The sequence below is a fragment of the Gekko japonicus genome, unplaced genomic scaffold (assembly GCF_001447785.1).
Source record: "Gekko japonicus isolate JY-2015 unplaced genomic scaffold, Gekko_japonicus_V1.1 scaffold171, whole genome shotgun sequence".
Classification (NCBI taxonomy): domain Eukaryota; kingdom Metazoa; phylum Chordata; class Lepidosauria; order Squamata; family Gekkonidae; genus Gekko; species Gekko japonicus.
The window spans coordinates 1,144,628-1,216,716 of NW_015175975.1; the positions used below are offsets into that span (position 1 = coordinate 1,144,628).

General features: G+C 42.5%; 1 protein-coding gene across 1 annotated transcript; it reads left to right on the top strand.

Moving 5' to 3' along the window:
• Positions 1-12,757: 12,757 nt before the first annotated feature.
• LOC107122966 (vomeronasal type-2 receptor 26-like) lies at positions 12,758-24,539 on the top strand. The gene is made up of 4 exons (XM_015426117.1): positions 12,758-13,048; positions 14,415-15,272; positions 18,345-18,558; positions 23,626-24,539. The coding sequence occupies exons 1-4, from the start codon at positions 12,758-12,760 to the stop codon at positions 24,537-24,539; spliced, it is 2,277 nt and encodes a 758-aa protein (XP_015281603.1).
• Positions 24,540-72,089: the final 47,550 nt, after the last annotated feature.

Genomic DNA, 72,089 nt, shown 5'->3' on the forward strand with positions numbered 1-72,089 from the left:
GGAAGAATTCATTACTCAGCTTGTCAAAAATGGACATGATCCCCATGCTGATTATAAACTATTTGGTACATCCTGCCCAGACTCTGAAATTAGCTGTCATTCAGGCAGTATGAATAAACATGACATTTGGATATGTTTCAGAGTGGTGAAGGCCGTTCCCCTAGCTGACAAGTGTGTCCTAGTGGGAGCACAATCGTGTGAAACACCTTCTTTTCAATCATTGTTTTGGCTTGTAGAGTTTACTTTCCTGATTTGTTAACAGAATAGCTCTCCGCCCTGAATTGATATGTACCTATAAATGCACATATGCATAAACATATAAACATTCTCTACCACCACTTATTTTACGTAATTTTATCATATCTCATTATTTATCTCATTTTCTGACCCTACTGTAAATTAAATGTGAGTTTCCTGTAAACTCTGTGAGGCACATACATTGATTTTACCTGTGGAATCTTGTAAATACTTAAAATGTCTGCCATGTGCAAGGAGGTACCAGCGTCAAGTCCCCCAATAACTCCTATTAGATTTTTTTGGAAGTCACATTTGTAGTTGGGCAAGAATGTATATGATCTGAATAGCATATCCATTGTGGTACGATAGGCCATCTTCGCGTTGTAGCAGCTGTCATAGATCTTGAATCCAAGTGTGACATTCGGTAAGATCTCGGGATTCTCATTAATCTCACTAATGGCAAACACCAGAGCTAGGATGTGCTGGTAGAATCTGGTTACCATACTGCAAATAAAGAGACTTGCTATTTCATAGAATAATTCTACAGTGCATGAAACATTTCATTCCCCGTCCTATTCTCACTCTGACAGAGTCACCTTTTTGATGGTAACAAGAAGGTACAATTTAGAAACAATTAAATCACAGCCAGTTTTTACAAGAAAACGTCTTGCTTCTTTTGGCTGGATAGTGCTAATAAACACGTACATTGCAAAGATCTACATGGCACTGCAATGTGTAGCCCAAATCATATTATGTATCTAAAATTCTGCACAAATAGCATAAAGTATAAATTGCTTAATGTAAGCTCTAGCATAAGTGGAAGCACAGGGGAAAAAAGAAAGACAACAGTAGCTACTTACACCAAGTAAAAACTATTGAATCTCCACTTGCCTTTCTGCTTGCCCAGGTTCTCACACATCTAATTTCATGGCATTATAATATATATGGAAGGAAGCACTATAATATTGCACAGAATCTTGCACGAGCAGAAGTGTTCAGAGTCTGTTTATGTTTTTGCTTGTGCATTGCTGGATCCAAGCGATGGTGCCACATTTTCTTTAAAAGCAATTCTAAGTGCATTTATGGACCCCAAAGAATTTAAAGGAGTGTAACTAGGTTTAACTAGGAGCTGTGGTGGCTCAAGTGGTTAAGATGCTGAACTGCAGGCTGTGGAAGGTCAGTAGTTCAGCAGTTCGAGACCCGGGTGCCGCATGATGGAGTGAGCTCCCAACTCTAGTTCCAGCTCCTGCCAACCTAGCAGTTCGAAAACAAGAAATTGCAAGTAGATAAATAGGTACTGCTTCGGTGGGAAGGTAACAGCGTTCCGTGCGCCTTGGTGTTTAGTCACGCCAGCCACATGACCACGGAAACGTCTTCGGACAGCGCTGGCTCTTCTTCTTTGAAACGGAGATGAGCACCGCAACCCTAGAGTCGGATTCGACTGGCTTTCGAGCAAGGGAACCTTTACCTTTACTAACTAGGTTTGTAGCCCTGACCTAGATAAGAACATAAGTGGGAGGGCTTCTACTGTCCTGGCCCCAGTGGTGGACCTCCTGATGGCACCTGGTATTTTTGGCAACTGTGTGACAAAGTGTTGGACTGGATGGGCCATTGGCCTGATCCAACATTGTTCTTAAACCATATGGGGTCACCAGAAGTCAGCTGCGACTTCATGGCTTTTTGCACAACCAGCAACCAGAATTTTACTGAGTTCCCAGCTCTCAGTTTCTTAATTTTAGGCCTCTCTACTCCAGCTAATAATTAGAAGACATCTTTTGTGAGGCTCATACTTGACAATTCACTCTTTCAATCCCTCTTTCCCCATCCTCCCACTCTTGTTGCCTGAAAAATTGACACTATGTCCACACATCACTAGATACTGTGCTATCAATTATTTTCCCCACCACCCCTAATATAGATGAATACTCCAGTTACAAACCATTGCTTTAGCATGACAATGGTACAATATCCAGCAATTTTTGGATGCTGTCTGAAAGAATACAAGAAGGCTAGTCTGGTCTTATTTCAAGGATTACTGAATGCTAGCAGTGAATGTTTGCTGTACTCGTTACAAATGTATCAGCAAATGTGGATATGATATTGCTCTGAGCTTAATTTGGTCTTAGTTTTCCTTTTATGAACTGCCAGTGCTTAAAAGATGCAAAATTATGTTCCCATATAGAAAATTTTAACCCAGCCATTATAATTCTTTGCTAGCAACAGTATTTCCTTGGAGGTTTTAAAGAAAAAGTTTCTCTGAAATGACATTAAGGAAGTCAGGAAATAACATTTTAATACAAAGCTGTCCAGTGAGATCATATCTTCAGAAAAGAAGATGGTTTTATTAAGGCATATTCATGCAGGTATTCATCATGAATATCTATCATCTGTCTGTCTATCTATCTTTTCTGAAATGGGACTTATCAATGACTTTTTTTCTGGATTCAAGGCCATCAATTTCCCCCAACAAATCACACTTTAAAGAGCACTTTCTATAAGATTAAGCCAAACACTATCAATGGATAATGACATTAACCAATATCAAGATACAAGAATAAAGGCAATCATGTGAAAGATACGGGGGGGGGAGGAATCATGTTACGGCAGTGGAAATGAAGATCAATTACTTCCTTACAGTGGAGCTTCAATGACATCCTTGGAAGGGTGGTTTTCAAAGGAAATTTTGGGAAACAAATAATTGATGTGAGATGTAATTCCACCAATGAGGATTTCACCTGGCTGGTGCCACTCATGTGGAATATGAAGAGGTTCTGTTGTGACACACTTAATAGTGTGTTCCTCACACACCATGTGAGAGAACAAAAGCAGCAGCAGTACAGACTCCACAATTATAATGACAAAGCTATTCGCCCACATCTCTCTATAGCACTATCTCTAGGATCATCACAATTCCAACAGTCTGCCTTGGGTATCAGCTCCCATTGCTTGTTTCTCAAAGGGAAATATTTTGGACTTATGTGGTGTCTTAACAGTTTTCCAAATCCAAACCTTGAATGTCCATTGATAGAGAGAATATGGAGCCTGATGAAAAGTGGTTAGCGGTCCAAAGTTACTCACAGCCCACTCTGTCTCTAGTTCCTAATCTGAGTTCTGAACAGCAGAATGGAATTCTTATAATGATTTCAGGTCTTCTTGGTAGATATTTGTGGTACCTTCTGAAGAGCTACAGGAGCTTTTGGATGGGGAATAAGATACCATAATGTTAATAATTACAGGGGTGGTAATCAGTTCTCTGAAGTTCCTGGACTCCACGTGGCATCAGCAGCATCTGAAAACAAACAACTTTGTGAGATGCCATCACAACTGTCTATTGCTTCATAATGGGAACTCAAGTAAGGGGTCGCTGAGCTTGACCCAGACACAGTAAACTGAAATATCAGGGTGTTTTTTCAAACTATCATTTTTAAACAATTGCAGGTCACTGGATGAAGTGGGAGTCAAGTAATTCTTCATAATACAGGGTTTCTTTATTCCTGTGAAGGGTATTTCTTGAAGGAATGAATGGAGAAAAGTAACTGATACGAGACCAATCCCACCACAGAAGATTGGTGAAGAATGAGTATCAGCAGCAATATCTCAACCTCCAGCACCCTGAGGGCAAACCTTCACCCCCAAAGTGGTGTTTCCCAAGTCTCTCTAGATCATGATCACAACCTTTCATTCAGTTAAACAAGGATGTTTAAATGACATCTGACCCTACTGATGTCTTTCTTAGAAGAGACACATGTGCCTTATGATTTTCCTTTAAACCATATTTTGAGTGCCAAAAGAAAAACAGGCATAAAATCATAGAATGTTAGAGTTGGAAGGTACCTTGCAGGTCATCTAGTCCAACCCCCTGCACTCTGCAGGAGCATAGCTGAAAGATAGCCCTACATACCTACAACATACCCGAAAGATGGTTGTCCAGCCTCCGCTTGAAAATGTCCAGCGAAGGAGCATCCACCACCTCCCTAGGCAGACTGTTCCACTGCTCAACCACTCTTACAGTTAGGAAGTTTCTTCTGATATTTAGCTGGTAACGACTCCCTTGTAATTTCCACCCATTAGATCTAGTCTTGCAATCTGGAGCAAGAGAGAATAGATCTGCTCCATCTTCTACATGTCAGCCCTTCAAATACTTGAAGACTGCAATCATGTCCCCTCGAAGCCTTCTCTTTCCCAGGCTAAACATCCCCAACTCTTTCAGCCTTTCCTCATAAGACTTGGATTCCAACCCTCTCACCATCCTGGTTCCCCTCTTCTGGACATGCTCGAGCTTGTCAACATCCTTCCTAAAATGTGGTGCCCAAAACTGGACACAGTACTCCAGGTGAGGCCTGACCATAGCAGAATAGAGCAAAACTACCACCTCTCTTGATCTGGACACAATGCTTCTGTTAATGCATCCTAAGACTGCAGTCATTTGAAAGCTGTTGGTGTACAATAGAAAAGTGATATTTTTTCATACTGAGAGAATTTTGCCACTGTCTATTCTCAAACCTTAGCTGCTAATCACACTGTAACATCATTATTACAATTTCAGTCAACCTGATGGCTTTGTGATGCCTTTTGGACAGCCATTAGTTCTTGGCCAAGTAAATCAAGTACAGTCATTCTGATAATTATAGAGGAGACAAGCACTTTAGCAACTCTTTTTCCCCCTGTTCCTGTTCTTAGCAGAATTACTAGTAACTGAAGCACTGATGCAAACATATTATTGAAACGTTAATAGAACTTTCTTCTGTAACCGGATGGCAAGTGAGCAGAAATTGGAATGTTCCAATTGGCTAGTATCTCTTCAATTAAAATTAACAAATAATTAAAAAAAACTATTTTAGTGATGTACAATGCACATCCTCAAATATATATCCTTGATTTGGTTTAATATATGATTGACATAGAGCTCAAGATTTTTGAATAAAATAATGACCAGCTAGGGAATTTTTAAGCATAAAAAATATAAACCAGGAAGCCAATAGAGCAGCATATTTCAGGGCCCAAATCATGAATGAAGCCGGAAATGTCATAACTCTAACAATAAGAAAAAAATATTATCATTAGTAACTTTCCCCAATAAAAGTACTCATTGGTGAGAGAAGCCACATGTGGTAGAACTTCAGTTCATGACTTAAGATACTGTCACTCGTTGAGGGTCATGTTCCATCAGCCTTCCCATTTCTCTTGCCCATCCATCTTGGGACCATTTCGTAGAGAAAGGACCTGCTACCTCAGTCAGAAGTCATTAACATAAATTGTTTTATTCACTGAAGAGACAAGTTACAAAACATCTTGAAACCAATACACTTCCTGTACAAAGAAAGTTTTATTCTGGGGAATTTCACATTACCCTATTATTGTACCGTCTTGGAATAAACCAGTACAGGGATGGCCATTTCACACAGCCTTTCCCCTACCAGTAAGGAGCTGTCTCTGAAGCAGTTTGTCATTTCACACTATGCCACTTTGTTTTCCCGCCCTTTTTCACCTGCGTGAGCTATCACCATCTTTTTTAAAAAAACAACAATATTTTAAGAGTGCTATGGCGCTGTAACACAACCCCAAAACAGCGCAATAGTGACCTCATTGGGATGCCTGGACCACTGAGATACATGAGATCACTACGTCTGCCACCTGGAAACAAGTGGAAGCTCAGGCACGCACACACTTCTGGAATTGATTTCTGGAATGTTAGGAAGGCAGGAAGAAATACTGTCTGGGTTTGTAAACTGTCCTGTTCATCCCCCCCCTTCCCTCACCGTCAGGCTGCCTGGAATTTAAAAATCTCTCTCTTCCTTTAATTTTTCTCCTTCAAGCACCTTAAATCAAACTGCTTCCCCCCACCCCACACAGTATTTAGGGACAGGACAACAGGCTGCCTTTTTGTTTTCCCTCTTTCCCAGCCTCCATTTTACAAGTAGCTATCTTGCCCAAGGAGAATTCCAGGAACTCAAAACTTGTGGCAGGATTAAAAAAACAAAACCCCGCTTTTCCAAGCCACACTGCCTCCTTCCAGCCTTGCAAACAGCATCCTCCTCTTGATGGCCAGCATATAGGAATGCCATGCCTCCCGGTGGGAACTGGAGATCCCCTACACTTACAGCCAATGTTCCCTCTAAGCTGAGTTAGTGTGAGCTAGCTCACAGTTTTTTAGCCTCTGGCTCACACATTTTTGTTTTAGCTCAGGAAGGATGGCTACAGAGCAGACTAATTGATGCAGTAGCCAAATCGCTCGCTCACAACTTTCATGCCAGTAGCTCACAAAGTGGAATTTTTGCTCACAGGACTCCACATTTTAGAGAGAGCATTGCAGAGTTACAGCTTATCTCCTGCCTACAGATATCAGTTCCTAGGTATAAAGTGAATGCTGTGGAAGGAGGACTCCATGGCATTGTACTCCATTGAAATCACTGTTCTCCTCAGATGTAGTGATCTCATTTATATCAGTGGTCCAGGCATCCCAATGGGGTTGCTATTGCACTGCTTTGGGGTTGTATTACAGCTCCATAGCATTCTCAAAAGAACATTTAAAAAAGATGGAGATCACCCATGCGGGTGAAAAAGGGTGCAAAAACCTCGTCACTGAAGGAAGCACTACGGGGCATTTTACACAGCTTCCCATAACACTTCAGGAGCGGTAGAAGGAATTGAAGACTCCTTGGAAGCAGTTTGCAGTTAAAACAGCTCAGGAATGCTTTCCAAACACGACAGAAGTGTTACTGTCTTAAAGGGAAAAATATTCCATCATGGAACCGTTACTAAAATGGTTCTGTCTGAAATGACAGACAGAAACCGTTAGTTGTGAGGCTCTATCATAACAGTTTGTTGGGAAAGGTCAATATATGTTTTCCTTGCTTAATTAATTCTATAGACTTAAAGCCATTGATGTTATACAGAATTGTAGAAGATCTCTTAATTGAAATGCTAAGATTCTCATTGATTCTGATGTAGTATTTGAACATTGTTGTGATGCACCTCTGTGTTACTATATCTCGATCAATGACTTTTGTGACAAATAATAAATAAATAAAAGTCTTTTTAAAAAGAAAGAAAAGAAACCGTTAGTGAACAGTTCCTGAAACGGAACATATCAGCTGTCTAAAATTCCCCTTTGTTTTATGAAAACCTAGAGTTATATGCTATTACAATACAACAGTCTCATCTACAGGACCACATAGTCCAATGAAGGAGCCTTAGAGTTTGGGGACAATACTGTGGGAAAGTTTAATTAATAAAATTGGAATTAAATTCCTGAGGGCAGTGTTACATACCTTGAGTGATAGAAAGAAACAAGAAAGTTAAAGATACATCATACACAAAAATTAAAAGAGAAGTCATGACACTCTCTGCAGTAAAATTGGTCCCATAGGCACTCAGTTCTGTACCACAGGAAATATGGAAATTACTTCACTTACCCAGGGTTCAAGCTGCATGTGTAATATGTTTTTTCATTGCAACACTGAGATGGTGTTTTACCACTGAAAGTAAGGAAGGCAGGGGGAGATGTAGTAAAATGACACTTTGCTTCATGTATCTGTGTAAAGATTTTTGCATTATGAATGTTGAATATGCACTCTGCAAATGCTCAGATGCTCAATGAAATCTGCCTGAGTGGGTCATCTTGAGGGCCTGTTTCTCACATTCTCTTCCCAGAAAAATGCCTGAGTTTGGAGAGGATGAGAAGTGAAATTCTGAGGAGTTATATGGAAGCTGTGGTCCTCAGCCAAAGTTAAGGGAGTTCCTTCCCTATTTGGATGTATGGTTCTCATTTGTTAGCTCACAAAAGAAACTGACTGTTCACTTCCTCTAAAGTTCTAAAGTCAAGCTTGGGATTTTCCCCAGTCATTTCTTCTTTATCAGTGAGTGAAATTAAATATCCAAATGTCCTTCAGGTTTTTCAAGGCACACCTGGAGTTTTCATTAGTACCCCAGACAACTTTTGTGTTCAGTCGTTCAATACTTTTGAAATATCCTGAGGATGGATTTGAAAAATCTACTGCTTTTTTTTATATAGGTGCCTTTTATCCTTAAGAAACATTCAGTAGCTTTCAGCAGGTATTATTGTTCTCTTTCAGACATGGAGAAATGTGTCAGTTGCTCAGAAGATCAATTTCCAAATAAGGAACAAGATCAATGCATCCCCAAGACTACAAACGTCCTCTCTTTTGATCAAACTTGGGGCATTCTTCTAGCCTTCTTGGCTCTTTTCTCTTATCTGACCACATCTCTGGTGCTCAGAATCTTCATCAAGCTCCGGGACACTCCCATAGTCAAAGCCAACAATCGCAGCCTCACCTACACTCTTCTCGTCTCCCTCCTGCTTTGTTTCTTCTGCTCCTTTTGAGTTGGTCTACCCACAATTCCCAGCACTCGGGGTGTGTATTAAGATGACCTGCCTCCTCTGACAAACAGCTCTTGGCATCATCTTCTCCATGGCTGCTTCTTCTGTGTTGGCAAAAACTGTTACAGTGGTGATGGTTCTCATGGCCTCTGAGCCAGGAAATATTTTCCAGAAATGGGTGGGGGAAAGGTTGGCACATTCCATTATTGCTCCCTGCTCCCTTGTACAAGTGGGTATTTGTGCTGTTTGGCTAGGTACGTCTCCTCCATTTCCAGATTTGGACAAGCACTCATTTTATGGTGAAATCATAAAACAATGTAATGAAGGGTCAGTTGCCATGTTTTATGGTGTTTTGGGCTACTTGGGATTCCTTGCTATTGTCAGTTTCGTGGTAGCTTTTCTAGCCAGGAAATTACCTTACAGCTTCAATGAATGCAAGTCCATCACCTTCAGCATATTGGTCTTTTGCAGTGTCTGGCTGTCATTTATTCCGACTTATCTGAGCACAAGAGGAAAAGACATGGTGGCTATGGAGATCTTCTCCATCTTGGCCTCTGGAGCTGGATTACTGGCTTTTATCTTTTTCCCCAAATGCTACATTATTTTGTTGAAACCAAATTTAAACAAGAAAGAGCAGCTAATAAGGAAAAAGCATTAAAGTATCTTGTAATTTAGCACAGCACTATGATTGCTACATTATCTTATGATTTAGCATAGTACTATGAGAGCCAGTTTGGTGTAGTGGTTAAGTGTGCGAATTCTAATCTGGGAGAACCGGGTTTGATTCCCCACTCCTCCACTTGCACCTGCTGATGTGACCTTGGGTCAGTCACAAGCTCTGGCACAGCTGTCCTTGAAAAAGAGCAGTTTGTGTCAGAGCTCTCTCAGTCCCACCCACCTCACAGGGTGTCTGTTGTGGGGAGGGGAAGGGGAAAGGAGTTTGTAAGCCGCTCTGAGACTCCATCAGGTAGTGAAGGGTGGGGTATAAATCCAATCTCTTCTTCTTCTTCTATGATTAGGATATGTCCTGTGGAAGGCTGAATTTGGGCTATGCTTCTGAACAATCTGCTTTCCTTCTATACCTTGTCATTGAACAACTTAATTTTATCAATTCTGCTTCATTATTAGTTCATCGTTATAGTATGATGATTTCTCCTCTAGTTGTCCTGCATGACAACAGCGTTATAAGAAATTAATAACATTTTTGTAAAGAAAAAGGTCCTTTGAGATGTATACACATTAAAATAAATTCAATGGCTACTGTAATGAAAATGATGTCACATTTTTACAAGTGCATTTTCACAGTAATTCCAGTACCAAAACCTCTTTCTGGTTACATGCCACAGCCTAACTCAACCGTTGTGTTTTTCTTGCTTTGAAACATAATCAGCCTTGGTGACTTCCTATATCCAAACAGGAAGCACACAAGAGTTATGACACTTACAGTGAGGCAGCAAAATCTTGTTTTCTGCTTTAGTTATTCTGCTCCTGGCTCCATGTAGATGAGAGGTCTTTTGGGAGGTTATTTTAAACCCTGCAATTATTTCAAAGGACTCTCCATTTTTCCAGTTTCAGCAAGGCTTTTCAGAGATCAGAAGCAACATTCGTATCCAAGAGTTTATATAAAATGTGTCATGAGAGCCATTCAGAGCCCATCGTAGAAATGGAGGGACTGCAAGTCTGACCACTGGTGGTTCTCACTCTATAGGTGTTACTCTTTATAAGAAAAGTCAAGAGTGATTGAAGACTTAGGCTGATATCAGATCATTTGAAAACAGACAACAACAGGGGGTCCTTTGCTTACCAGAACAGGTTTTTCCATCAGTGGCCCAAATGATTTTCCTGCTGCAACTCCTGGTTCTGCTGCTGCTTCTGATGCCTGAAGCTGTAACCAAAGTGCATCCAGCAATTTGTCATATGAAGAATGCCCCTCCCATCCAGCGTCAGTATTATCAGCCAGGGGAACTCATCATTGGTGGGATCACTTCCCAGCTCTTCTTCCCTTCCTATTCCCCCATTTCTTTCAGTGAGAAACCCCAAGAAATTGTTTCTGGTCTTTCTAGGTAATGGCTTTCCTCTCACAACACATCCAGATTATAATCACCAAGACTAGGATCTTATATGTTTCCTCTTCACGCGCTTCAGAGGTGGGCCACCACCACTTCCTCTAGCTCTAGGCATTCCTGCTTTTGCTAAACCTTTATCTCCCATGAGCTGCAAGTGCCTAGCATAAGAGGAATGTTCCAGCAACAGAGGATTGCCTTTGCAGAGGCCAAGAGAAGTGTATGCAGAAGAAAGGTGTAGGATCCTAGCCCAGGTTGTTGAACCTTTGAGAAAATTTGGTTCTTTTCATGTATTATTAGTTCAGGATGAAATTTTCTGCTTTGTTATATGCATTATGCATTTGATACAAAATGTACTGAATACAATCACAGCCCCACAGCTGAATCCTCTTTATTGTTGACTATTTTTCAGTATTGACAGCTATCCCTGGAAAGTGTACAGAACATAAAGCATTCTGAACATTTCTGCTGGTTGGGGAGGAGTGATTGTCAGCAATTCTCTCACTCCAGCCGCAGACCTCCAACTCTCTAGTTTGGTGTAGTGGTTAGGAGTGGTGGACTCTAATCTGAAGAACTGGGTTTGATTCCCCACTCCACCACATGCAGCCAGCTGGGGGACCTTGGGCTGTTTTCCAAGAGCAGTTCTCTCAAGAGCAGTTCTCTCAGAACTCTCTCAGCCCCACCTACCTCACAGGGTTTCTGTTGTGGGGAGAGGAAGGGAAGGTGATTGTAAGCTGCTCTGTGACTCTAAGTGAAGGGTGAGGTATAAAGTCGTCTTCTTCTTCTTTTTCTTCATCTTCCTGTCCATGCTGTTCCTCAGGGTCCACTGTCCCCAAACATGTCAGCAGGCAACAGGAGTGCATAAGTGAGGAAATTACACTCTGCTGACCAAATTCCCTTCCATCCATGTTTAATAGGGGAAAGATGAGTTAGAAATATAATCAGAGTTGCTTGGATTTCTTAGGAATTTATATAACTCCAAACACTGCATGTGACATTTTCATTACTAGCCTTCAGTTGTGCTTCACTTGACCTCTTTCCGTTTCCGTTTTTAATTTCTTTGTCTTTTTAGTTACTTTTTATTACTAAAGGGATAAATATTGAAAATAGTGGGTGGAGAAGTAGTCTGAATTTAGGATTGAATACTACATCATCTGTGACATTGAATTTCTATAGAACAACTTTAGATAGTTAAAAGAAGGCATTTCAGTTTGTCATGGATAGCATGCCTTTTTAGTTTCTTTCCCTTTGTCCTTTCCAGTTTCCTCTCTGTCCTAGTAGTCTATTCATCCTTTCATAACAAATCCACATCTTTTCCTCATTTATTCTCTATTTTACCTGCACCTCCCTCTCTGTCTGCTCTCACAAGCTTGGATCTAGCTGTTAATTAAATCTCACCTCATTTTCCTCCTCACTACATCCCACAACATATTGTTTTTGTGCAAGGACATCTCATGATTGTTTGGTGGTCAAAGGGGACCTTCTCTTCTCACCATCAGAAAAGATGGTTGGAATCAACCCATGACCTTTCTTCCATTTAAGCAGGTTCTGAATATAACCAAGCCTCCTATTGTCTATGGAGATACCTGACAACCCACTATCCTTCTATGTCTTGAAAATGCCTTCCCCCCAATTCTTTGGTGATGAATATTGTGATCTATATCCCAGTATATTACTAATACATTTTGCCAGACTTTGGCAAATCATTGGGCTTCTAGTGTTGATGAAGTTTTATTTTAGTTTGTTAGTCCAGAACATGCATTGTGTTCTGAGTGCTTAACCCTCAGTGCTGAGCACTACCAGGGCCATATAATCTTCCAATAGTAATTAGTTCCCTCCCTTTTGGTTGGCTTTTCTTTTGGCATAGAGTTAAAGTGACATGATTCCAGAGATCCTTCGGGAGGTCCGTTAGAAATCACCCTGTGGATCCATTTTAGATGGAAGGGTAAAAGAAAGGGGCTTTTAGGAATAAATGAATACACAAGCAACTAAACACCCAAACAACATGGAACCAATAATAGAAAATTTATGAATAGATATAGTAGGCACAAAGTATATCATGGAGTTTACAAAGGGTAGAAATGCTTCTTATAAATGTTATGTCTACTGGTTTAGCATGGTGTTGAAGAACTATCAGCATGTCCTGTCTTTGGTGTTTGCTGTGAAGGAAGTCAATGAAAACCCCAAGGTCTTGTCCAACCACACTTTGGGGTTCCACATCTATGAAAGCTACTTCACTGCAAGAATGACTTATCAGAATACCCTGAACCTTGTCTTTACTGAGACGAAGACGGGCCTCAACTACAAATGTGACATCTGGAATAATCTGATAGCTGTTATTGGGGGCCAGGATTTTGAAATCTCTCTCCACATGGCCACCGTCTTAGGCATCTACAAGATTCCACAGGTAAGATTGGAATGAATTAAAGGGATAAAGTTCTAAGGACCATTAGCATGAACAAAGAAAAATTGGGAGTTTGAGGAAACATTTCCTAGTGACTCCTTCTATTTTTCTTCTTGTATGAAAGAAGCCTTTTTATTCAGACTAATAACTGCATTTTAGATAGTTTAGGGGGGGAAACATAATGTGGCAAAGTAGATAAAGTTTAACTTGGAAGGAGGATGTGGCACTAGTTCAGATTTTGAAAGATTTTGTCAGCAAGGAACTTTGGAAAGGCACCACTACTAATTGTTAGTTCCTGTAAATCCAAAAGTTCAGATTTCAGGGTCAGCAAATTCCAAGCCACTTTGAACACATATTTGGGTTTCAATTTCCACCTCAGTGACTGAGACTAAATTCTTAGATACATCCTTTACTCAAAAGGTTCATTGCCTCATATTTCAGGAAGATTGGAGATTACCTGCCCATTTCTAGGCATTTGAAACCCTCATTTGTTTTGTTGGCACAGACAGCCATGTATTGACTAGTGAATAAGATTTTTTTTCTCCTTTCTCATGAGCTACAAGCAGTGGATGAACAGTTCTTTTTTTTAAAATGAGATGGAGTGTGAGTGTGTAGGTCTTGGAAACTTTACTCTGTAAGTCTTGTCCTTATGGCATGTGCTATTTTTCTTACAGTATTTTTTCTCTCTGCTCAGCTAACTTTCCATATCAGAGAATGGCCCAGAGAAGATGGGGCTCAAGCTTTGGAGTGATGAAGGGTTTGGCCCATGGGGTAGAAGAGGTTGCCTGATTTATTTATTTTACTGGACTGGAGCTAACAGCTTCTGTGTGTGGACAGAATTTATATTATGGGATAGGGATAGTTGCATTGGAGTATACACAAAACTACAAAGACAGAACAGACCCTGAATCTCACATTGCTTGATCCTTCCTCATCACTGATCTATTGAAACTTGTCACCAGAGTTGGTGTGTGCCTCTTCGTTCTTGGGTGGGGGCAAAGCTTTGACAACAGACTGTATTAATAGATGATAAATGAGATACTGGATGTGTTGGAAAGTGCCGCCAAGTCACAGCTGACTTCTAGTGACCCCTAGTTGGATTTTCAAGGCAAGAGATGTTCAGCAGTGGTTTGCCATTGCCTACCTCTATATCACAGCCCTGGTACTCCTTGGCGGTCTCCCATCTGAACACTTGCCAGGGCTGACCCTGCTTAGCTTCTGAGATCTGATGAGATCGAGCTACCCTGGGATACTGGATACTCTGGTATAAATCATCTAAATAAAATGATGTTTTCAGGGTACGCAGGATGATCACCCCCCCAAATGAACACAAGTGGCATCTAACTGATTAAAAAAATCTTTTATATAGATCACATATTGCTTATTCCCTCCGTCAGTGAGTGATAGAACTCAGAGGCCTTCTTTGTACCAGATGGCTCCCAATGAAGCCTTTCAATACACAGGGATTGTCCAGCTTCTGCTGCATTTCCAATGGAGATGGGTTGGAATCATTGTAGTGAGTGACGATAAGGGAGAAGGGTTCGTGCAGACCATGACACAAAAGTTCTCCGAGAATGGAATTTGCCCTGCCTTCATTGAAAGAATACCAAACCACGGGGTATTTTTTGACGTGTTCAACCTTTTCAATTATATGGAGGATACAGCTGATTTCCTATCCAAGACAGACGTCAATGTACTTCTTGTAAATGCAGAGACACACACCATGACGTCTCTCCAGTGGATTCTAATGCTGGTTGACATAAAAGGCATGACACCTATATGCAAGGTTTGGGTTATGACAGCTCACTGGGATTTCTCGTCAGAACTACTGCACAAATACTTGGATATGAATGTCTTCCACGGTTCCCTATCCATTGCAGCTCACTCCAATAATGTGCAGGGATTCCAAAATTTCCTGCAGTCGGTGAATCCTTACAGTGATGAAGATGGATTTATCAGAATGTTTTGGGAGCAGGCATTCAACTGTTCGTTATTTCCAGACGTCAATGAGAGTGAAGAGAGAAGGGAAAGCTGCACTGGTGAAGAGATGCTGGAGAGCCTTCCTGGGCCTTTTTTTGAAATGAGCATGACGAGTCAAAGCTACAGCGTCTACAACGCTGTCTATGCTGTGGTGCATGCTTTGCAGGCCATGTATTCATCTAGAACCAAACGCAGGACAATGATTGGTTGGAACAATATCCAGTCTGGGAGGCCACCAAATTTACAGGTAAAATTTCCATGACATGGAAAGCGGATTGATTTTTAATGAAATGACTAAACTGAGATGTGTGGTTTAGAGCCTGCCCCAGCACCACCATAGCCATTAAAAATTTGGGAGGGGGGTTGTTTCCTTCGGTTTCTGCTACTTGAAAAGTATGGTTTAATCTTATACTCATCAAATTATTGGCCCCGTCACACGGGCCGGATATCGAGGGGGGGAGGCGTGGCTGTTTGCCCCGGAGCGAACTACCACACGGCCACGGGATCACACGTCCCGCCGACGTCTGGTGGTGGTGGTAGCCCAGGGAGGTGCCGATCAGACGGCATGGCAAAGAAGTGGCGCTGCCATGGCAAATGGGGGGGGGTTAATCCAAGTATGTGCTTGCGCCGTTGGGTGCTTGTGCGCATCCTGTGGAGACTTTTTTAAAAAAACCTTTCTTTGCGACGGGACATGGGCTGGCGCCAGATGCCACGGGATTCCACCGGAAATGCGATCAGGCACCCGCCCTTGCCCCGTGGTTTCCAGAAACTAGTACCTCCGAGGTACTAGTTTTTTGCCTCGCGTCTTCGGCGGGAAGCCTCGGTTGAGCCACGGGAGCGCTACACTTCCCAGATGTGCCGGTGATATCGTGACCGGATACTCCGCCTATCTTCCGTCTCTCTAGCGTGGCTAATGTTCCGTGTGACCACAGCGAGGAAAGAGCAATGTTTAATCTACTTACTGACCATTTGAAATTCAAATGGGTCCACAGGAGATAAACAGCTGAACCCTCCATCAATAAATCAGCTGCCTGATTATGACTGGTCAGGATGCAAGCAGAACTGGCAGGTGATTGAGCTTATCTAAATGCTGGATTCGTTCTTCCTAAACCATAACCACCATCTACCATGTGGAGCACAGAACAGACATTGTACTCATGCATGTGTACCTAGAGCACTAGGCTTTAAGAAGTGACAAATTAGATGGAAATATACTTTTCGATATTTAAAAATTATGTGTTAATATTTTATTTTATTTTTACATTGTTCCTTTTGGATGCCAAGTAAATTAAGGTGTAAGTTCATTCTAGATCTCAGGTTTATCCACACTGAATGTGGAGGAAGGATGCTAAAGCCATAGTTTCCCTTGATTACCAAAGACCTTCAGATCGACACTGGTGAGGCTGGCAACATCCGATACCCACCTTCACCTGTTCTTATGGGAGGAAGATCTGTAATGATGGACAAGCCATTTTGCATACAACTTGTTTACTATGACCGGGGCCAGGACCGTCTTTCACCAGCTTTGACTGGTTAGTCAGCTGCCTCTTTTCCTGGGGAGAAAAGATCCGGCCACTGTGGTGCATGCCCTAATTAAATCTGGATTAGATTACTGCAATGCAATCTACATGGGGTTGCCCTTGTGTAATATTTAACAACTTCAGTTGGTACTGAATGCTTCATCCAAGATGTTGACTGGAGTAGATCATAGGGAACATATCACTTTAGACTTGTTCCATCTACACTGGCTCCCAGTTTGTTTCTGGGCACAATTCAAGGTACTGGTCTTGACCTCCAAAGCCCTATATAGGCTGCGGTCACACGGAAAAGAAGCCACACAAGTGAGACGGAAAACAGGCGGAGTTTCCAGGCGCAATCTCACAAGCACATCTGGGAAGCGTAGCACTCCCGTGGCTCAACCGAGGCTTCCAGCCGAAACTGCGTGGCAAAAAACTAGTACCTTGGAGGTACTAGTTTCCGGAAACTGCGGGGCAAGGGCGGGCGTCTGATCGCGTTTCCGGTGGCATCCGGCGCCCGCCCATGTCCCCTTGCAAATAAGGTGTGGTTTTTTTTGTCCAAGTCTCTGTGGATGCGCACACGCACCCAACGGAGCATGCACATTTGTCATGTACACACAAAAATAAAACAGTTTGCCGCGGCGCACGCTTCTTCGTTGCGCACCGGCTTGTCCTGTGATCGGCACCTCTCCCTTGCCATGGAACCTCCACGGTACCTCCACAGGACCTCCACGCTTCTCCCCCACAGTTTCCTGCCCGTGTGACCGGGGCCAAAGTTTGCAACCACCACATCTGAAGGACTGCCTACTCACTTATGAACCTGCCTGACCACCATGATCACCTCCAGAGGCCCTGCTTTGGGTGCCCTGCCTTCTGAGAGTAGGTGAGACAGTACTGAGATTTAGACTCAGATTTGGTGCCATGACCCAGGAGAGGCCTTCTCGGTCATAGGACCAAATCTCTGGAACTCTCTCCCCAGGGAGATTTGTCTGTCCCTTGCTGTTGCAATCTTCCACTAGCAGGAGAAACCTTTTCTTTTGGCATTCCCTCAATGATTCCTTCTTCCTAACCACTGTTTAAATTGCTGCTTATATATTTTGTATGCATTTTAGCTGTTTTTACATGTTTAATAATGTGTATTCTGGGGTTGGTTTTAATGGTTTTAAGATGTGATTTTATCACAGAATCATAGAATGTTAGCGTTGGAAAGGACCTTGCAGGTAATTTAGTCCAGCCCCCTGCACTCTGCAGGAGCATAGCCGAAAGATAGCCCTACAACATACCCGAAAGATGGTCGTCCAGCCTTCGCTTGAAAACGTCCAGTGAAGGAGTATCCACCACCTCCCAAGGCAGTCTGTTCCACTGCTCAACCACATAGCGGTCATTTTAAGGACAGAAAGGAGATAGAAATGTTGTAAACAAATAAATAAAAGGACTGATTCTGGCAGGGCTTTTGTTGTTGTTGGGAAAAGAGGTGCCGGTATTCTCAAGAGGGAAATGAAGTTTTCAATCTGTATACTGAAAACTCATGAACTTTTAATCATTTAAAAAAAGAATTTTGTCAAAGAGGTTCCAGAACTCCATTCTGGTGCGTTCCTCCAGAAAAAGAGGCCCTGGATCCTGGCATTCAACAACTCCCAGTATCTTCATTTATAGTATGGCTGCTTTCAAAGGGAAGAAAACCTTATCTAAATTGCTTTCTAGGAATTGCATGACTATACCTCATATGAAGAACCAGAAACCATGTACATCTGTGCCTTCAATAACTTTTGTGTAATCTGACATTGACTCTTCTAATGCAGCTTCACCCTTTTCTGAGGAAGATCTCATTTAACAACAGTGCTGGGGACAAAGTAACCTTTGATGACCATGGAGAATTAGTAGGTGGATTTGATATTATAAACTGGGTTACTTTCCCAAACAAATCCTTCTTAAGAGTGAAAGTAGGGGAAATGGATCCACAAGCTCCACAGAGCAGAGAGTTCTCCATTAATGAGATGGATATCGGGTGGCCCAGTAGATTTGACCAGGTATGGAAATCAATTATACATTGATAATCCTTTACAGCCCACAGGCTGAATTTGATTTTGGGATATTGAGTTGCTCTGCACATACACAACCTATTTAGTCTGGTTATCTTGTTCAAAATATTGCAGCTAACAGCCTAACTTCCATGACATCGTATTATTACACAACCAAAGTCTGGGGGCTGAAGGAAGTCAATGTTGAGGGAGTTTCCAGAGACACTGTGTGGATGATATTCAAAATAATCCCAAATAAATGTGGTCTTGAATCACACCTTAACCACATAACAGACAATTGCCCATAAGAACAGATAATGAAGACAGCATACAGTTTCTGGAGAATTTCAGATTGTACGTTTGTCTCTTTTTAAACCTAGCCCATCTGGATACAAATATATGCTTTAAAGAACAAGTCTTGTATTGTAATTCTGAAATCTCAGGGACTAGATGGAGACTGCATGTCTACTTCTGTGGAATTCCAGTGGTCATGGTGCAAGATTTCCATGTCCTACAACTTTCTGTTGTACATGATCAGCAGAAACATACTTAGAAAATGAGAGGAAGAAATATGCCTGATCACACAAGTCGGTGAATTTTGCACTGTGGGGGTATAGGATTTATATTACTTCATGGCATAATTTTGGGGATAATATAGTGTGGAACAAAACGGGGGGGGGACCCAAGGTATGGTCACAATCTTTGTGTAGCTAGGATGCCACCTGACCACCCACTTACACACCACACACTTACACACACACCAAAAAAAGGTTGGATCTGATTTTGTGTCTCTGACTATAACTTCATATCTGAAAATTAGACAGGAACCTAAAAATTAGATAGGATTCTAAAAAAATCAGTATACGAATATTTTCATAGGATGAGTAAGAGTAAAAATAAAGGTTTCCCTTGCTCAAAAGCCAGTCAAATCAAACTCTAGGGAGTGGTGCTCATCTCCGTTTCCAAGTCAAAGAGCCAGCACTGTCTGAAGACTTCTCCATGGTCACGTGGCTGACATGACTAAATGCTGAGGTACGCAGAACGCTGTTACCTTCCCACCAAAGCAGTGCCTATTTATCTACTTGCAATGTCTTGCTTTCGAACTGCTAGATTGGCAGGAGCTGGGACCAGAGACAGAAGCTCACTCCGTCACACGGCACTCGGGTCTCAAACTGCCGAGCTACCGACCTTCTGGTCTGCGACTCAGCATCTTAACCTCTGAGCCCCCATGGCTCCTTTTCATAGGATTAACTCATGTCAAAATATATGTAACAATATGAGCCATTGCCCCTGCTGGAGTTTATGAGGGAAAGGGGAGCTTTGGAGTAGATGAGGAAGGATTTTAAAAAAGCGATTTTCCATGGAAAGGGAAAGATAGATTCTAAGGAGTGAGGGAGAATAAGGATATTTCTTCCTTACAGAGCTCAAAGTAGCTAACAAAAACAGATAAAATACATTAAAAATATAAAACCAAAATGTAAAATCACTATTCAGGATTGCTCCTAAACTCCACCAAATGAAGTCCTAAATAAAACTGTTTTCAAGTGCCTCCTAAAGATAAAAAGTGAAGGGGCCAGGAATCCCTCCCTGGGGAGATTGTTCCATAATTGTGGGGCTCCCACTGAAAAGGCCCTCTCTTGTATACCAATCAAATGAGCTTCTTTGGTTGATGGGACAGTCAGGAGGGCCTCTCCCGGTGATCTTAGTTCCAGGCAGGAACAAATGGGAGAAGATGTTCCTTCAAATAACCCAATCCCAAGCCATGTAGGGCTTTACAGTTCAAAAAGAATCCCTTAAATAGGGCTCAGGGGTGGATTGGTAGCCAGGGTAATTGCTGCAGGGTTACATGATCCCCAATCCCTGGCCTCAACCAGCAATCTAGCCTCTGCATCCTGCACTTGCTGTAGCTTCTGAATACTCTTCAAGGGTAGCCCCAAGTAGATCACATTGCAGTAGTCCAGTATGGATGGAACATAGCCTGTGAGGAGCCTAAAGAGAACTATAGCCTCTTGACATCTACAGCAACACCAAGAGACCCAATCATAGTAGCAGCATGAATAGCCAATCAGCCTACAGGAAAGTCTGTGAGAGACTTAAAAGGCTGGGGGGTGGGGAAAGATACAACCCCCTTTGTTTCCGGCTGTTTTTTAGTCCACCACCTGGTCTCCCCAGGGGCTTCAGAGGGAGGACAAGAGATTAATGTGATGTTCCACTGTCGACCTATGTAAGGCAGAGTTACAAACCACAAGTGAAAACCTGACAACATGATATATTGGAGTTTACTTTCATAAAAGCTACACTGAGATAATAGTTTGGATTTAGTGCTACTCTCTTTAAAGCTACCTGTTTCAATCCCAGTAGGGAAAACTGCATAGAATTTTTGTTGTTGTTGTTGTTGCTAGTTTGTTTGCAGTAGCTCTGTTGTTTTCCTTGAACCTCGATTCCCATACCCAGTTTGCTTCTGATTCTCATTTTCTAAGGATAATCCAACATATAGGTGAAGAATTTTGGGGTTTATTCATCTTTAATATGATGGAAAGTTATGGAATTGGTGAAAACATCTAGTCAGTTTCCTGTGTCTCAGTCTCTGGAGAAATGAATGACAAATGTGGAGATTCTTGCTCCTATTTAGTAATCACATTACTTGCCCCAGCTAGGGTGGCCAGCAGGCCTGAAGAAAAATATCCTGTCCCTTTAACACAGGCTTAATGGGTGGAGGTAAATAACATCACCTGGTAAACAATATCCCATTAAGCTTCTGTTAAAGGGGCAGGACATTTTTGCTGCAGGATGTTGGCAACCCAGCCCTGGAGAGAAAGCCCTCTCATTGTCCTTCAGTGCCAGAATCTCAGCCCAATACTCCATTGAGTAAAAGGTAAGAATAAAAGTCAGGAATATGGAATAAACTTTTAATCTCCCTTTTGTGGATAGGTTGTGCCCCAAGCTCTGTGCAATGACAAATGTCATCCAGGATCCAGCAAGAAGAAGAAGGAGGAAAAGCCTTTTTGCTGCTATGATTGTGATCCATGTCCAAAGGGGAAGATTTCAACCCAGAACGGTAGGGAATACCATGGGACAAAGCATATTAAGACAATTAGTTGTTGTAATCTTAGCTGTAGTGCTATTGTAAGATGTAGAGCATTTTGTGTTAGAATTTCAAAAGCCAATCCATATGCAAAAGAACCTCCTCAGGAAAGCCATTAGCATGTCACAGCTTGGGGAACTCCTCAATGACTCAGCCCTACCCCCACCTTCCTGAGTAGATATAAATTACCTGCCTACCATTTTTCTTCCCACTTTGACAGAGAGTACTCCATCTCTCTGTGTTATACCTCTGAGGATGCCAGTTACAGTGGCTGGTGAAACGTCAGTTCCTACAATGTCAAGACCATGGCCAAAACCCCCGAAAAATCTACAACAACTAATGAACTCCGGCCATGAAAGCCTTCTATAACATATTAAGTGAACGTAATTCTAAGGTTTATGAACAGAGATAAAGCAATCACATATCAAATCAATCCTCTAAAACAGTGGATATTAATGCCTTTGTTTTTGCCAGGGCTCTGATATGATATCATGTTCGGGGCAGCCTTGATTGCCTTAGCGATAGTTCATTCTGTCCCAGGGCAGTCTGTCCCTGCCGATTGACAGTCTATCCATCCCTCCTGGTTTCTGTCACTACCCCAGTGACATCTCACAAGCAAGGCATCTTTTTTTGGGTCGCCTTACTGTTGTGGTTGCCAACCTCCAGGTGGAGCCTAGAGACTTCTCAGAATTACAGCTGATTGCCAAACTGCAAAGATAAGTTCCATTTGAGAAAATGGCTATTTTGTAGGGTGAACATTATGGCAGTATATTCTGCTGAGGTCCCCCCCACCCCCACCCCTGCCCTTTCACGGCTCCATTCCCAGATTTTCAGGAACTTCACAGCCTGGAGTCAGCAAAACATAGTTTTGGATTTGGGATTGAGTGGCAGCATTTTGTGGTGGATTAGGTACTTTCTGGAGAGCAGATCTCAGAAGACAATGTCGGGAAACTGTTTCTTCCCGCAATGTTCTTAGTGTGCTATAGGCTTACCAAATTCCGGTGGGGGAATTGTATTTCCTGGCAGGAGCCTCGCCGTGGGGACAGCTGCACGCACTGCACCCGCTGTCACCAGGATGTGACGTTCCGCGTCGCTCTGGCAATGGGACTCCAAACAGCCCCGTTGCCAGAGCGACGCAGAGTGTCACATCCTGGCGACGGTGGGTGCAGCGCGTGCAGCCGTACCCGCGGCGAAGCTCCTGCCAGGAAATACAATTCCCCCGCCGGAATTTGGTAAGCCTAGTGTGCTAGTTGTTGCACAGCTGTATTTTTGGGCATATCCTTAATATCTAGATGGTTTTAACAGAATAACTCGCTATGATATTAATTCTACTCAGTTTAAATGGGAACACTGAAACCCTAGAAGGCAAGGACGAGCTAGCTGCCTCATGCATCACAGTCCATTGGAGAGGAAGGAGAGGAAGATTATTTAAAGAAATCTTATCCTTCCATGTCAGTACAGCTGCTAGAGGAGAAAGATAGTGGGTGTGCTTAGAGGGGGCCTATGCAAGTGAGAAGTGTATTTGTTTCTTTAGTCATTATTAGGTGGCTTTTCTCCACAGATGGGCCCAAAATGGCTTACAAAAAAGTACTAAATTGCAAAAATAGATAAACAACCCCCCCAAAAAAAATTCTAGGCTGGTTCTGATGAGCTAGCTCCACCCAATGGAAATACTTGGAGGAAGAGGGGGAGAAAGTCAGATCCATGGAATACAGCTGCTGCAGTCCTATTTTCAACAATCAAGCACAGTCTTCCCCATTTCCCCTTCTGCCAGCTTGAGGGATATTGGTGTCAATGGCCAATAAGGAAAAGAAAAGGAGTGCAATCTGTCTATAATTATTTTAATATGAATGAATGGAAATATATGTACATATGAAACCACACTACAGCAATCTGGCATAATCAATACGGATAGGTTTGTCTCTCTTCTGTATCACATAGGTATGAAAGACTGAAATACTATATTTATTTTTAAAGATGCAGATGACTGTTTCCAGTGCTCAGAAGGTCAATATCCAAGTGATGGTCAAAATGGATGCCTTCCCAAGGGCCTCAACTTCCTGTCTTACAGTGAACCTTTAGGAATTCTTTTGGCAGTTCTGTCCCTCTCTCTTTCCTTATTGACTTCTGTGGTGCTTGGAATCTTCATAAAGCACCAGAACACCCCCATTGTCAGAGCCAACAATCAGAACCTCACCTATTCTCTACTCATCTCCCTCTTGCTATGCTTTCTATCTTCTTTGCTATTCATTGGCCAGCCTGACAAAGTGACCTGCAAGCTGCGACAAACTGCTTTTGGTATCATCTTTGCAGTGGCTGTTTCTTCTTTGTTGGCAAAAACCATCACCGTGGTTTTGGTATTCATGGCCACTAAACCAGGATCCAAAATAAGGACATTGGTGGGGAAAAGACTTTCAAATGCTATCATTTTTTGCTCTTCATTGGTTCAAGCAAGTATTTGTATGGTATGGTTATATACTGATCCTCCATTCCCAGATGTTGACTCTCATTCTCTGGCTGTAGACATAATCTTGAAATGCAATGAAGGATCTTCTTATATGTTCTTTTATATTTTGGGGTACATTGGATTTCTGGCTGTTGTCTGTTTCACTGTGGCTTTCTTTGCCAGGAATCTGCCCAACACTTTCAATGAAGCCAAGTTTATCACTTTCAGTATGTTGGTGTTCTGCAGTGTTTGGTTGTCTTTTGTTCCAACTTACCTGAGCACCAAAGGGAAATATATGGTGGCGGTGGAGATCTTCTCCATCTTGGCTTCCAGTACAGGCGTACTAGGATGTATTTTTTCCCCTAAATGTTATGTCATTGTGCTGAGGCCCGAGCTGAATGACAAAAAACTATTAATAAGGAATACAAAGAGAAGAGATATTTGAACTGTCATTTATGAACTACTCTGACAGTTTACATAGTTTATCAAGGCTTGCTTAACCCAGGCCCCTGCCACACAGCAGAAAAAGACACGGCCAAAGTGCGGCTATTCAGAGCTGCACCAAAAGAGACATGTGGCAGCGGGATCACACAGATCCCCTGAGCTGCTGCACTGTTGCTCCCCGGCACGATCAGATGTCGGGGAGAAAGCCACCGACGGGAGACCAAGGCAGCCGGCTGCGCATGTCTGCACATGCGCAGTTCGGCCAGAAGCCTCGGATGCACTGGCAGAAGGACGTGCCGGCGATCCCACGGTTGTGCTTGCCGCAGCCTTTCTGGTAAGTCCACCTCTGTAGGTGGTTTGTTTTCACTGCGGATTTTCAGCCTGAAGGGCCGGATCGGGGACGGGTGCGCGCTGCTTCCCAGATGTTGCGGTGGGATCGTGCCCATTTGCTGCACCCCTGATCTGTCCCTCTTCCAGCCCTAAACCTCCCGTGTGACTGGGGCCCCAGTAATTTTATGGTTTGATACTTATGAAGATCTTCATTAGGGGGGGGAGGGTAGTTGTCCTTTAGCTGATGTTTGGGCTACTGAATTATTGCAGTTAACAAGTCTGAAGTGATCCTCCTGCAGACCCCGACAGATGTCTTTGGTATTTGTGATGGACTCATGTCCTAACCTAGATGGCCCAGACTAGCCTGATCTCATCAGATCTTGGAAGCTAAGCAAGATCAACTCTGGTGAGCACTGGGATGAGAGAATGCCAGGGAAGTCTAGGGTTGCTGTGCAGAGGCAGGCAATGGCAAATCATCTTTGTTAGTCTCTTTCCTTGAAAACCCATAAATTGGCAGTGACTTCATAGCACTTTCCACAACCATGCTACCAAAATTTCACCTCAACTGAAATTCAAAAGATTGGGGAGGGGGTCCATTGAAAACGTTCCTTTTGAAATGAAAAATCCTAATGGAAATGCAATTAGTTTTGACTAGCCACGTTTTTAATGGAATATACTAATATGGTAGTTATGCCATCCTATGGTCTCACCAGCAAAAATAATAATAATCAGGAACAGAGATTTTTTTCCCCTGTCCAAATATCTGTAGCAGTCTAAAAATTATTTTAAAAAGACCAGCAGAGCCTTCCCAAGGGGAATATCACCCTATTTGTAATTCAGAGTTCTTTGGGTTTTCAAATAAGGTACAATTCTTTATTTTTAATGCACTAGTTTCAAAACAGAACCTACTGGTGTTCCTCTTTTTATGACCATTAATAAACTTGCTTATACTCTGGGATTTATAATGGGAACTGTAAAAATAACCTGCATCTCAATAAAGACAAGACACACAAAGAATTTGGGTTGAACTAGGCTTATCTGATCTACATCAAGAAATATAGTCCTGTTTGAATTCTTCCTATGTTCCTGTGACAAAATAGTAAAATGTCCCCTCTTCAATAAATTCTTGTCCTTCTCACCCTCTACCTGATATGAGATCAGCTGTCATTGTCGTCCCTGTACATTTTTGAGGTTGTTTGTTGTTGGTGTTGGGTTTTTTGCAGAGAAACAGATTTAAATAATTTAAAGAAATATGTCTAGTTAGACAATGGTGTTTTTAATAAAGACCAGGGGTCATTTCGTAGAAAAAGAGCTAGGGGGACTCATTAGCATAACTCATTAGCATATGCCACACCCCCTGACATCACCGGAAGTGTGTCCTCCACACAGCCGGCGACGACCTCCAGCGGGCACCAACAGGGAGCTCCAGGCCCCGCCCTCCTGCACCTCACCCGGGGGGATGGCGTCCCCCCGCGTCCCCCCCCAAATGACCCCTGATAAAGACCATGAGAAAGGTTCCTAGATGTCCTGGGGGAAGGGATGGAATGAACCTGGAGAGATGACCTCCTCATTGAGGTGTATTGGTTTGAGACCTGGGACAGCTGAGTAAAATTCACTTCCTCATGGTAAAACAAAGTGCTGCCAGGGTCTGTTTTACCACATGGACCACAAAAATTGTACTTGTGTCCCACTACCATGGTGGATCAAAGCAAAATGGTTCTTGGAAAAAAAGAGATCTGAATGGGAAAAGAATGGGGGACCTGTGTGCTTTCTGAAAGGTACACTGAAATCACCTTCATAATCATGTGAATTACGAACATCAATTCCACCAGAACTTACTGGTCTGGAACCAGTCTTGGTGCTATTTTCTTATCTTTGGAACATTTTGAACCCATGTTCTGTTTCCTTCCCTCACTAGTCATCAGCAATTGATTTGGGTGACATCAGGAAAATATGTTTACTTCAATGGTTCTGCTAGAGAGGTGCCACATGAAGATCAAAAACTCTGCACACACACACACCATAATTATCTAAATCACTGTAATTTATATATCCAGTACCTGGCCAAAGCTCTGGTAGCTTTACAGAGGACATTGCCACAGAAGTTCAATTAGCAAACATAAAAGGGGTATAAAACATGTAATGTGTTTTTCAGAGCTAAGATTACAAAGTAGACATAGGCAGGGTCCTGTTAGCTCGACCTGAACCCCCCCCCCCACACACACACATTTTATTGCATAGATCAGGCTTCTATTAGGCCTATCACCACTGGCATTCAGTCCATGTTTTGGTAAGCATTTAGATGCGAATGGTAAGGCTAATGCAGTTCCCTTTGAGAAGTGTATTGGCAGAACCAAATGCTAGACAGGGTATCTTTTTTCAAATTCAGTTGGTGCTTGTGGTGATGCTGCAAGGAGAGATCAGAGAATCTGCATCTACAAAGACGTTTCCCCATCAGGATGGTGGGATGTCTGATGTTGCTTCTGATGCTGCCACATATTGTGTGCAGAGTGGGTACTCTTAAATGCATCACTCCAAATCCCCTTTTGATTCCACATCAGTGGTACCAACCAGGTGACTTTATCATTGGTGGGATTGTTTCTCATATCAGTTATGTTTTCCCCATATTTTCCTTTAACATCCATCCTTCTCAAGAATCGATGTCTCAAGAATGGACTACAGTTCCAGTGTAAGAGAAAAAAATATATTATTTCACTGGTATTTTAGACTTTGTGACTGTATGTCACTTTGGTTCACTTGACAAAGTTGAGGTTTTTGATTAGGAATCAATGATGACTCTAGGACACAGCATTAATGTATTCCCTGACATGATATAGTAATAAGGGGAAAGTAACACATTCAATCTCGTTCTGCTGTAAAATTCAATAACATAAATACTGAAGTTGGGTGAGAAATTTTGCAGATGAAGAAACTGAGATTTGGAGAAAGTTCATGATCCTTTTCAGGATATGTTTTCTGATTCAGTGGTGATAAAGCCTGTGTTGTTTATAACTTGTAAATACACATGCTGAGACAAAATTTTTGAAAGCTAGCTATCAGTATTTTTTTTTACTTCCCATAGCATAACCCAGACTTGTGCTCCAAAAATGTACTCCAAAATGTCCATTGGGGCTTATTCTGCATATGGCAGCATTACTTAAGATTAATAATGGCTTTATTGGGTATATTTCTTTCAGGTGAATACTAACATCATATAATATAAACCGTAAATTTGTAGTTAGACATGTGATTCTTTAGAGCTAGAAAGGGCTGATGGTATTTTTGATAAAATTATTTCATACAGTGCAACATTCTCCTACAAAATGACATGTTACTCTGCTTGCAGGGTACTGACAAAGTTTTACCAGCACGTCCTGGCCTTGGTATTTGCTGTCAATAAGATCAATGAAAATGCTAAAATCTTGCCCAATATCACCCTTGGGTTCCACATTTATGATAGCTGCCATGATGCAAAGATGACCTACCGTGAAACCTTGGACTTACTCTTCAAAGGTCAAACCTTTGTCCCCAACTACAAGTGTGGGATTCAAAGAAATGTAATAGGAGTCATTGGGGGAATGAACTTTGAAATTTCATCATTCGTGGCAGATATTCTGAGTCTTTACAAGATTCCACAGGTAGGATCTTTGTGCATGGGGATTCTTGGGATTTTCCTACTCTTGCCTATCATTTCTTTAGATCTGAATGCTTGGAGCAGTCAAGGAATATCCCAAGGCATTTAATCCTTAGTAGAGGAGTTAGGATTGCTCCAAAATTAGTTAGGATTACTGTGGAGGAAATGAATGTACAAAGAAAGGTGTGCGTATGTAAAAAATGAGGGAGGATTTCTTAAAAGTAACACTGTTATGGGAAGTGGAATTTCCCCTTTTTTCTGAAATGTACTACTTAAATATAGCTATTGATTTCTCTTTTTAATTTTTTTCTCTTTCAAAAATGGATTTTTCTTTGATTACTCTTTGTACTTTTCTGCTATACCTTTGGGTGCCCTTTTAAAAAAATTTCAGCCCTTGCAGGGGGAAGGGTTGATGTTACATACCAAAGGGTATTCTATCAAGAAAATGTAAAGATAGGTGAAAACATTGCTTGCCTCTGAGCATTTACAGAGTGAAATGCTGAATTTTTGCAAAACCTACCATCCTACCCCTTGTCTCTCAGAATTACTTTTGATCAAAATGGGATTGATTTGGCACAGGGTCCACATTCCTAAAAAGAGAAGAAAGGGATTGTTTGATTTCAGGGGAAAAATTGGATAAAGGTGGATTAAGAGAATTTCTATTAATAATGCTGCTTAAAGGAAGTGTGTTCAGACAGAGGAAGAAATGAATGAAGAAGGATGGTGGGTCAAAGTGCTTTTCCAAGCAGAGACAGCACCAACTAAATGTAGAACTTTGAACAAATTCCCATTTAGAAATCTGCTTTGCCCATCTTATTGCACCTTTTGTTGGCAGAGGCCCATGCCTCTGTAGCAATTCTGGACTTCGTTGCTAGTCTCCCATCCAAGTACTAACCAGGGTCAACCCTGCTTATGTTTTGAAATCTGACAAGATCAGGCTAGTCTGAGCCAAGCTGAACAAGGCTCAGGCAGAATTTCCCAATAGTTCCTGAGAAATTGGTTCACATTCTTTGCTGATGATCTGCTTTGTTCACTCTGCCTCAGCCCCAACCAGCCTACTTGACTTTATCTTAATGCCATGATTTAGAGACATGGCACTAAGTGGTGTATCAGAAAAGAGACCAGCACAATTCCTTCTGAGCTGCCCAGTGCATTCTTCCTAATGACACAGGGGGGGGGGAAGAGAAGCATTCATGTGTTTGAAGCAACAAGAGGGGGAAGAAGGGGATTTCCAGAGGCTGCGGAGGTAATAACATTCCGGACTGAAAGGAATTGGGATGGATCCAAACATCTTTTCTGGTGGTGAAAAAGAAGAAGAAGTAGAAGGAGGAGGAGGAGGAGGAGGAGGAGGAGATTGGATTTATAGCCTGCCCTTCACTTGGAGTCTCAGAGCGGCTTACAAACTCCTCTCCCTTCCCCTCCCCACAACAGACACCCTGTGAGGTGGGTGGGGCTGAGAGAGCTCTGACAGAAACTGCCCTTTTTCAAGGACAGCTGTGCCAGAGCTTGTGACTGACCCAAGGTCACATCAGCAGGTGCAAGTGGAGGAGTGGGGAATCAAACCCGGTTCTCCCAGATTAGAGTCCGTGCACTTCACCACTACACCAAACTGGCTCTCCTTGCTAGTCTTCCATCCAAGTACTAACCAGGGTTAAAGGACATAGGGGTTCCACCTTACCCACTGGAAAGGGTCTGCTGGAGATCCAGCAACTTGCAAGAACAAAAGCCATGTGAGCTGTGGGCTGTAGTAATGAGAAGAGTTGGATGAGACTGAATGAAAAAAACTGTCTAGATTCAACCCATTGTTTCTCCCACTGCAAAAAATAAGTTTAGAATTGGTTTATAAAACTGTTTACAATATTCTAAGGAATGAACAGCAGTGAGATCAGACAGGACCCATAAAACAATATTAAAGAAACAACACAAGAAGTATTTGTTATGCGTTAAAAATATTTAGAAGCAGGGCTCTTTTTGTAGCAGGAACTTCTTTGCATATTAGGCGACACACCCCTAATGTAGCCAATCCTCCAAGAGCTTACAGTAGCCCCTGTAAGAAGAGCTCTGTAAGCTCTTGGAGGATTGGCTACAGTAGGGGTGTGTCACCTAATAAGCAAAGAAGTTCCTGCTACAAAAAGAGCTCTGTTTAGAAGTATAAGGTATAAGGAATTTTTAATAAATATCTTACCTATAGCTCATCCTATCTTTACTGCATGCCCAATTGAAATCTGGATTTGGCATTAATAAATGCTCACTGCCCACTTATAGAAATGTGTTCTAGACCTCCTTTAAAAAAAATCTGTACTGATCTTTCAGATCACATATGGTTCATTTGCTACAATGGACGATACCCAGTTCCCACCCTTTTACTGTATGGTCCCAAATGAATCTCTTCAGTACTGGGGCATTATCCAGCTACTTCTGCATTTCAGATGGATATGGGTAGGCCTCATTGCTGCGAATGATGAACATGGAGAGAATTTCCTGCAGATCCTGGAGTCTTTGTTTTCCCAAAATGGAATTTGTTCAGCCTTCATAGAAAGGACTCCAAAACATGCCTACACAGCTCATGAAGGGGAATACTTTGATAGGAGTGTGGACATCCACCCACAGTTCATGGAAAGCAAAGCCAATGCAATTATTATCCACGGAGAAGCAACATCCATTATATGGCTGGTATTTAGTAATGTGGTAGCACTCAGAACAGATCCTCAGTATAAGGAGAAGACCTTTACAGGGAAGGTGTGGATCACAACAGCACAGGTTGATTTCATAGTCAGCATCTTCCTAGGACAATGGGATGTACGCACGTTCCATGGCGCTCTATCCTTCGCCATCCATTCAAATGAGCTTTTAGCCTTCCGGGAATTTCTTCAGAACATCAACCTATTGTGGACAAAAGATGATGGCTTTTTCCAGGACTTCTGGGAGCAGGCCTTTGACTGTTTGTCACAGTTCCCTGCAACGTGTACTGAGGAGCAGAGGCTGGAGAGCCTTCCCAGTAGTTTGTTTGAAATGAGCATGACAGGACACAGCTACAGTATCTATAATGCGGTCTACAGTGTGGTGCATGCTTTGCAGGCCATGCTTTCATCCAGACCGAAACACACAGTAACCGGGAAGATCTTAAAGCTGGAACATCTTAAAGCGGAGCAGGTAATATTGCCCTATTGATAAAGATCTAGTGTCATCATTCTGATAACGGGGGGGGGGGTTATTACCAATGTTCCCTCTTAGCTGTGGATTCCTGTGAGCAAAAATTCTACTTTGTGAGCTACTGGCATTAAAGCTGTGAGTGAGCGATTTGGCTACTGCATCAGTTAGCTTGCTCTGGAGCCATCCTTCCTGAGCTAAGACAAAAATGTGTGAGCCGGAGGCTAAAAAACTGTGAGCTGGCTCACACTAACTCAGCTTAGAGGGAACACTGGTTATTACATGCAGTAGTTAATATATCCCCCATCAACTCTAGGACATTATCAACACTTCTGGTCTTCCTCATCTTCTCAGATCTATGGGACCCGGGAAAAGGTTACTTGAAGGCTTTCTTTGTACTTTTAAAAGACAGGGACACTTTTATATATGAGGAAGCTCACCCATCTGCTCACACCACAATTGTACACTTTAATCCTTTGTTTAACTGGAAGACACAGCAAGACAGCAGTTGCCATAATGCCTGGAGCTATGGGGAAGGTGGTTTATAGATATTTTCATAAATAAGTGCATACATAAATGAAGCACAGGTAAAAATGAAGGGCAGCTGGTTTCTAGAGAGGCTTCTATTTATTTATTTATTTATTTATTTTTACTTACTGTTTTTGCACCCAGAGTCATAAACAGAAATAATTTTATTTCAACATAATCTAGAGCTGATCCCAACTCAGTGAACATCAGGTGTTGAACAAGGATCTACGAATTCTAAAGAGAGTGGAGTTATTCACTGGATTTGCATGCACTGACAAAAATTATTTCTGGTGCAACAAATTTTGTTTCATGTTCTATAGCCTATGGAATAAGACAGGAGTTGTGTCTCGCTACTCCGTGGAGCCTTTTTCCAGCAGAATATTTAGTGCAGTGGAGCTGGAGGAAACAATCGAGTAGATACAGATTTTGCTACCAGTGAAGAAAACCAGGGCTTTTTTTGGGGGGGGGGGGGGGGGATGCACTGGAATGGAGTTCCAAAACCTCTATGACAAAATACACATTAAAAAAAATGTTTAAAAGTTCAAACGTTTTTGGTATACAGTCTGAAAATGTCATTTTCCTCTTGAGATTTCTGGCACCTCTTCCTCCCCCCCCCCCAAAGCCCTGAAGGAACTCAATGGATAACTTTTTAAAAAATGCACAACAACAACAATAAAACACCCTGACTTATTAGAGTCCATGGAATGTATATACACATGTGCAAGACAAGGTTATCTGGATGCAGTCATTTGAATAAAATTGACCTCATTTATAATTGCTAAGGTCTCTATGTCTGCCTGTCTGCTCATTTTTGATATGAATCTGCTATGCCAGTGTCCTACACGTTATCTAAATGAGTTTTTTCTCACATGCTAATGAACATAAAACTGCATACAGATAACCGCCATAGCTCATGAACTGGAACACATTGCGTTGAAAATCTAGTTGGTTCCTCGAGCAAAGAAGCATAAATTGATGCAACTCCACTTGTCCTCTCTCAATTTAGCTCCATTTCTTTCTTCGAAGGATTGCATTCAACAACAGTGCTGGAGAGGAAATTGTTTTCAATGAACGTGGACAACTAGTAGCTGGATTTGATATTATGAACTTGGTCACTTTCCCAAATCATTCCTATGTCAAAGTCAAAGTTGGAAAGGTGGATCATTGGAAAGAGATGATCATTCACATAGAAAGAATGGTGTGGCACGAAAACTTGACTGAGGTGGGACACTAATTTCTCAGCCTTTAAAAGGACATCTACATGGTAGTACCTGAAGTTGACAAGTAATAGATTTTGAGCAAAGATCATGAATGACCTTGAAATAATGCCTAATTAATAAAATACATTTGTATTGAATGTTGCAAAGAAAATTATCATATATATCTTATGGAGGGGGGAGGAAATTGCATGCTGATGACCAGAGGTGAAGGTCTTTTCAGGGTCGTGAACACACTGGTTTCCTCCCTTTCTTTTATGTGACATTCATTGGTTCAATGCTCCTTCAACATCTTCAGTCCTCAGTAGACCTATTTCTGGATCTCTTTTCCTTTTATGAAACCATATTTTCCTGCATTCCTTAGTTCCCTTTCCCAAGTATGAGAAGCCCTCATTTGTCGTCCACCCCCCCTTTAGGCTGTGTGGCTTCTATCACCCACACATGGTCCTGCTCATTTCTGAGAAGAGGAGGAGGAGGAGGAGGAGGAGATTGGATTAATACCCCACCCTTCACTACCCAAAGGAGTCTCAGAGCGGCTTACAAACTCCTTTCCCTTCCCCTCCCCACAACAGACACCCTGTGAGGTAGGTGGGGCTCAGAGAGCTCTGACAGAAACTGCTCTTTTTCAAGAACAGCTGTGCCAGAACTCTGGCTGGCCCAAGGTCATCCAGCAGGTGCAAGTGGAGGAGTGGGGAATCAAACCTGGTTCACCCAGATTAGAGTCCATGCATTTAACCACTACACCAAACTGACAGTGAATTTGTAGAAGTCGGGTGCCTCACCAGCGAGAGAAAGGAAATAAAGCTAACCTTTAACCACCATTAGAATGGTTTGTGATGGTATCTGGAGAAAATGTCTTTTTCCTCCCCCAAAATAATAAATTGCACTGTTGGACTGGAATAAGGTCACAATAGTGAACAAGACAATCCATAAAGATTGCAGAGAGATATTTTGTACCTAGTGGCTAACTCAGCATGTGTAGTGTTGCCCACTGATATGCATGACTCTGAGGGATTGCTAAGGATACTGAACTACATGGACCACTAATCTGGAAGTATGAAAATCTTTAAATTCCTTGAGTTTGTCTCATGCTTCACTTAAAAACATCTACTGAATGTGACCTATGTAACTTCAGAGAATTTATTCTTTTCTACTTGATCAGCCTTTTGACCATCAGAAGGCAATTTATCCTTCAAAACTGCCCGTCATCATCTCCATGCTAAAATCTTCCTTTGTCCGAGGATAGGTGCCTCCCTTCTCTCTCTGTAATGACAAATGCAAGCCAGGATACAGCAGGAAAAGAAAGGAAGGGGAGAAATTTTGCTGCTACACTTGTGCTTTGTGTTCTGAAGGGAAGATGTCAAACCAAGAGGGTAGGATATGTACTGTTCAGAAATATTAATCTAATCAAATGTCCAGAGAGTTTTGTTGGATTAATAGCGGGACGTGTGGCTTCAGTGTGTTTAAATGCCTTTAATTGAGGAGATTTGGAGGGCAAAGTTACATCCTTCTAAGCCCATTGACTTCAATGGACTTAGAAGGGCATAACTTCTTTTAGTATTGCTCTGTAAGCCTCCCTAATAATTGTGACAAGATAAAAACTGATCCCTTATTAACATTTATCTAGCTATTTTTCAGTTATTTGCTTAGTACTCTGGAGGGAAAAATGGCATCAATTTGATATTTAGTTGCTTCATTTATAGCCTGCCTATCTCACTGAGACTCCAGACTCAAATAATCAAAACAGCCTAAAAGTCAATGCAGTAGGATTACAATTACAGAAATGGAAAATAATGTGGGGAACCTGTTTGAAGCATTATCATGCCATAATGCTGAATGTGGATTACAAACATAGAATGCAATAAAAGTAAGGTGGTATTTATATTAAACTTGGCAATAGACTACAGTCTTATCAATATGTTCTTCTCAATGTGGCCCCATTTCTGGATAATTAAATCTTGAGATTGGGGTCATGGACAAACAAGACAAGTCTTTCTACAATCTTGAGAAAAGCCCCAGGTTTGCATAAAACCTAAAGGCTGGGGGGAGGGGAGGGGAGGGGTTAAACCCTCCCAAACTGATAAAAGAAACACATGTAGCTTTAAGAAACAGATGTCCTCAGGGGCACTTGCTAGGCAACCATACCAGTATCCAAACCATGGTTTCTGTCAGTAAAAGACAGGGGGAAAGAGGGGTCCCCTTCCAGAGCTGTTTGGCCTTTGAATGAAGACTCATTGGGGCCAGTCCGAGCTGCACCCACTGGGTAACTTACTACTATGATTTGCTACCAAGACTTGCATGACTTACTTAGGCCTGGCTGCTAGCCACTGTTCAAGAGCTACCACCCCACAAAAGTAAGTGTGGTGTAGTGGCTAGACTAAAGTCTGAAATCCTCACTCTGCCAGCCACACACGCAAAAGTTAACTTACCTCACGGGATTGTTGTGAGGAGAGGAGAATGATATAAGCTGCTTTGGGTCCCTGTTTTGGAGAAAGGTGGGGTATAAATGAAGTAAATAAATAATAAATATAGCTGCAGATGGGGGTAAATAAAAGGTAGAAAAAGAGAGAAGGCATCAGGGGAAAGTGTGGATATGGGGGTTGCCAGATTGAAGAGAAGCAGAAATAGTGTGGAAAAGAGGCTACAGTGGAAAAATGTGTTCCCATTAGTCCTTTTGGGTTCCCAACTGCATATCAGGGGGACAGAAGGAGGGAAGCTAAAGATGTGGAGGAACAGATAAAGGTAGACTGGATAGTTGGTAGGAAGGAGAGACAGAAGTAGAAAAAGGAGAGATGCTAAGGGGGAGATGCTGAGGGGGCTTTCAGAGAAGGAAAAGGGGAAACATGGGAAGAGAAAATGAGATGCCCCCTGGAGAATGCCCCACTGGTGGACCTCCTGATGGCACCGATATTTTTGCCACTGTGTGACAAGATGGATGGGATACATAATAATATAATGTATTTGGCATTGCAGTGCACTTTCCATATGTTATTACAATGGCTCTTAGAACAAATTTGAATGGTTGGCCGGAATCATTATCCTCTTATAATTGTGCATAAATATAAAGGGAAAGTGAGAGACTGCATTGATAATCCCATAAATGGGGGGGAAAGATTCCACAGTCATCGATGAATGTCCCCCTAAGGGATCAAAGGTGGACTATCTAGTCTTCATGTACAAACCACAAAGCTGAATGCCTGGAATTTTTGAGAAAAACCTCTCAGGCTAGAATTGTTTTACAAATCTGCCGCCCATCAAATTCATGATCCCTGAAACAGTGTTTTTTACCCCCCACCCCCAAAAAATAAAAGTTAAATTACTTTTTTAAAAATATACAAATATTCTTCTTTCAGACATGGATTATTGTGTCACCTGCCCAGAAGATTCCTATTCAGACATTGGTCAAGATAACTGTGTTCCTAAGAGTCCAACATTCCTGTCTTTTGAAGAACCTTTGGGCATTAGTTTATCTTTTTTGGCTTTTTTCTTGTCTCTAATAACACTTCTCGTGCTTGCAGTTTTTATTAAACACCAGGACACTCCTATAGTCAGAGCCAACAACCGGAGCCTCACATACATTCTTCTTGTGTCTCTTTTTCTTTGCTTCCACTGCTCTTTGTTCTTCACTGGACAACCTAACCAGGTGACCTGCCTCCTCCGACAAACAGCTTTTGGCATTGTCTTCTCCATTGCCGTTTCTTCTGTGTTGGCTAAAACCATGACAGTGGTGGTGGCTTTCATGGCCTCAAAGCCAGGAAACAGTTTCAGAAAGTGGGTGGGGAAAAAGTTGGCATATTCTATTGTCTTATCCTGCTCCCTTGTTCAGGTTGGCATTTGTGCTGTCTGGTTGAGTACTTCCCCTCCATTCCCAGATTTGGACAGACATTTACTGACTCAAGAAATCATAATGGAATGTAATGAAGGATCAGTTACAATGTTTTATTGTGTCCTGGGCTACATGGGCTTTCTGGCCACTCTCAGCTTCACTGTGGCTTTCGTAGCCAGGAAGTTGCCTGACAGTTTCAATGAAGCCAAATTCATCACCTTCAGCATGTTGGTCTTTTGCAGTGTTTGGCTCTCCTTTGTTCCAACCTATCTGAGCACAAAAGGAAAATACATGGTGGCTGTGGAGATTTTCTCCATCTTGGCCTCCAGTGCTGGGTTATTGGGCTGCATCTTTTCCCCCAAATGCTACATTATTTTGTTGAGACGAGATCTGAACATGCGAGACCAAATAATCAGGGGAAAGCATTAAAGTTTCTAATTACCAGTCAGTTTTGCTGCTGTTCCTTTGCATTCCTTTAGAGAATGTGTGGAATGAGTCGATGACTTGTAGAAGCTGAAATTATTTTTTATTATGCCAGCTATAGACAGTGTGGTGTAGTGGTTAAGAACAGTGGAGTCTAATCTAGAGAGCATCCCATTTTGGAAAGGGTAATTTTCTTCAGTTGCATTCCATTGTTATGCTGTGTTACTGAATAAACTATGGTTTAACTGAGGACTTGTCTCTGTGAATCTCTGCGTGAGTGAGGGTTATTGGGCATAGTTTAGATGCTCTCCTTCCCCTCCTTGACAAAGGCAACTGTGCAATTGGATCCCTGAGTGTGGCCCTTTCTGCATGCACAGCTTGCTTCTGATATTTACTGAAGCCAAGACAGTTGGGGTTTACTTTGAATGTTGTGCCTGCACTCTGCACCTTTTGTGTCTCTCCAGTTTTCTACTGGGAAAATTAGTATATGTTCTGCATACCACTGAGAAAACCCGGATAGTATTGTGGGGTTGGTCTCTCGTGATCAGCAAGTTTTGCACTGAGTATGTCTTTTGAAATAGGAAATTCTTTGAGCTGAATTTACTGTGGGGTTGCCATTAGTGGTCCCCCCCTTTATCAGTAGTCAAGGAGTTTAATGCTAATCTGGCATGGTTACAGAAAAAAATCATTGGCAGGGAATGCTTAAAAAATTTAGCAAGAGGAGACACTGACCAATTGGCCAGAGAGGCAGTGGGGAGGCTTCTGTGTGACAGATTTGTGGAGGAAGTTCACAAGGGGGGAGGTGGAGACATCAATGCTTAGCAGCCTGAGCTCCCCCCCCCCCCAGCATTATTTAGAAATGAATTTACAGGCAAAGGGGAAAAAACAGATGTTGAGATGGACCAGACTTTTTTAAAAAAAACAAAAACAGGCTGCTGCTGCTCCAGAGCAGGTTCCACATCATCATCCTTGCATTTGAAATGTTTGTGGTCAAAGTCAATTTAAAAGAAAACAATTTCCCCCCAAAAAAGAACTTGCCTGAATGGGGAATCAAACCAACAACCTTGCAGTTAATAGTACTGTATCCTAACCAACTGAGCCAACTGGCTGTTCCTGCAAAGAAGTCAGACAAAGGCAACTACTTTCCTAATATCCTGTTTCAAAAGACACCCAGTGCTAAACTGACCAATAAGGAGATACCAACTGGCATCCAAGTGGGGGGGGGGGGAGGAAAAGTCTGAGGAAATGTGTATGCTTTTAAATTCCCTTTGGCTTGGAAGTGAACTAAGTTGGAAAATCACCACAAAAGGAGTTTTAGAAAATCTGGGGAAATGGCAGACTGAAAGTGGGCTTCAAGCTGGGGGTGGGAGGGAGCTGATGAATAAAGAAAAACAAAACACAACTGGAATGTGCGAGGGAATGCAGAAAGGGGGGGAAATGATGGTGATGTACAGTGAAAGTGAGGGAAAGGGAAGTGCAGAAAGGGTCTGTGTATTCCCCTCAAGAACTTGACAGCTCAACCTGGGTGCAGTGTTAACTTGTTGAACTACTTGCAGCAGGCCAGGCCTGCAAGGTAAGACAGTACCATGAATCTTTTGAGCCAGTTTTATCCTGGACATATGCCTACTCTCTCTCCCCAACATTGAGCAGTAGAAAGTTGTAACAATATTGCTCAAGCAAGTTTTCATCACCTGTTTTGCTACGATTGATGAGGCAATTTTGCCGACGAGAACCTGCAATTATCGAAATAGCTGTTATTGATTTATCTTGCTAAACTGTAGCCACATCTCAGAAGGCTCTTGGAAAGCACTCGACAAGGCTGTTCGATGGGGCTATAAAACACCCAGCTTAGATTAGGCAATAGAGACAGGCAGGGCTCTGTCAGGATTCTAACCCTTGGTTCTTGATTGCCATTGAAAGCATGCTTTTGAGACTAAAGCTGAAACAGATACACTCCTTCTAAGGCATGCAGTGAGACAGCTGCTGCCTGAAACAAGTTGTTCAAAATAGGCTGAGGATAGTGATGATGCTGTAGAGATGCTCAGGATAGTCCACAGCTGATGGAAAAATTGCCATCAGGATGGTGACTACTGGGATGTTGCTGCTGCTGCTGTTTCCTCACATGGTGTGCAACATGCATACTATGAAGTGCACTGGAAACAATCCTCTTCCAATTCCATATGAGTGGTACCAACCAGGCAAAATCCTCATTGGTGGGATTGCAACTCATATTGGCTACATTTTTCCAATGGTTTTATTCACGAGACACCCTTCTCAGGTACCGAAGAACAAACTACAGTAAGGAAATATTTGATATTCCTGCCTTAAGTGATGTTTAGACATGCTTTATGTACCAATGATTGTAGACTGATTTAAACTTAAAAAACACACAGTAATACTTATTTTAAATGGATCATTGGGCTCAAACCATAACTGATGTGAAAAGAAAATGCTCAGAAACTAGTACACAAAATATTCCCATCATGATAATATATAATTACATTTTTGTTATTCACAGTTCTCTACCCGGGTTACAGTAGACTTGTGCATTTCTTTTGTAATTAGTTACCTTGCCTTTCCTTCATAGTTGCCTCCAAGGTGGCTTAATACTCATGAATGGTAGAACAGCTGATTACTATTTGTGATGAATAACAACATATATTACCTGCCCTATGTTTGTATACTTGAAAAAAATAAAGATGAAGAGATTAGGTTTTAAGAAGGGAAATACCTATGTTGTTCAAGGCATGTGTTCCTATAATTATTAATATTAAGTCACAGCTGTTTCACTGATGGATTCAGTCCTCTGGAATGGCTTATCTGAAAGGATTAACATAAAAAACACAAGAGAAGCCATGTTGGGTCAAGCCAAAGGCCCATCCAGTCCAATACTCTGTGTCACACAGTGGCCAAAACCCAGATGCCATCAGGAAGACCACCAGCGGGGCCAGAACTCCAAAAATCCTCCCACTGTTGCCCCCGAGAACTTAGAATACAGAGTGTCAGTGCCCCACACATAGTTTTCCATCGATACCTTGTGGCTAGTAGCCACTCATGGACCTCTGCTCCACATGCTTATCCAATTCCCTCTTGAAGCTGTCTTTGCTTATAGCTGCTACCACTTCCTGCGGCAGTGAATTCCATGTATTAATTACTCTTTGGATGAAGAAATACTTCCTTTGATCTGCTCATTAATTTCATTGAGTACCCATGAGTTCTTGTATTGCGAGATAGGAAAATTACTTCTTTCTGTACCTTCTCTATCCCATGCATGATTTTGTAAAACACTATAATGTCACCCCTCAGTCATCATTTCTTCAAGCTAAAAAGCCCTTAACTCTTTAACCTTTCTTCACAGGGAAGGTGCTTGATCCCCTTAATCATTTTAGTTGCCCTTTTTTGTACCTTTTCCAGTGCAATGATGTCTTTGTTGAGGTATGGGGACAAGATACTGAGGGCACCCAACTTTTTGCATTCAGGAAGACAGGCATGACAGTTTTATTTCAGAGTGCATTTGATAAGGGTGAACTCTTATAGCAGATCTGACTGTATTTTTAAGGTATTATTTTTATCTTGTTAATGAGAGCCAGTGTAGTGTAATGGTTACACTATTGGACTAATCGCTGAGAGATCTGGGTTCCAATCTCCACTCATGCCATGGAAGCTGGCTGGGTAATTTGAGTCACTCACACTCTCTCGGATGAGCTTACCTCACAGGGTTGTTGTTAGGATAAAATGGAGGAGATGATGATGTAAGCTGCTTTGGGTCGCCATTGGGGAGAAAGGTGGGGGTACAAATGAATTAAATAAATTAAATACAGATTAATGGACTTTTTGGGTGTGTCCTTGCAACTTGGTGTGCTGTTAGCCTCCTTGCATCTAAGGAGATAAGGTGAGGTGTAAATATTTTAAAGAAATAATATCAGCTGGAATTGAAGACCGATTCCTTTGTTTAGAGATATTTTTAACACATTATACATCTACCCTTCAGAGGGTTTGAAGGTTATATAAAGCCAAACTCTTTCACTGTGCCCATTGTGATCCCTCATTAAGACACAATTGTGTCATTGAGTAATAGGGGGACTGAGTTTTAAGAAGTTCTATGCATTTTTATATTGTAGTTGTAAATATGTGAATGTTTAAATGTGAGATTGTGCAATGTGGGAGGAAGGTGGGGTGAATATTATTAAATAATCCCATATGGTGCATTCTAGCATAGATCAACCCATTATTCTTGTGGTTGATGAGGCTTAATCATAACACTATAAAATTATGTTTTCCATTTCTGTTTGAGGAGTAATGTTTTTACTGATACAACAGGGAAGAACTATGAAAAATATTATTTAAGACTGTATCCCCCCCCCCGATAACCACTTCCAGTCAATTTATTTGCAGTGTGATAACCAAGTTCTATCAGCACATCCTGGCCTTGGCATTCGCAGTTAATGAGATCAATGAGAATCCCAAACTCTTGCCCAACATCACTCTTGGGTTCCACATTTATGACAGTTTCTATGATGCAAGGATGGCCTACCGTACCACTCTGGACTTGCTTTTCAAATCATATTCATTTTTGCCCAATTACAAATGTGGGATAAAGAAAAATTTAGTAGGATTCATTGGTGGACTTAACTTTGATATCTCTTCATGCATGGCAGACATTTTAACTCTTTACAAGGTTCCACAGGTAAGGCCATGGAGTTGAGAGTCCGTTGATATACAAAGAGGGTGATTTTACCAATTCCCCACCACCACCACAGCAGCCCTCCAGCTCCCCCCTAATGCTGCTCTTGGGGGTTGCTGTTGTTCAGTCGCACAGTCTCGTGACCCCATGGACCAGATCACGCCAGGCCTTCCTGTCTTATGCCGTCCTCTGAAGTTTGCTCAGTTTCATGTTCATTGCATCGATGACACTGTCTAACCATCTCATCCTTTGCCGTCCCCGTCTTCTTTCTAGGAGCAACATTATTCAGTGGGGAGGGCATTTCTAGCTGCAGTTGGGAAGGGAGAGTCATGCTTCAAAGCACAGAAGTCCCTCCAGACATGGACATTTTAGATGGGAATGAACCATTGGATTTTCCTGTTAATCTCATTTTATTTATTTTTCAATTTAGAGAATGGGGAAACTGATAAAGAAATGAAATGAAATATGTGGCTGTTGAGTAACAAAGGAAATATGTTTTTTCTGAGAGTATGAGAGGCCCCGTCACAAGGAGCATTTGCCCCGCTGAAGGCACGGGAGTCCCGCGGAGTATCCGGATGTGATCACACAGGAACATCTGGGAGGCGTAGCACTCCCGTGGCGAACCCGTGGCAAACCGCCGAAGCCACGCAGTAAAAAACTAGCACACTGCATGTACTAGCAAATGCTTTGCCACCGGCCGCCTATGGAAGCCTCCCGGTGTGATTACGCTGGTGCATAATAGCGCATCAGAATGCGGTGGCGCAAATAGCTGCGCTTCCCCCCCCCCACACAGTGTTTTCCGGCACGTCTGGCCGGGCCCTGTGTCTGTCTACACCTGAACAATATGAGGGGGTGTTTTAGTAAGGAATGTGCAATGGATAAAGTTGAAAAGGTCAAATGGAACTGGTGATTGGGGAGCCAGATTTTTCCCATAAATGAGGTTCCAACAGGAGGTGTTTGCCTTCCACGGAAAAAGATCCCTCACCTTGTATTGTTCCCCTCTCCAGCAAACAGAGGTCTATGTTGGAGTGCCCTTTTATTCATCAGCTGGGAACTCAGGTATCAGAGGAACTATACTAAATAGAAATGTACTCTCTAAACTTGAGGCCCAATCTGCATCTAGCATTTGCTCCGTTGTACCAAACCCACACTGGAACAGAAAAAAGATGCAGCTCAAAACCACATTCAAATACCCATGCCCAATGCTGTATTGACTGCACAGTGACTTAATGGCATTCAGTATTGACTGAATGGCCATAAAACTACCATAAATCTGTGCAGACAGCCACCATAAAACCAGAGATAAAGGAAGTGAAAGTGGGATACAGTCTGGACGCTGCCATAAAATTCAACAATCAATCAAAGTGAAAGTGGCATGCAATGTAGAGGGGGATTTCTGTTCCAGGGTGGGTTTGGTAAGACAGCAGAGCAAATGCTAGATGCAGATTCAGCCTAAGTCACTGCAATATAATCTAAACCACTCCTGAAACAGGAATATAGTACATGTTTGTTACAAAAAGGATTACTTCTGATATCCCGGGCAGTCGGAAGCCTACTGATTTGACAATTATCCTGGCTTCCCATTGTCTGGCAAGTGGAGAAGAAGAGGCATGAAGAGGCATGAAGAAGAAGTAGTGCTGGTTTTTATAATCACTTTTCTCTACCCTCAGGAGTCTCGAAGTGGCTTACAGTTTCCTTCCTTTTCTTTCCCCACAAGAGTCACTTTGTGAGAGAGGTGGGGCTGAGAGAGTTCTGAGACAACTTTGTGGAGGAGTGGGGAATCAAATCCACTTCTCCAGATTAGAGTTCACCACTATTAACCACTACACCACCCTGGCAGTCTGAGGCATGAGGGCAGGTAGTGAATCAGCAGGAAAAACACAAGTGGCTAGGATGTCATCCAACACAAACAGCCCATCTTTCCACCCAAATGGAATATTTCCATTGATAATTCTCCCAGTCTTTTCATTGTCTCACTAGGGAGTATTCTCATGAGATTTATATTGTAAACTGATCCAGAAAATAATCAGGAATACTTGGTCATCTCTAAGTCTTTAGTTGCTGTAGATTTCCCAGGTTGTGTAGCCATGGTCTTGACATTGTAGAACCTGACATTTCGCCAGTAACTGTGACTGGCATCCTCAGAGGTATAAACACAGAAAGATGGAGTACTCTCAGTGTCAAGGTGAGAAGAAAATAGTAGGCAGTTCATTTATATCTACTCCAGAAGGTGGGTAGGGCTGTCATTGTCTTGTAGGAGTTCCCCAGGCTATGGACATGCTAATGGAGGAGCGTTCCTGAGGAGGTTCTTTTGTATATGGATTGTTTCCTGAGGAGGTTTCCTGCTTCCTGAGGAGGTTCTTTTGTATGTGGTTTGGCTATTGGAATTCTAATCTTACTTGTAGTGCTATTGTCAGATGTAGAGCCTCTTGTGTTTTTCAGGACAGGAGACCATGCCCTATTTATTTTTAAACTCTCTTCTTTCCTGTTGAAAGTCTTATTGAACAAAAGGATATGAGACAGTATAGGTTTATACATGCTGTATTTTGCCTCTGGTTCATTTTTATTTATTTACGAAACCATGCCCCATTTAGAAATGTCATTCTGAAATTTGGTAGTGGCTAGAAGTCTTCCAGCCTGACTGGTATTTTGGCACCTCATTTTCTGATGTTACTTCATCTGCTGGAAAGCAAGAGAGGTGGCAAAGGAAGAGAATGACTCCACAAAGAAGTGTTTGATAGGGTTCCCAGCGAGCCAGGTCAGTTCAACTTCCCTCAGTCTATGTGAGAAAGGCAGTCTATAAACAAATGCATAAATGAATGAATGAATAAATAAATAATCCCAACCAGTGTTTTTAAGTACAGTCATTCCCTTTTTTCGCTAATTATTGCCCCATGAGATAGATGCAGATTTTATGCCTTCCCCTTTGCACAACAAGCATTTGTCATTATCCACATTAATGTGCATTTCCCTTCTGAAAAAAAAGTAGGCAGATAAAAATCTAAATGTATACACTCCATTACAGTCATTACACATTTATGTCCTTTTAACATGTTGCTTTCAATAGATTTAAGTAACTCTTTGTTGGATTGGTGCTGCTGTATATAAATGTTCCTTTCTTGAAATGTTGATTTCCCTGCCCCCTTCTCTCTTGTTCTCTTTTTGAAAGATTTCCTATGGATCATTTGAACCAGCTATAGTTGAAAGAAACCATTTGCCTTCATTTTATCGTACAGTACACAATGAAGCACTTCAGTATCGAGGAATCATCCGATTACTTCACCATTTCAAATGGAAATGGGTACGATTCATTATTTCAGATGACGATGGTGGCGAACATTTCTTGCAAGTCTTGGAGCCACTGCTTTCTCAAAATGGAATATGTGCAGCTTCAATTGAAAGAGTTCCCAAACACCACCGTTTATATGATTTACATGCCTTTGTTGTAGACGTACTGCGTGACATTCCTGTTTTACTGGAGAAGAATGTCACTGCATTTGTGATATATGGGGATACTGCAACCATTATGTGGGTGACATGCATTCTTTGGGCGAAAACAATAGTCACCGAGACTATTGAAGACTTGGAGAAGCCATCAGCAGGAAAAGTGTGGATTACCACGGCCCAAATTGATTTCACATTCACAGCTTTTCAGAGGACATTGGATATACAAATGTTCCATGGTGCCATTTCCTTCACCATTCATTCAAATGAGTTGCTTGGATTCCCAAGATTTCTGCAGAATACAAAGCCTTCTGGGACAAAAGCGGATGGTTTCATCAACAAATTTTGGGAGCAGGCATTTTTGTGTTCAATCCCAAATTCAGATGCTCCAACTCATGTTAATGAATTATGTACGGGGGAGGAAAATCTGGATAGCCTTCCTGGGCCTGTTTTTGAAACGAGCATGACTGGCCACAGCTACAGTATCTATAATGCTGTGTATGCTGTGGCACATGCTCTGCATGCCATGTACTCATTTAGATTTAACCGCAAAAAAATGGCGGATGGGGACGGGATGGTGCCTCTGAACGTTAAAGCTTGGCAGGTAATGACTACTCAGTGACCTGACCATTTTGGTGTGATTTTTATTATGCTAGTGTCTACCAAATACCTATACATCATGTAAATCCATCACCAATTTCTCTCATCCTCTTCTTTCCCTTTGATGCTAGATATACAGCATACATGAGAATTTCTGTAGCCTAATTGGTCCTCCATGAATCTTTATGAAACACCTCTCATTTTCAGTTGCACATGTTATTTGTTTTGCCTCCTCACTTCCTGCATCTAGCAACCAAAGAGGGCTACGGTCCATTTCAAGTTGTAAGATACTTGCATTCATAATTTGACATATTCAACATGGAAAGAAGGTTAACCCATTTAGGAAAATTGTATGAAACATCTCAATTATGCAGTTTCAGTGCTTTATGGTATCTTTCTCTTTTGGGATAGCTCCACACATTTCTACAAAAGATCTCATTCAACAACAGTGCTGGAGACCAAGTTGTGTTCGATGATCACGGAGAATTAGCAAGTGGATTTGATATTACAAACTTGGTCACTTTCCCCAATAACTCCTTCATCAGGGTCAAGGTTGGAAGGCTGGATCCTCAAGCTCCTGCAGGGGAAGAGTTCACCATTGATGAAGGCAAAATTGAATGGTGCAAGAACTTGACTCAGGTGAGAAAACAGGTCTTTCACATGCAGAAAACCATGGGCATCCATTGGCATATGTGTGCATTTGCATTAAGATGAAACAATGTTAGTTCTCCGTGTATTACATAACAGCCCTAAAACAGCCACTGCTAGGACAAACCCTTCAAGGCAGGAATCTGATGGGGTGGAGCTGCTACAGTATAGCACTTCCCACCCACTCTGCTGTGATTGCTGCTAGGGCCATTATTGCTGCTCTTTCCTGCTTACTTCCGGGTGCCTATATCTTTGTGGGGTGCCTTTTCAGCCTTAGCACATGAAAGGGTTAGCTTTTCTGATGCTGCAGCTGCTGTTTCCCACCTCTTTGAGGGGTTTCTAGGGTCTGGAGATGCTCACTAAAAATCTTCGAACCTATTGGAATATACATCAGAAAGTCAAAAGAATGGGAGCGCTTAAAGAAGACAAAAATGGGATGAGTCATCACACTTCTTGTTTCAATGGCATTCTTCCAGGACATGCAAGCAAGATGTATGCTGTTATCTGTAACCCTGCCTCGTGGCTCCCAAGAGATACTTCTGCCGATTCTGCAGTGCTGCTTGCCTTCTTGGGTGACAAATACCTCTCTCACTGGCTGCATTTCAAACAACGTGCTGTGCCTTCTTTGTAACTCCTCCCTTTCTGCTTCCTTGGTTGCCAGATTTTAGCATTTGTGCCCACTGAGCCATGTTGTGGGTGCAAAGTACCATCAAGTCACAGCTGACTTATGGTAAACCCAGCAAGGGGCTTTCAAGGCAAGTGAGAACCAGAGGTGGTTTGCCATTGCCATCCTCTGCAGAGTCTTCCTTTGAGGTCTCCCTTCCAAGTATCAACACTGCTTCACTTCTGGGAGCTGAAACGATCGGGCTATACCATGCCTCCTTCCATCTCCTGAGCCGTATTACTTTCCCCTTATTTTCTTAGTGTGTCTAATGCTTCTCCCTACCTTCTTGGCAAGTGAGCACTTTAATTGGCTGTGAAACTGGACCCTTTCTCAAATTTCCTGAAATTTTCTAGCAAGGATTCCTTAGATGAGTGGTACAGCCTGTGCAAATGTCATACCAATGAAAGGAAATACCAAATTAGGAACAAAACAAAAACATTCAAAATGAATCCCTATTTGGAGGAAAATCGCACTTATGATTGGGCATTTGCAGATTGTAATGCAACATTTTCCATGGCTAAATTCTTTGCTTATCCAAGGACAGGTACCTCCCCGTTCTCTGTGCACTCATCCTTGCCGTCCAGGACACTTCAAGAAAAAACAGGAGGGAAAGACATTTTGCTGCTATGGCTGTGAACTATGTCCAGAAGAGCTGATCTCAAATAAAGAGGGTAGGAGATTTACTGTTAAGAACTTGAAATGTTGCCAGGTATCCTGAAGATGTTGATCGTAGGTCAGGGACCTTATCACTAATAGTGAAATCCTACACAAACAATTTACATACTTCTAGGTCTATTGAAGTCAATAGGCTTGGAAGGTACTTCCAGATGGTCAGCTGTGGTGGTCTGAAGAGGTAGAACAAATTTAGTCCAGTGGCACCTTAAAGACGAACAAAGGTTTATTCAAGGTATAAAAAGGTAAAGGTAAAGGTTCCCTTGCTCGAAAGCCAGGCGAGTCCAACTCTAGGGTTGCGGTGCTCATCTCCGTTTTAAAGCCGAAGAGCCAGCGCTGTCCGAAGACGTTTCCGTGGTCATGTGGCCGGCATGACTAAACACCAAGGCGAACGGAACGCTGTTACCTTCCCACTGAAGTGGTACCTATTTATCTATTTGCAATTTCTTGCTTTCGAACTGCTAGGTTGGCAGGAGCTGGAACTAGAGACGGGAGCTCACTCCGTCATGCGGCACCCGGGTCTTGAACTGCTGAACTACCGACCTTCCACAGCCTGCAGTTCAGCGTCTTAACCACTTGAGCCACCGCAGCTCTATTCAAGGTATACTGGACTCTAAATTTATTCTAAGGCTTGGAAGGTGGTAGCTCTGCTCAGGATTCTACTGCAAGTTAAGCATCATCAAGTCTGAAATTTCATAGACATGGAAAGGATTCTTCTTTATAAGACAGAACTTCTGGCCCCGAGTGCTAGCAACATGTCAGGAATCACTGCTTTACCATCTCAGTGAGCTGGTGGAGATAATCTGGTCATGGTTTTGAGATCCTTGAGTTGTGGAGCCTTAGTTATTTTAACACCCATGCCAAAGCCTCCTTAATAGGTGGGCGCTGGACTTCATGCCACCATGACAATCCTGGATCTGTCTCAAAACATGTTAGTTTCCATACATGGGCCACTTGCTAGATGGACATACTGGGATTTCCATGGACTTACAGATGTGATTCAGTGTTACAAATAACAAAGCAAGTTGGATGCTTGGAAAAGTTCACCATGTGACTGAGAACATTTAAGTCAGCCAGGGCAAGAGGGCACCACCACTTCCTATGATAGAGACATAACATGCAGCATGTAAAAACAAAGGAACAGTGGCTGCTGCTCTTGTCACTATTTCCGTATTTATTTAGTGAATTTTTACTTGGCCCTTCCTCCAAGGCACTCATCCTCTGCTCCTTCATTTTCAGTTCACTCCAGCCTGTGAAGTAGGTTCAGATGAGAGAGTATGACTGGGGAGCATCTGTGGCTTAGTGATTGAGCCTCTGCTTGGCATGCAGAAGGTCCCAGGTTTAATCCCTGGCATCTCCCATGAAAAGGATCAGGCAGGAGGTAATGGGAAAGTCTTGTGCCTGAGGCCTTAGAGAGCCACTGCAAGTATGAGTAGACAATACTGACCTTGATGGACCAAGGGTCTGATTCAGTATAAGGTAGCTTTGTGTGTTCATGTTTGTGTCTCTCTGTGTGTATGACTGGTCCAAGATCACCCAGTGAATTTCATGTCAAGAAGGGATTTGTACCTGAGTCTCCTCAAATGTATACCAACCTCTGCTTCACACTGGGTCTCACTTCTCAGTCACAAAGCCCAGGTAATAAAGAGTTGAGGCTGCAAAGAGCTGTGTCATTGCTCCTAGTTGGCATCTTTTCCTACTCTGGTCACTGAACAATGGAATGGAACAGTGGGGGTTGGACTAGATGACCCTGGAGGTCACTTCCAACTCTATGATTCTATTATTCTATGAATGCATCAACCACTGCTGGCTGCCCTTTGGCAGAGGAAGTGGGAGGGAAGAGGAGGATCCACTTTCTCTACTTCTGCCAGGAACATGCCAGTAAAGGAAGAGAGGAGGAGAGGAACAAAGGGGGGAGGACAAATTATCATGGCTATTTCATAGTTGTTGAACATCATCTCAAGGTCTTGGGATATGGGGACCCCCATAGCAGCCATGACAGTAACCATGTTTGTTCCTCTTTCAGACATGGATAATTGTGTCAACTGTCCAGAAGATCACTATCCAAATAAGGAACGAGATCAGTGCATCCCCAAGGTTTTAAGCTTCCTCTCTTTTACTGAACCTTTGGGCATCATTTTGACTTCTTTGGCTCTTTTCTTCTTCTTGATTACAGCTCTAGTACTTGGAATCTTTCTTAGGTACATGGACACTCCTATAGTCAAAGCCAACAACTTGAGCCTGACTTTCATTCTTCTTGTCTCTCTCCTTCTTTGCTTCCTCTGCTCTCTGCTATTCATTGGAAAACCTAACAAAGTGACCTGCATCCTCCAACAAACAGCATTCGGCATCATCTTCTCAGTAGCTGTTTCTTGTGTTTTGGCAAAAACCATCATTGTGGTTGTGGCTTTCACGGCCTCCAAGCCAGGAAACTGCTTCAGAAAGTGGGTGGGGAAAAGACTTGGACATTCTCTTTTGATTTTAACCTCCCTTGTTGAAGTGGGCATTTGTGCTGTATGGCTGGCAACGTCTCCCCCATTCCCAGATTTGGACAAGCACTCACTGTCTGGAAAAATCATTGTGCAATGTAATGAAGGATCGGTCACAATGTTTTACTGTGTTTTGGGCTACATCAGTTTACTGGCCACTGTAAGCTTCATAGTAGCTTTCCTAGCCAGGAAATTGCCTGAAAGTTTTAATGAAACCAAGTTCATCACCTTCAGCATGTTGGTCTTTTGCAGTGTTTGGCTGTCTTTTGTTCCCACCTACCACAGCCTAAGAGGAAAAAACATGGTGGCCACGGAGATCTTCTCCATCTTGGTCTCCAGTGCTGGGTTGCTGGGTTGCATTTTTTCCCCTAAATGCTACATCATTGTCCTGAGGCCAGATTTGAACAGAAAGGAGCAGTTAATTAAGAAAAAAAATTAATTTCACTGACATCGCTATGGACTAAGTAAGTGAACCTAGAGCTTGATTTTGGACTATTCTATTGAAGATCCATGGGATGACAGGTGGGCACTCTAAGGAACATTAGAAAGCTTCTGAGAATATCTCAGCAATGTGTTTTTCCCAATCCCTTGCATTATCATTGCCAGCAATCATAATGCAAGAAATACCATGTTTACTCAAAAGGAAGATTACACAAAAAGGGGGATTATACAAGCCAAGGTGATCTGATTCCCTTCCTGTTTATTGCTACTACTCCCAAAAACATTTTGAATTTGGAGGCAAGACTCCTGGCTTCATTTTCTGTGGAGTTATATGTGCCAAAGACAAACAGATGGAAGAAGAAGAGGAAGAGATTGGATTTATTCCCCCCTTCACTACCCAAATGAGTTTCAGAGCTTCTTACAATTTCCTTTCCCTTCCACTCCCCCAAAAAGACATCCTGTGAGGTAGGTGGGGCTGAGAGAGCTCTTTGAGAACTGCTCATGAGAGAACAGCTCTGAAAGATTCTGTAACTGACACAATTTTGCCCCAGCAGCTTCATGTGGAGAAGTGGGGGATCAAACCCAGTCCTCCCAGATTAGATTCCATGCTCCTAACCACTACACCAAACTAGACAGACTAGGGGAGCCAACCTGCTCACTCCAGTCACTGACTCTGGAGTTTTCTGAACTTGCAATATTTAATAGAACATTTGACACCAAATGAGCAGTTTTGCCTCCTTCAGAAAGAGCTCCAGCAATTTAGGATGAAGCAACAGCAGATGGTCCTTGTTCTGCAAACTGCAACCAATATTTGATCCATAATGAATGTTACAGCCTGCCATTATCTCCAGTGGGGCAACAAAGGAACTTACACTGTTCTCTTATCTCCTTTTTTATACTCTATAACAGCTCTATAAAGTAGGTCTGTCAGAGAGGGTGTGAATGCCCCAAAGTCAGCCAGCAACCTTCTGTGGCAGGGTGGTGGTTCCAACCTGGATCTCCTTGATCCTAAATGTCTGGGGTCTGCCACCCAAGACTCTACTGGCACTCAGGCTGTGGCTCCCATTGAGCTGGGAGGTGTGGAGAACAAGGGCCTCTTAGAGCCGTGGGTGACCCAGTGGCCCTGATGGAAAGAAGAGAGAAGGTGGGCCCCACCCCTGCTTGAGCTGTGGGACATCCCAGAGAGCTAGCACCAAGACTCAGCAGGGGACAAGGTAGAGCCAAGCTCAAAAAGGAGGCTGGGCTGGGTGAGGTGGCTGCCCCACCCAATGCTGGGGGAAAGGTGCTGAGGATGGTCCAATGGGAGTCAAGGTCAACGTGTATGGCTGTAATCCCTCTCACCTACTCCTCTGAAGGAAGCTGGGGATTGGTGAGAGAGGGGAAGGGGGCTGACTGGGAGGCTGATTTAAGCCAGGTAACTTAGGCAGGCCGGGGAAGAAAAGTGCATGTCTCTCAACAGGGAAAGCAGGAAACCTAGAGAGAATCCCCAAGTGTGTGTGAGCTGGGAAGAGGAACAAGCATGAGGTTTACCCCCCCCCCATACAGCTATAGCTGAGGATTGCCATCCTGTCACTACTGGCTACAAAATCACATCTCGGAGACCCGAACTCCTCAAGCGACCGCCCTGGAGGAGGCTTGGCTGGGTGAGGTGACTTCCCCACCTGATGCTGAGGAAAGGGAGCTGCGGATGATTCAATGGGAGCCACAGTCAGGTGTATGGCTGTAAACCCTCTCACCAGCTCCCCTAAAAGAAGCTGAGGATTGGTGCGAGTGGGGGAGAGGGCAGATTGGGAGGGTGATTTAAGCCAGGTGACTTGGGCAGGCCAGGGAGGAAGAGTATGCATCTCAAAAGGGAAAGCAGGAAATCTAGAGAGAATCCCCAAATGAGTGTGAGATAACCCCCCTCCAGCTATAGCTGAGGATGGCCATCCTGTCACTGCCAGCTACAAAATCATGTCCCCGAGACCTCAATTCCTCAAGCAACCTCCCCAGAGGAGCCAAGACCTCACAGTAGATGTATAGGCTGATTTCGTACTAGAGCTGCCTCGATGTTGTGCCGCCGTTTGCCCCAATAATATTGGTCAATTTCACACCCGAAGCCACGAGGCTGTATTTGATCCGCGGCTTCGCCCGATTTCCTCCGCAGTTTTGTGATCCTCAAAAAACAGGATCACAAAACTGCGGGGGAAATCGGGCGAAGCCACGAGTCAAAATGCAGTCCTGCAGCTTCGGGTGTGAAATTGACCAATAGTATCGGGGCAAACGGCGGCGCAACATTGAGGCAGCTCTAGTGCGAAATCAGCCATAGTCTAACCATTACACAACAATACTGCTCAGATGGGTCAGGGAACTACTGAAATCCCCTTTGTTTCACGAGAGATATTTCCTATCATTCGTATATGTCCAGACTGCCTTTGCTGGCTGCTTGTGTATGAACCTTTGCTTCCACTGAAAATACCAGAGCTTTGTTCCAGAGATCAACTGTGCCAGAATGGGACTACTCCCTTCCTTTTTGGCACTGCAAGTTCCATCAGCTTCCCAAAGCTGGCCACCAGTTTTGAAACCCTTTCAGATAGGTTATGCCTGCCACAGATAACTGTAACTTCCAAAGCTAAAATGAAGTGTGTTTAGGGAGGGACTTGTGGGGATTGTGCAGGCTAATATGGTCTGATTCCTTTTGTGTTTCACGCTGAAACTCCCACTATCCTCTAGAAGTCAGTGGCCAGTTTTGAGGCTTCCCATCCTATTTTTGGATGAGTGATGCCTGCCACAGTAACCATGGCTTCCAATCGGGGAAAGAAAGATGGGGAGTGCATTGCAGCCCAGGAAGTTACTTATGATTCATGTTTGATTCTGGAAACCCAATGAACATCCTGAAGCCAGTGGCTAATTCAGAGTTGCCTAGCTTAATTTTGGGAGGAATTACACCTGCCACGGAAGGACTGACACCAAGACGAAGCGATGGGTGGAGCCTTTTTTTATTTTCCAAGATATTGCTGTATTTTTAAAGGGTTTCCAATGTTTGAAACTTTAAAATGTTTGAAATATATTTACTGTTTGCTGCCTTAGAGATGATGAATTGAGTGTAAACTGTGGCATAGAAATATTTTAAATGAATAAGTAAGTACATAGATGAACTGTGGATTTGCCCTTAGGGGTCAGAAGCAGAAACTCTTATCCCCATCTTGCAGGGACAGAGTGGGAAAACACCCAAGAAAATATACCTCTGTGCACTCCTCAGTGAGAGTGAGGAACATGGGGAAAAAGTTTTTTTTCCTAAGAGAGTGTATCGAGAGCAAAAATACCATCTATTTCCAGCAAACAACTATTACACTAAAAGAGTTAAAAAAAAAAAAAAAACACTCTAGCCCCAGGCCAAAGAGTTAATTGCTGGTGACTTTTGAGCTCTAGGTGACTTTCAAATAAGACTGTAATTAAGTCTTCCTCATGCCAATTCCCCTGTTTAGTTCGAACAACCATTAATAAAACAAATAACCAGAACACTCGTGAAGGAAGCTATAAATGTATCTCTGTAAGACTCAAGACTATGGTATGGTCAGGGACACACACCATACTCTGTCGCACTGTGCTGATACTTGCAGCTTCAATATTATCAAATGGCCGAAAGAGTATTCTGGTCAGACTTTTCTGTGTGTGCGATTGGATCCAAGCAGGTTTTCTGCTGGAGAAAAAGGTGGTGCCAATTAGACTCTGTCTGGGCATCGTAGGACCTGTTGGGACAAAAAACATGTGGAATGTGAGGTTTAGTGGAGGGGGGATTAAGGAAAAATAAGTTTAACACTGGCTACCTCTGGAGAGCACTGTTGAGAACAAGAATGGGATCTGTCTTCACCGGGAAGGCCTAACCAAGGATGGCAATTTGGGTGGTGCTGCTGCTGTTGCTTCTGCCCATCCAGGCATGTATGGCTCATGCTGTTAAATGCAAGGCCTGGCACCCCCAAGATATTCATCACAAGTACCTTCAACCAGGACATCTCATTCTTGGTGGTCTGGTCTATCTTATCTTTTTCCCCTCCACTCCAAAAGACTTCACCAAAGAACCCACAGGGCCATTAAATGAAATTTTCATGTAAGAGATTATGCTTTCTCCTGTGCTACATTTCTGTTTAGGTGGTCTTCTGTAGCAGACTAATACATGGTGAGGCATGAACTGCATCCAAGTTCACAGGAGGTTTCATTTATGAGAACTTAATGGTGCAATGGATGGAAGTAACTCTTCCTAGGATAGCTCTGCAAGTTGTATATTAACTATGTGCCTCTATTCCATTGTACTGAGATGCTTCAAGGGCAAGATTGGCCTTTCACTACTGTGATTCCACTTTGACAATATTATTTTCCTTTTATGCACCAGACTGTCATAAGAAATGAAGAGAATGAAGGCTGCAGGAAGAACTCAATATGCTGGGGATTATTAGGAAGGGTATTGAAAACAGATCAGCCAATATCATAATGCCCCTCAATGGTGCAACCTCATTTGGAATACTGTGTGCAGTTCTGGTCACCACACCTTAAAAAGGATATTATAGCTTTGGAAAAAGTGCAGAAAAGGGCAACTCAAATTATAAAAGGGTTGGAACACTTATGAGGAAAGGTTAAAGCGCTTAGGGCTCTTTAGCTTGGAGAAACGACTGAGGGGTGACATGATTGAGGTTTATAAGATTATGCATGGGATAGCGCAGGTAGAGAAAGGGGTACTTTTCTCCCTTTCTAACAATAAAAGAACTCATGGGCAATCAATGAAATTGCTGAGTGGTTGGGTTAGAAGAGATAAAAGGAAGTACGTCTTCACCCAAAGAGTGATTAACACATGGAATTCACTGCCACAGGAAGTGGTGGCGGCTACAAGCATGGACGGCTTCAAAAGGGAATTAGATAAGCATATGGAGTAGAGGTCCATCAGTGGCTATTAGCCACAAGGTATAGATAGGGACTTTGGGGCAAGTGATGCTCTGTCTTCTTGGTGCTTGGGGGGGGCAACAGTGGGAGGGCTTCTAATGTCCTGGCCCCACTGGTGGACCTCCTGATGGCACCTGGCATTCTTGGCCACTGTGTGACAGAGTGTTGGACTGGATGGGCCTTTGGCCTGATCCAACATTGGCGTCTCTTATGTTCTTATGACAGCCAGATGGATTGATGGATGGAGCCTTTTTATTTTGCAAGATATTGCTATATTTTAAAGGGTTTCCAATGTTTGAAACTCTTAAACATTTGAAATATTTTTATGGTTTGCTGCCTTTGAGATCCTGAATTGGGTGGTAAATGTTGCACAGAAATAGTGTAAATGAACAAATAAGTAAATAACAAGCAGATATAGACTAACTGTGGATCTGCCCTTCCTTCTTAGGGGTGAGAAACAGCTTCTTTGATCCCCATCTTGCAGGGACAGAGTGGAAAGACAGGAAAGACAGTTTACCTCTGCACTTCTCAGTGTGAGAGAGGAACATATGAAAAATGGCTTTCCCCCCCAGAGATTGTATCGAGAACAAAAATACCATCTATTTCTAGCAAACCACTATTATGATGAAAGTCTTCTTAGTTATAAATATATCTGCATTAAGACTCAAGACTATGGTAGAGTCAGGGATACAACCAGGGATCTGTCACACTTTCCGGATAGTCGTAGCTTCAGTATTGTCAAATAGCGGAAAGAGTATTCCGGTCAGACTTTTGAAAGTGTGTGGTTGGATCCCAGCAGGTTTTCTTCTGAAGAAAAACGGTATTGCCAATTAGACTTTTTCTGGGCATCGTAGGACCTGTTGGGACAAAAGCCATCTGGAACGTGAGGTATCAAAAAGGGGGCATTGAGGAAGAATGAGTGAAAAGCTGACTAGATCCAACCCCTGGAAATTTTCATGAGAGTGCTGTAGTTAACAACAAGGGGATCTGTCTTCAGTAGGACGGCCTAACCAAGGATGGCAATTGGGGTGGTGCTGCTATTGCTGCTGCTGCTGCCCACACAGGCATGTGTGGCTCATGCTGCTGAATGCAAGGCCTGGCACCCCCATGATATTCATCACAAGTACCTTCAACCAGGACATCTCATCCTGGGTGGTCTGGTCTATCTTATCCTTTTTGCCTCCTTTCCAAAAAACTTCACCAGAGAACCTACGGGGCCACTAGATGAACCTTTTGTGTAAGAGATTATGCTTTTCCCTGTGCTATATTTCTTTCTAGGTTGTTTTGTGTAACAGACGAATACATGGGCAATGTACACAGGGGATTCCATTATGAGAACTTAATGGAGCAATCCTGTATGAAACTTACTCCCATATAAGGCAATTGAAAGGACTTAGGTGGAATGAACTCCTCATATGGTGGCACCACAAGTTGTATCTTAACTCTGTGCCTCCATTCCATTGTACTGAGATGCTTCAAAGGCAATATTGTCCTTTCACTACTCTGATCCCATTTGGGCAATGTTATTTTACTTTGTACATACCAGACTGTCATAAGACATGCAGAGAACAACAGTTGCAGGAGGAACTCAAAGTCTGGATGGGATCAAAAGATCTAGTCCTAGTAGCTACAGTCTCTTCAGGGCTTTGAGGTGGGAGCTAGAATCCCTTCGCATTCTGTAATTTCTTTACCTTAGACCTATGTCATTCAGTGGTTCCCACCCACACACACCTGTTCTGGAAAAAAAAAACCACCCTGGTTTTCTTTCCCCCACACCTGTTCTGAATAGTAATGAAACACTACAGCCTGAATCACAGTCTGTAGAGTGATATGACATTGTGTTCTAATTCATTTATGCTGTCTGGTCCAAAATAAGTTGGGTTAAGGATCACCTTAAAAAAAAGTTGTCTGTACAATTATTTAATAATATGCACCAGGTACACAAAACAAGAGCAACAACGTCACAAAATCCACAAAAGTCTATTGGTAAATGTTCCATCTCTCTTTCCAGTGCAGTGATTCAGAATTACCAGCATGTCCTGGCCATGGTATTTGCCATCAAGGAGATCAATGAAAATCCCAGGCTCTTGCCCAACGTCACCTTGGGTTTCCGTATCTATGACAGCTACTTGAATCCAAGGTGGACCTATCATGCTACACTTCAGCTTCTGTCTCCTTGGAATAGATTGGCCCCCAACTACAGGTGTGACAGCCAGGACAACCTGTTTGCAATTATTGAAGGATTGTTCTCTGCAGCTTCATCCCTGGTCCCGAGTGTTTTGGGCATGTACAAAATTCCTCAGGTAGGATATATCTGCTGAATATGAAAAATTGTGATTCACTTTACTTTCATTTGAGTCAGGTTTAACAGCCTATTACCCTTAAACCAAGAAAATATTTAAGAATTTAAAAGAACGGCAAGAAAGATGACTACATCAACCATACATGCTTTACAAAAGTCACTCAGAAACAATCTTATTGGTATCAGAAATGGTTGAACATTTTTACAGCCATTTAGCAAGCAATTTCTCTTTGGGAACAGTGGGTCCGAAACAGTTAAAGGAAACATGCACTAACAAAACAACCATTGACAAGGAACAATCCCAATAATGTTGTTCTGAAGGAATCCCAGCCAAAGAACCCTTCATCAGTGCTTTAGGTAATACACTACAGCATGGAAGCATGTATGACTTTTAATGTAGGTATTGTCAGCCTATAAATATATGGTAGGAATTCAGATTTGGCTGAGTATTTGATTCCAACATAGGGCAGGGGATATTTCCATATGAATTGTGATTCACACATTCTTGTATACGCAAAGTTGCCTATGTATTCTGGAGACAGACATGGCTGAATTTAAGATAATACAACAGAAGGTAAATCCAAATATGTGATGTTGGGTGGCCAGTTGGACTCCAAATCGGAAGATTTGGACCAGGCATTGCAAGGTGTGGCTGGTTGGCTCAGACTGAGTCGGCTGAAGCTGAACCTGGTGAAGACGGAGGTCCTGTGCCTGAGTCGGGGTGGTCTGGGGGTGGGGTTCCCACTCCTGACCTTTGGTGGTGCTCCTGGCTGCTTCCTTAACAATGGAGGCCCAGGTAGCAGCCACCACTAAGTCGGCTTTTTACCATCTTCAACTGATTCGGTAGTTGGTTCCCTTCCTCAACTATGATGACCTGGTTACAGTGACCCATGTGATGGTTACCTCGAGACTAGACTATTGTAACACTCTCTACATGGGGCTGCCCTTTTCACAAATCTGGAAGCTGCACCTAGTGCAGAATGCCACAGCCAGGCTTGTGATGGGTCTCCCTAAATGGGAGCACATCCACCCTGTGCTGAAGGCACTGCACTGGCTGCCAATAGCATACCAAATTTGCTTCAAGGTGCTGGTATTGACCTTTAAAGCCCTACATGGCCAGGGTCCGACATACCTGCGGGACCGCCTTTTGCCCTATATACCCCAGAGAGCACTACCGTCAGGAACACAACATCGACTGACAGTTCCAGGTCCTAAGGACGCCAGGCTTGTGGCCACCAGGGCCTTTTCAGTGGTGGCTCCATACTGGTGGAATGAGCTCCCGGAAGAGATCAGGGCCCTGCAGGACCTTTTGCAGTTTCGCAGGGCGGAGCAAGATGGAGCTCTTCCACCAGGCTTTCAATTAGGAGGTGCCACACCACCACCACCAACATCCGTGGTTATGGGCCGGCCCTGGTCTGGAGAGCATATTATATCATCGCTCTATGCTAAAGATCACTAAGTTCGAAATAATTGTTAGTATGCCATCTCATTTAGTTAAAGATTATATCATCACTAGCACTTTAATTATCAGAGTGTTTTAATGTTTATGTTTAAATGTTTTAATCTTTGTATATGGTTTTATAGTACTGGGTACCCATTAATGTTAGCCACCCTGAGCCTGCTTGCGGGGAGGGCGGGGTATAAATTGAAATAATAAATTAATAAATAGAACAAAAATGATTGGAATGACTCTTTCATACCTTGTAAAAGCATTTTTATGGTAGCTATACAGTTAAAATTACTGATCTGAGAAAGGAAAGCATCTATAATAGCTTTGATTGCAATCAGGAATTGTGTTAATTCAGTTTTTCAGAGTTTTAAAAAAGTTTTTCATACCCTTTGTTCTCTGAGTTGCTGAATCTGAAAGCCAGTGTATTAATTATGTGAACAGACTGTGTCCACTGATCATCTCATACTGCTTATTGGAATCTGCAAAATAATGTGTTTCTTTTCAAAGTCAGTGTTCTCCTGTGGAGTTGAAAGTAGTCTTCCAGCATCACTAGGCACTGGGATGTTCTCCCCCCCCCCCCGCTTTCAGAAAGGAGCACAAGGCTCTGAGTGGGCAAAATTGGAGCCTTTCTGGGGGTGGGGGACACAGCATTGGGTGGAATAAGGAATCTGTCAAGTAGAAGAAGAGAAAAAGAGATTGGATTTATACTCCATCCTTCACTCGGAGTCTCAGAGCGGCTTTCAAACTCCTTTCCCTTTCCCTCCCCACAACAGATACCTTCTGGGGTAGGTGGGGCTGAGAGAGCTCTTTCAAGAACTGCCCTTTCAAGGACAGCTCTTGTCAGAACTATGGCTTGCCCAAGGTCATCCAGCAGCTGCAAGTGGAGGAGTGGGGAATCAAACCTGGTTCTCCCAGATTAGAGTCCACGCACTTAACCACTACATCAAACTGGCTCTCCAGTAGGCTGGAGCAGGTGCTTTTTTTTGAGAGAGAGAGAGAACACTGAACCACTAGATCAAACTGGCTCTCCAGTAGGCTGGAGCAGGTGCTTTTTTTAGAGAGAGAGAGAGAGAGAGAGAGAGAGAGAGAGAGAATGGCCCTCAGCTTGTGAGGAACCATTTCTGATACTGAGTTTTTGGGGCATGCATGTTCAAGATTCTTCAGGTAGGATGTGTTTGCAGAGTATGAAAAACTGTGTTTCACACACTCTGTTTATACACAAAGGTGAGTGTTCATTGTGGAGACAGAAATGGCTGGATTCTATTTAATATGACAGAACGTACCACTTGTGTAAGAATATCTAAGCAGAAGAATATCTAAGCAGAAGAAAGAACAATTTTTATGACTCCTTCATAACTCATATATATTTTAATGCTATCGAAGTTAGTGTTATTGATCTGAGAAAGGAGAACATCCCTTTAACAGCTTTGTCCTGACCACAAGTTGTATTAATTCAGTTTTTTCAGGTGTTTAGGATTTTTTTTTATTTTAAAAGGTTTTACATAACATTGACTGACCATACAACTTTGAATGTTAACAACAGGAAACTCATACAATAACAATAAAAAAGAGGAAACATAACATATAATCACTATCAGTAAAAAGATAGTATTCTATATTTTCCAGGGAACATATGTTTTGTTTTCTTCTTCCCTCCCCCAGACAAACTCAAAGACGGGAAACAATTTTTCCAAAAAAATTGATTCATACATTGGGTTTTCAGCAGCTAAAATTTTCAGCAGGTCTCTTTTTGTAGCAGGAACTCCTTTGTATATTAGGTGACACACCCCTAACATAGCCAATCCTCCAAGAGCCTACAGTAGCCCCTGTAAGAAGAGCTCTGTAAGCTCTTGGAGGATTGGCTACATTGGGGGTGTGTCACCTAATATGCAAAGAAGTTCCTGCTACATAAAGAGCCCTAGTTCAGAGATTTGTTCCCGTGGCAACGTATTTCCAGATTTTATTTAACCATTGGTGTTTTTAAGGATATTTATTGGTTTTCCATTGATGTGCCACTAGAGGTTTAGGTGCTACAAGCATGATTGATAGAATATCTTTTCTCATCCTTGGTATTATGTTTTAATCTTTTTAAAATATCCTTTAATTTCTGCATTGTTGAAACTGAGAACAGACTGTGTCCAGTTCTTCATCTCATACTAATTATGTGGAATTTCCACGCAGCATCAATTTCACCCTTCTGTGGACAGTTTCCGGTGGGTAGCTGTGTTAATCTGCATTAGAAGAGAAGGTTTCAGTTCAGAACCACTTCAAAGGCAAAAAAGAAGAAGAAAAAGAACCACTTCAAAGGCCAGCATTTGTCCCCCAGGGGATAAACTTCCAAGAATCAAAGCTCCGTTCATCAGATGAAGGGAGTTTTCAATCTTAAAAGCTTATCCCTTGAAAGAAACTTTTTAGTTTTTAAGGTGAAACTGGGCTTGAGTTTTGCTATGCATGATGCAAAGTCTAGGCTACATGTGATGCAAAGGAGTTTTCCCCCCAACCTTAGCAGGTGCAGAAATATCTTTCATCCCTTCCAACTTTCATAAGAGAGACTAAGGCTCAGTGGGCAGAGCAGGAACCAGGTACCTCATGCCACTCAGCATGGGGCAAGGAGGCATAGAATGACTATATAAGCCTGGTCTGCATCTTGGCAACTGGCCTTTTATGGTGGCAGCTGCCCCCTTGTCCACCATAACCAGGAATCTAAGTTATGAAATTCCCGAAATGGAAATATGCACAAAAAAGCATTTTGGGGTCATTTTGCATATTTTTGGAATGAAAACTAAGATTATAGATCTTTGGATCTTATAATCTTTGGAATTATGGAACTCACACTCACTCACACACACACACACACACAAAATACATTGTCTGGAATAAAGAATTGTTCCTGTAATCCAGAGTAGGTGCTTTCAGAGAAAATGGCACTCAGACAATAGGAGAACCAAGTTCTCCCTCTAACACCCCCGAGTTGGAACAGTATCGGAAAAAGGGACACAACTTCATGAACCCCTGTACAAGTCACCGCAAGTATCCTGTTCTCCACTGTTTCCTATGTGGGGAATGGGGGAAATTTCTGGGGATCTGGAGAGGGTGATAGTTAAGTAAATAGCACTGAAACTGCATGATAACCAACATGTGCATGCTTGAACAATGAGGAACCCTAAACCAGGGGGGAAAGTGTGTTCGTTGATATGTCTGTGGTATGTCAATGTCTGATATGATATATCTTTTAAATTTCTAATCCTTCAAGTATATAAGGAGAAGATGGTTTGGTAATAATATTTTTAAAAAATCAAGAGAAAACCATTATGGATGCACATGAACCAGTTCCAATCTGACCATGTATTTGTTCCTTATCATAACATAAAAAAAGAATCAGTTAAAGCAGGACTCTGAAGAGGTGCCAAAGAAATAAATAACATATTCCTGTATACCCTCTTCAATTGATTATCAGCTCTCTTATGGCTATTCTTCACTAACTTTGGAAGGTGACAAGTTTGCTTCCTTATACCAAATGGTCCCAAATGAAGCCCTCCAGTACAAGGGGATTCTGCACTTACTTCTCCACTTCAACTGGACATGGGTTGGATTCTTTAATGGAATTCATATGAATTCAGAATGGTTCATGAAGAACATGGTTCCTGAATTTTTCAAGAATGGCATCTGCTTTGACTTCATAGACACAGTGTACAAGGATGGTATGGATAAAGAATTCACAGAATTAATAAAATGGTCTGAAAAAGTGTATGATAACCTCATGAAGACCCAAGCCAATGTTTTGATTTTTTATGGAGATCACCATTCCATGGTTATTTTTGAACAACTGCTAAGTAAAATAATATATAAACAGAAGTTTAAAAAGCCAAAAGGAGAAGTCTGGATTCTCACAGCCCATCAGGAAATAAAATCAATTCCCAGCCATAGGAACTGGAGTACACAGTACTTTCATGGCACATTATCAGTTGCCATTCACTCAAAAGAAGTTCAAGGATTCCAAGAATTTCTTCTAGGAAGAAGTCCCTCCACTGGTAAAAGAGATGGTTTTGTCCAGGATATCTGGGCTCTTGCATTTAGTTGTGTATTCCCCAATTCCTTTTTCCGAAATTCTCCGGACTTTATATCTACTGGCAACTGCACTGGAGAGGAAAAGCTGGAAAATCTCCCTCAGCCTTATTTTGAAATGAGCATGACTGGCCAAAGCTATACCATCTACAATGCTGTCTATGTGGTGGCCCATGCTTTACATGTGATGCATTTGTCCAAATCTACCAGAACAATAACAGAAAGAAAGAGAAAGGTGCTTCAGAATTTTCAGCCATGGCAGGTAATGGCAGAAAGACTCTAATATGAATGTTCATTGATGTTGCATTGAGAGAACTCTTAAAATGTTGAAGGGCTACTGGAAGTGGTCCAGGATTTCTTCTTTCTTATCCTTTCTGATAATAGACACAGAGTGGAATGTTTATGATGGGTATCCATGTCTTGCCTTGTTCCAGGATGGGCAGGATGGATTCTCTGGGTGGCACCTGAGCATTTTTGGCAACCCAATTAAACTATGAATGCTGTTTGCTCATGCCTTTGTGCCTTCTATATCCTGCATTGTTACAGTCTGCAACAGGGTCTCTATTCCTGGAGGACACTGTCAATGAACTTCACCACCACAACTGCATGGCAAGATATTTTTAGTACAAAGAAGACAAAACTCATGATCAATCCATGGCAGATGTAACCATCTAAGAACATAGTTGCAGTGGGTTCTGTTCCCTGTTTCCCAGTTGCATAATTTTGGTTGAGTTCTAATATTTACAGCATGGCTCTTGCACAGGATATAATCTAGCAATATACTGATCAACATTCACATCACATTTTGAATAATTCTGGTCCCAGATTCATTAGAGATCCCCTTAAATAATCTCTTTTCTTTTTGGACTAGCTGCACCACTTCCTCAGAGATGTGTCATTTAATAACACTGCTGGGGAAAAGGTTTCCTTGGTCCAGAATGAGGAACTGGAAGGACAATTTGATGTTATCAACTGGGTCTCTTTATCAAACCAAACTTTCATTAAACAGAAGGTTGGAAATATTGATCTCCAGGCTCCAGCAGACCAAACTCTCGCCATTAAGGAGGATACTATTCTATGGGATCATTGGTTTAAACAGGTAGGACTGAAATATAGGGTTATTTTGAGGAAAATTGTTAGAGTGCAACATTACTGACAGAGTTTTATTTGTTTATTTACAAATTGGGGGGGGGGACTTTGCAGTCAACTACAAGCCTCCCTCTTGTAAAGCAACTCCTGTGTTCTAATGCCTTGAAAGCATGCCCTCCTGAACATTTCTGTTGAACATATTCCACAGAATGATAACATTTTGGGCCCATATACATGAAGGAAATTCTTGCCAGTTATGAGCACATGTACCAATTTACATGTTTTAAAAATATATTTGTGGTGTGATTCAGATCTTCATTTCAAAAGTGCATAGAGACTCTATCCGACAGTAGGAAAGATGGTATATAAATATTTTAATAAATTAACTTTTAATCCTTCAGGAGTTGTCCAGTGCCCTATGCCTCAAAATATTTTGACACAATGTGAAGAAGACCGGTGCTTGCCCATGGGCAAGAGCAGCCTTTTTGCCCGCCCCCACATCCTCGGATGGAATCATGAAGGTGGTGGGAACTTATTAGGGCTCAGCGCAGGAATACTGACTTACAAGAGATGGCTGGCTGGCTGGCTGGTGGGAAAACATAGGTTGGGGGGGTCTATTCAAGCTGGCAAGCACCCCAAGATACCAGCGAGCAGGGGGTCCTCAAACTTGGTATCTGCTATTCAGGCACAATGCAACCTGTGCTAAAATGGTATAAAAGGATGCAAAGTAGCTTATGCATAAATAAATTCCCAGTTTAACCCATAACTTGTGTTGTCTTTCATTTGAGGGGTGGGCAGGCAAAATGGCTGAGAATCTATATTACCCTGGTAGAAGATTCAGGAAAAAAAAATGACAAACATGCTTTGAAAAAATAGCAATCTTGTGTAAGTGATGCTATTTTCTGAACCTAGAAAATAATTCTGAACTCTTTTTAATATCGAGAGTCTCTTCTTTCATTAATGCATTAGAGACGGCCTCATTCTGTATGCACTGAGAGCTGCCATCCTGGATACAGGAAGAAAAAGAAGGAAGGGAAGCCATTCTGCTGTTACGATTGTTCTCCATGTCCAGAGGGGAAGATATCTGCTCAGAAGGGTGAGAAATCACCTGGATGGTTTTCAAACAGATGGACTGTAATGACACCAAAAATTGAACAAACATGCAGAATCCATTGACATACTGACGGTTCTCCATTCACTTGTTAACATTTGTAACACTGCACAGTCTATCCCATCTAGAGAATTGGGGTTAAACCCCAGTGAGACACCAATGACCTCCTGTCTTGCTGAGGTCATCTTGCTAAGACCAGTGGCCAGGACACCAGCCATAGAATGAGGATAAACTGAAGCATCTTGAAAGCCAGTCGTATACCCCTTGACAAGCTTCTTGGGGTAGGGTTGCTAGTTCCTGGTTGGGAAATTCCTGGCGATTGGGAAGGTTGGTATATGGGGAGTGGGAGGTTTGGGGAGGGAATTCTGCAGAGTAAATGCCATCGAGTCCACCATCCAAAGCAGCCATTTTCTCCAGGGGAAAGGATCTCTGTTGCTTGGAGATCTGTTGTAAACCAAGGAGATCTTCAGCTACCATCTGAAGGCTGGCAACCATAGCTTAGGGTGGGATGGTTCACCTGGGCCTTCCCAGACATGAAAGTGGGTAGGGACCAGGGCCTGGAGGCTGAGGGGACACCAGTCAAGAGGAATAGGCTGTTGTAGTGTGGGCAATACTTGTGGGGATAGGATTAAAAGGAATAACTTGGTCAAGTTTGGACCTGGTTGGTAAGAGAGGGGAGGGAAACAACTTCCAGTCCAGAACTTCAGAGAACACCACTGGTTACAGTGTAGTTGCAAAAGGAAAAGGCAATAAAGAATCCCCCAAAGTGAAATCATTGCACCAATTTACTGCCTCATATCTGTTATTTACTCTTTGGAACTACAACTATTAATGCCTCTTCTTCAGCCTAGTGTGATCACCCCACTGCACCATGGACCACTGTTCGGAAGTGGACCCAGAGTGAGACACATCCTTTCCCCACAACATTACTAGGTCATTACTCCACTGTGGACCAATGCTCCCTCTAAGTTCTGGAGTCCTGGGAGCAAAAACTCTACATTGTGTGCTACTGGTATTAAAGTTGTGAGTCAGTTTGCTCTGGAGGCATTCTTCCTGAGCTAAATTAAAAATCTGTGAGCTGGAGGCTAAAAAACTGAACTAGCTCACACTAACTCAGCTTAGAGGGAACACTGCTGTGGACTACAGCCCACTTCTGATGGGACCACTGCACCATGGACCACTGTTCGGAAGTGGGCCCAGAGTGAGACACATCCTTTCCCCACAACATTACTAGGTCATTACTCCACTGTGGACTAATGCTCCCTCTAAGCTGTGGAGTCCTGTGAACAAAAACTCTACATTGTGAGCTACTGGCATTAAAGTTGTGAGTCAGTGATTTGGCTACTACATAAATTAGTTTGCTCTGGAGGCATCCTTCCTGAGCTATATTAAAAATCTGTGAGCTGGAGACTAAAAAACTGTGAACTAGCTCACACTAACTCAGCTTAGAGGGAACACTGCTGTGGACCACAGCCCACTTCTGATGGGTTTGGTAGCTAGTAGTGGAAGTGAACACAAGCAGACAAGATGGGAACCAGGGCCTATATGAATAGGCAGAGTATTCCTGAAATATTGCCAGCTCTGACCCTCTTTATGCTGTCCTCATAGTCCTTTAGAGGAACATTTGAATGCCTTGTTCTGGTCATAACATGACCTAATGAAGAGTGAATGGTCATGCTGACAGGCTGGATCCAACTTGCCACTTCCTACAGCTATCAGGACGAAACGTTAATAGGCTAGTCCGGCATACAATATATTCAGACCTATTTATACCGTCTCATATTAGCATTATTGAATGCTTTTCTCTTCTTTTTCAGACATGGATGACTGTTTGGAATGCGCTGGTGACCATTATCCAAACAAGGAACATAATTTTTGCATACCCAAGGTTATAACTTTCTTGTCTTATGAGGAGCCTTTGGGGATCAGTTTAGCCCTGATTTCCCTTCTGTTTTCTCTGATCACAGCTCTCATCTTAGGAATCTTTACCAAGCACCACAACACTCCTATTGTCAAAGCCAACAACAGAAGTCTCACGTACACTCTTCTCCTCTCCCTCTTTCTCAGTTTCCTTTCTGCTTTTCTATTCATTGGCCAACCCGAGAAGGTGACCTGTCTCCTCCGCCAAACTGCTTTTGGCATCATCTTCTCAATGGCTGTTTCTTCTGTGTTAGCTAAAACCATCACTGTCATTCTAGCTTTTTGGGCTACCAAACCAGGATCCAAGGAGGGTAAGTGGGTGGGGAAAAGATTGGCCAAATCCATTGTTCTTTCTTGCACTCTTACTCAAGCAGTCATTTGTGGTCTATGGTTGGTGGTCTCTCCCCCATTCCCAGATGCTGATATGCATTCATTCACAGAAGAAATTATCCTGAATTGTAATGAGGGCTCAGCCATCATGTTTTATTGCGTTCTAGGCTATATGGGCTTCCTGGCCAGTGCCAGCTTTTCTGTGGCTATCCCAGCTAGGAAGTTACCTGACAGTTTCAATGAAGCCAAATTCATCACCTTCAGCATGTTGGTATCTTGCAGTGTTTGGCTGACCTTTGTTCCAACCTACCTGAGCACTAAGGGGAAATACATGGTGGCCGTGGAAGTCTTCTCAATCGTAGCCTCCAGTGCAGGCCTGTTAGGCTTCATCTTTCTTCCAAAATGCTACATTATTGTTCTCAAGCCTGAGCTGAACCAGAGGCACAATCTTATAAGGAGGAAACATTGAAGATATTAAGTGCTACCAACATTAAATCAACAGCAGTGTAAAATCTGGGAATAGTTCACCATGCACAAAATTCCTGACCAAATACATGTATCAGAGAATTGATATTATAACTCTGACTTCTTAGAATTGTAGCTTCTGTGTTTGGAATTCATTGAGGGAAATGAAAAACTAAAGAAGAAGATCCCTACAAAATATAGAACTCTTGCATTATTATAAGACTACGAATGTTAACAGCTTGGTACCTTACTGTTACTGTAATTTGTTTTATAGTTCTTATATGTGAGTACAACATATTATTATGTCATGTTATGTAATACTACTTTTAAAAATAAAAATAAAAAGGGTTTATATAGTATCACTCTTAGAATTTGCCTTAGTTCACCCACACCAATTATAATATCTCCAGTTAAAGTTCCTTGGACGCCACTCTGAAGTTACTAGAACTGAATTGTCACAATGTGCACAGTTTTCCATTGGTTTTGAGCTGCAGCCATTTTTAGCACATGCACCAAGATTTCCTTGGTAATTCTGGCTTCATCAAGATCAATAACAGCTATAAAGAATCCATATTTTTGTTCAGTAGGCCCAAAGACTCTCTAATATCAGACTACAGGTCAAGCACTTTAATTCCTGGTGCCATTTTTCTTGCTCTCGATTAATGCTAGACAGTTAAAAATGATGTACACTTCTCTTCAGACAAGATAAACATGTTTTTTCAGAAATGACATGTCAAATACAAAATTTTCACTATGATGCTCTGTAACTAAAAAAAAAAAAAAGTACAGTTAGGTCTCTAACTACCAGCCATGTAACTACCAACTACAGGTTTAATTACTTCTTTCACTTACTAAATACTCCAAGGAGTTCCAGTGGATCAGTACCAAACTGAATAACACAGACTGTGAAAGAAGGTACAAATGTATCCCCATCCCATTCATTGAAATAATATGGGTCAGAGACACATAGGACCCCATTAGCCTCCACTGCTCATTCTGACTCTGAAATTATCAACAGACAGGAAAAAAATAGTTGTAGATTTTCCAAGTTTTATGGCCATGGCCCGGAAAATCTACAACAACTAATGAACTCCGGCTGTGAAAGCCTTCGACAACAAACAGGGTTAGGGTTAGGGTTAGGGTTAGGGTTAGGGAAAAAAATATCTGGGACAGACAGTTTCATGAGGGTTTTGTAGATGCCTATAAATTGATATATGTTCAGTGGGAAAATCAATTCTCAAGATGCTGATACTGGTGGTGTTGCTGCTGTCGCTGCTACTGCTGCTGCCAACACTGGCATGTATGGCTCATGCTGCTGAATGCAAGGCCTGGCACCCCTATGATACTAATCACAATAGGGTTGCCAAATGGGCCCGGGGGGCGGGGAATCCCCTGCTTTGGAGGCCCGATTTCCACGGTGGTGGAAACAGGCCCCGGGGGGAACTCCACTCCCAAAGCTGCGTCACCAGAGGTGACGCAGTCACGTCACTCAAGTTGGGGGCGTGGCCCAGCTCATCCAGCCCAGCTCATCCGGCCCAGCTCATCCACGCCCCCAACATGAGCACATAGCACGTCACTTCTTGTGACGTGCTGCTGGTGCACGCGTGCTTTGTGCACGCGCGCACGCTCCGAGACCTCCCGGACCCCGCCGAGGCTCCCCCGCTCCAAGGGGTAAGTAGATTTGGCAACCCTAAATCACAAGTACCTTCAACCAGGACATCTCATTCTGGGTGGTCTGGTCTATCTTATCTTTTTCAACTCCACTCCAAAAAACTTCACGAAAGAACCTACGGGGCCACTAGATGAACCTTTTGTGTAAGAGACTATGCTTTTCCCTGTGCTATATTTCTTTCTAGGTTGTCTTCTGTAGCAGATTAATACCTGGTGAGGCATGAAGTACAGCAATGTAAGCAGGTTCTGTTATGAAAATTTAACGGTTCAATCCTGTACAAAGTTACCCCACTTTAAGACCACTGAATGTGTTTTGGTGGAAATGATTTTTCATAAATTGACACTGCAAGTTGTATCTTAATTGGGTGCCTCCAATGCATTCTACTGTGATGCTTCAAAGGCAATATTGGCCTTTCGCTTTTGTTGTTCAGTCGCACAGTCGAGTCCGACTCTTCGCGACCCCATGGATCATCTCCTGCCAGGCCCTCCTGTCTTCCACCATCCTCTGAAGTTGGCTCAATTTCATGTTCATTGCATCGATGACACTGTCTAACCATCTCATCCTTTGCCGTCCCCGTCTTCTTTGACCTTCTATCTTTCCCAGCATCAGGGTCTTCTCCAGTGAGTGCTCCCTTCTCATTTGGTGGCCAAAGTATTTGAGCTTCAGTTTCAGTATCTGGCCTTCCAGGGAACAGTCAGGGTTGATTTCTTTTAGGATTGACTGATTTGATCTTTTTGCAGTCCAAGGGACTCTCAAGAGTCTTCTTTCGCTACTCTAATCCTATTTGGACAATGTTATTTCACTCTGTACATACACGAGTGTCACAAGAAGTGCCAAGAACAAAAGTTGCAGGAAGAACTCAGAATCTGGGATGGATAAAAAGAACCATTCCTAGAAGTTACAGTCTAAGTTTTAACAATAGCTGTGCGGGCAAGGCTGGATATAAATTGAAATAAATAAATAAATACATAAAACACTACAGTCTGTATCATATTCTGAAGAGTGATATGACATTATATTCTAATTCATTTATTCATTTATGCTGTCCCATGCAAGACATGATGGATTAAGGATTTACTTCAAAAAAGTTATATAGGCCCCGGTCACATGGGCCGGATAACGCGGGGGGGGGGGAGGCATGCCTATTTGCGCCATCGCCGTTTGATCCACCATTATACATTAAGATTGAACAACAGCGGCTTCCTCCTTTGGCACCCGTGGCAAACAGAACGACGGGGGAGAAAGCTGTGCGCCGGCGCAGTCACACCGGGGGAATCCACGTGCAGCCCGTGGCAAACCATTTGCTAGTAGGTTGTCCCAGGTACTTTTTTATTGCACATCTTCAGCAGGACGCCACAGGTTCGCCACAGGAGCGCTACGCCTCCCAGATGTTCCGGTGTGATCGCGCCAGAAGACTCCGCGGGAGAATCGTGCCTTCAGCGTGGCAAATGCTCCGTGTGACCGGGGCCACATATAACTA

Bases quoted from the DNA above. Each gene is read 5' to 3' on its own strand.
- LOC107122966 (XM_015426117.1), top strand. From the start codon at position 12,758: ATGGTGTTGAAGAACTATCAGCATGTCCTGTCTTTGGTGTTTGCTGTG. The intron at 15,273-18,344 runs GTAAAATTTCCA...CTTCTAATGCAG, and splicing joins GGAGGCCACCAAATTTACAG to CTTCACCCTTTTCTGAGGAA. The intron at 18,559-23,625 runs GTAGATTTGACC...TTATTTTTAAAG, and splicing joins GATGGATATCGGGTGGCCCA to ATGCAGATGACTGTTTCCAG.